This window comes from Mixophyes fleayi, chromosome 10 (genome assembly GCF_038048845.1).
Source record: "Mixophyes fleayi isolate aMixFle1 chromosome 10, aMixFle1.hap1, whole genome shotgun sequence".
Classification (NCBI taxonomy): Eukaryota; Metazoa; Chordata; class Amphibia; order Anura; family Limnodynastidae; genus Mixophyes; species Mixophyes fleayi.
Window position 1 is genome coordinate 15003150 of NC_134411.1, and position 72089 is coordinate 15075238.

Here is a 72089-nt window from a genome sequence, read left to right on the forward strand (position 1 = left end):
TGGGGCTTACATGGATGGGCGAGGGGTACAAACATTTATTATGGCTGAAGGTTCTTCAATGGTGGGTGGCTGTGCTGTTACAGTGGTTTGTTTGTTATTTTCTTGTGGGACTCTGGTAATCCTAAAGATAACACCTAGCAGGGCAGCTCCCCTCTTTAATGTAGGTGTCCATCATGGCTGTAGAGATTGTACCCAACAACAAGGCCAGCTCAGTGCATCCATGATCTACATGGAGTAGATTTTACTGTAAGTACAGTGTTCCATTTTTATAACTCCAGCTAATAAAGGCCATACCTGGTGTAATAGTGAGGGTGTCATCATAAAGACAGTGGCATTTAATACAGATGGTACATTTTAATGCACTTTAGTGCAGACAATATACCTGATAGTAAGCAGCGGTGGCATTATTAAAGTAGGTGGTATATAGAAGTAGTATTGTCATTTTGGTTTTAAAAAAAAATTACTGTACACACTCCTAGGGGGTAAATGTATCAAGCTGCGAGTTTGAAAAGTGGAGATATTGTCTATAGCAACCAACCCAATTCTAGCTGTCATTTTGTAGAATGCACTAAATACATACCTAGAATCGGACTGACTTTTCAAACTCAACGAAAATTCACAGCTTGATACACTTACCCCCTAGACTCCATATGTGCAGAAACTAGTTCCTTATATTTGTTCTTTATTTGTACCAAGGTAGTTAAGATAGTAGCCTAAGAACTTGACAACCTGTTCATGCAGTACTCTTACTAAATACATTAATTCTGCCTTCTGGTCTTTCCAGTGGTGTATTTATGTTTGGAGTCTGTTATGCGCTCTTCATTTGATCATATTCCAGGGCAGCAAAAATAAACGACAGCTATAAAAGCACAAAAGGGACACTAGCAGAAGGGCTTATACACACCAATACATTAACGCCACCGACAGTGGTGCAGGCATCCATAAACAAGGCGAAAACGCTGTTTCGCAAACCTTAAATCACAGTTGAAACAAAAACTCAAAAGTCAAAGAGCAAGTTTGAATTTTTTTTTTTTTTAATTAATCTTCAGTGCCATTCCAAAATGCAAACTTTTTCTTTAGTGTTACATAGTGAGTCAGGGAATGGGGGATCCCACATCCCATCTCTTGGCAGGCTCACCATGGAAGTTATAAAACAATGGTCCATGTTGCAGGGATCACACGCAGGCATAGTGTTAAAGTGTTGTCATCATAGAATGACCTTGTATTAATAATACGCAGGCAGGAGGTCTGGTAACTAACACTGCAGACAGATGAGGGAGCTGTGAGCGAATACTACCACAAAACCTTCATGATCATTAGTCAGCAGGAATATAGCATTAGTTTAAATCAATAGACCAATCTGTTATTCATTAAAAGTTGATAAAAAATAAATTATCCTGTGCATATTACCATTTCATTGGGTAGTGTAAAACATTATGATAAATACATTACATTGCAAGTCTCTTTTCTCAAACTAACCCACTGTACAACATAAACCATGTAAAGCCAGTGGGTGTAGATCCTGTGACAGGTACAAGACTAGCCAGCTGAGATGTCAGACTGCTACTCTGTGCTCTTCCTTATGATGAAGGTGTGTTACTTATTTCTAGGACACAGTAGTCTCTAAGGACCCATCCCTGTAACTGTGTTCTAGGCAATAAAGCTAAATCTCTACATTAATACAGTGTAGTGTTCTGATGTGAGTGCAAAGAAGTCTGTTCCTATACAATCCTATGTCATTAGTATTTGTGGGAGAAAAGGCCGTCTTGTAAGGAACCGTAGCCACATTTGTAAGATGTGCGATAATAAGTATAACCTATTACCTACACACCGTCAAGGCAGCCAATTTGTGAGCTGAGCCAATACTCATAAGAATGCAGCTCAACCATTCATTAAATAATTGTAAAATCAGTAAAGCCGGGGACACTTAGGGGTAGATTTACTAAGCTGCGGGTTTGAAAAAAAGTGGAGATGTTGCCTATAGCAACCAATCAGATTATAGCTGTCATTTTGTAGAATGTACTAAATAAATGAAAGCTAGAATCTGATTGGTTGCTATAGGCAACATCCCCCCTTTTTCAAACCCGCAGCTTAGTAAATCTAGCCCTTTGTGTCTCACTGATGTCACACTATAGCTTTTAGTGAATAGGGAGGACCATTGGTTAGGCCCACAACATTTTTGGCCCCGCTGTCAGTAAGCGATGGGTCCACTATAACCAGTATCAATAATGTATTTAAATGGCACAAAACTTTGGCACAACTCAACTAAGAGGCGCTTGTAGTTTGAGACGACGCGTTTTGCCATAATTCTTCACTTTCACTGCGCCGTTGTCCTTTACCTGCCTCCCTCACATCTGCATTTAGACTCCATGTGTGGGTAAATTTAGCTCGATGTAATGGAATATATATATACAGGCTGAAAAGACTGGCATTTTACAACCACCCAGGGCACGAAGCAGGCCGTCCCTTTATACAGTCTGTATAGAATACACAAGAACATATGTATATATTTATATATTTATAAGAAATGTTATATCTTTAATACGTTTTCTTTACAATATCAAGTTTTTTTTTTCTTTTTACATAAACTACAAAGGGACGTTGGGTAATGGCACAAGACAAAGCAGTGAATGGGGAGTAGAACATGCACAAATAGCTTGCCTCCTACCAAGAGGCCAATCCCCTTTGTGCCCTGCCAGATGGCATCAGTCTACAGAGGATGACAAGAGAGCAAGGGCTTTGAGGTGGGAGCTGGGCATAGAGGTTCCTGGAAATTAAGGCATTCTTATTTGCACAGAAAGGCAATTCAGCCAACTATTCTGAGATCAAATACCAATAAGGCACTCAGGCGGAGAGGGTATATCCTCCTATTGTAAGAGAAGTCCTGAGTGCCCACTGCCCTGGCAGTGACGTAACAGAGCACCACTGTATAAGGTGCCATTCACAGTACAACTCTAGGGCACCAGCTTTCTTATTAATATTACATATAAATCTATGTTAAAATAACAGATGGCAAAGTGAGCGAGTTTGACATCCAACGGTGCTTTGCTGCACCTGAGCCAGACCGGTTCTCAAGGTTTGTCAAGTCAATATTTCATAGAAAGAGCTTGGCAAAATACAAGGCCGGAGGCTACAAATCCCCAAAAAGGCAAATTCTACCCATAAAAGACACTGCACTCATGGCACAGAGAAACGACTTAAACACATACAATAATCACAGGGGTCATCATTAGTGGTCATCCAGTCGACTGGCAAACATGCATTCTGAAAACACTGCAATGGCTGCCTTGTCTTATTGAGCAAAACCTAAAACACCCCTATGTAATAGCTACCGTGCAGAGAACATGAAATACCTCCAGTGTTAAGATGTCCCTGCCAGCCCCAGGCTGAGGCATGGATAGGGCAACCCATAGGAGGACCACCACAACATGGAAAGATGTAAACAGAAAATGGGCACAAACAGCAAAAAAAAAAAAATGGAGAGGAAAAGGGATTAATAAATATACAATACAAAAGGCTCTGAAACACGACTGTAAAAGCTGTAAAAATGGGAATTGGTCGGGAACGTCAGTGCAACTTGCAGGCCATTTAGGCTTTCCGAGGACGCCTAAGCCCCGATTATTTAGACACATAAAAGGCATCTTTCAAATAACACAATAATAAGCAGACGACGTAACATGCTATGAACATTTCATAAGTGATCAACATGGCTGTTCTCTGTATTTATACAGTGAAGAATTGGTGTAATCTCATACCCATACAAAAAGTTATCAAGAAGACTTTGGATTTCTAACCCATTGTTGCTAGAAGAGTCTCAATTACATTAAAGTGCCAAACACAATTGTTGCCAAGTGCATGAGTTTTGCAGACCATATTTTGGCTAACCACTTGCTGCGGTCTCACTAGCTTACATACCAGAAGAACGGGTTAGCATCGCAGACAGCATTATCCCCTGGCACTGTTCTTACATGTTGTATTAGAGGACTTATGCCTCCCATTCAACATCTCTTGTGACACATGCATTATTTGACATTTATAATTATATATATTATATATTCCATACACTTCTCAACTGCTCATCGTTCTTGGTCAGATCTTTCCATGCGATACCATCTCTGCAGTCCTCCCATAATAAAATGAAACAGTGGCGATCGGGGAAGAGGGTGGGGAAGAATTGGCACTTAATGTATTAAAATGTTAAATAAGGACAATATTGGCCATAGTTTTCAGAAAGTTTCTACGACTGGTAGAATCACTGCACGAAGAGTAGGACTAAATATATGCAGACTCTCAGATCCTTCAGATAATAGTCTGAAGGTCTGAGCTACCATAGACTGCACTAAATCAAATATTCTGTTAACCAGTTAGCTGTTGGTTTTTATCCTCTAAGCTGCACTAATTACTAGAGATGCTCACTGACCCTCGTGAACTGGTTTTGATTTTGGATCTGGATTAGCTTCGTGTTTTGGTTTTGGCAAAACCGCCTTCGTGTGTTTTGGCTTTGTATTTTTTAGAAAAAAAATCCTAAAATATGCTAAAATCACATAATTTCGCTCTTTTTTTGTTCCTACATTATTATTAACCTCAATAACACTAATTTCAAGTCATTTGTAGTCCATTTTGACCACCTCACAGGTCACTATTATTTTCATACACTTTTCGGACAAATACTGCAGCGACCTGGATGGAGCTAAGCGACAGAGCAATGACTCAAACACACGGCAGTTCCTAGCACATCTAGGACACATTGGCACACAGCAGTGGCAGAAAAGAAAAATGGTGTAAGATGGAATTGTCCTTGGGACTGCCCTCCCACCCACCGTTATGTTGGATCTTAAAAAAGATTCCAAAACTCGTGAGATCCGAGATCAGAAAACGTAACAATGACGTTTTGCCTCGTTTTCAAATCCGAGGGTGCGCGCCAGTACTGAGCCGGCAAAATTCGGGTATGTTCAGTTCTCAGGGAACCGAGCCTGAGCATCTCTACTAATTACAGTGTCTGATTGGTTTCCAGAGGTCACAAAACATTTTTGTTGTGCACCAGTTTGCCGAACCGTCCCCAAATTCAACATCCTGGTAACATACAGTGAAATGACATACCTAGATTATATCAGGATATTGCAACCTAAAAATTGCTTGGTGATATCATCGCTTTAGCATTCATTAGGCAAAAGTATGTGTTATACAGAACAACCACCTACTATAGAAAATAAGGATATTGGAAGTTAGTCCTTTGTATGTTTATAGGACCACAGAATGCCTCATTGACTTACAATAATCTCATAATTTACACTACATTAAAGGGAACTATATTTAAAGTGTACCAGATGCCTACAAAAATGATGGAAATAACCATTTTACGGGTTCAACCTACATTTATCATTCATTGGGAACCTTTGACATCAAAAAGGCTAGAGGCACAGCTTCCTTCATATGTTCCAGTGATGTCACTAGTTCCTAGTGAATTGATAGGCTGCATCCTCTGTGATGTCACTGGATTCTAGTGAATTGATAGGCTGTCTTCCTCTACTGTTAGTAATCGAAGTGTGCACTGGAGAGAACTGCCTCTACTGAAACTGGGAAGTATACTGTCTGTCAATAAAGTAACCCTAAGTGCTAGAGGCTAAACTAAAATAGGAGACAATTAAAGTTTTGGATGTAATTCAGCCGATACAAGTATCAGGGCAAAGCAGCTCCCATGTGCCTTGGTTTTCTTTAAAACGTGTAATTTACAGTTGGGCCTTTCACACACAACCCTAACTGAAGAACAAGACGTCGCCAATAGCAGACAGCCCAGTAATATTTCCTGTAGTGCTTGCTATAGTCAACATGATGGGGCAATGCCCATACAGCTTAATACAGACTGATAACCAATGTGCCACCGTTCTCCTTGTAATCAGCAGAATTGCCATTCCCCATCTCTCACGTGTATATGATATATATATATATATATATATATATAAAACCTGGTCAGGAAACATAACATGGCACACAAAATAGGTAAGCAATGAATGGGGCAAAGGGTATAAGGGTGTCACTGTTTGCCCAACAGTGGGTAAAACCTTGCAGTGTGACTATATGCCTCTATTGGGCAAAGTGTAGTAGTATGGCCTTATTTGAATCCTCATGGGCATACAGTGATATAGCGACCCTGAAAGCCAAATCAGTTCCCTCATTAACCGCAACATTTAAAAACAGACCAATGACACAGGTTGTCACGTAGCCTTGGCTAATAAAGGATGAGCCATGCAAGACTGCCATGAGCTGGCATCTTCTTAGTGCAATGCATCACTTCCCTTGGTTTGTGATCTTCACAAAAAGTTCTAGAATCCCTTTTAGCTGCTGCATGGTCTGCAACACAACGGTGCCACGGGCATAAAACTTAATGGCAGGAGGGCAGCGTTCTCTGCCAACTCAATCACCACTGGTAACTAAGCTCTGGCATATCTCCTCGTAACCCTGCAGGATTCTACTCCTAAAGCTGCATTCCTACTACGTATCCTCTAGCCAATGTCTTGTGTGCGTTCTGCTAGAGAGCAGAGATGAGCAGTTCTTCCTTTTTGCCATAAGTGGGCCCTGAGGGCGTGGCAGTCCGAGTGGGGTCAGGCGTCAGGCACTCCTGGCTGCTCATTCCTGTGGGCGTCAGGTCCATGAGCTCACCCGAGGAGCTGAGAGGGAAAGAGGCAGACACAGATATGCCAGATGAAGGATCCGCCGAGCCAGCAAAGAGACGGGGAGGCTTCGGCACCAGATTCGGCTCAAACTGAGCCCTCAGCAGAATCTCTTGATCGCTAACAGACTTGGGCATTTCACGGTCTGTTCCTTCTGATACCATTATATGGTAGAGGTCCTGCAGAGACCCACTTTTACTGTCTAGATTGAACAAACTGTCTATAAACTCTGCAAACTCTAACACTTGGGGGCTTGGTACGTCTGTGAGGCGCCCATTTTGTAGAGCCAGCTCCTCCTGGGTTGGGGACTGCATCCGGATGGTCTCTGCCCCTGCTACCCCTTCCTCCTCCCAAGGTGGCAAGTCTCCAGGTGACGAGCGCCCACTGTTCTGAACAATCTCAGTGTGCTGACTTTCCTGAGAGTGCTTGGAAAGAGCGTCTGCTCCTAGAAGCTCCGTGCGGGAGCTTAGGGATGGATTCTCCTCTGGAATGGTGGGGTCAATGAAGAAGCAGTGCGTCTCGTCGCGCTCTAGAACAGCTCGCAGGCTGGGAGATCCACGGATGCTTCGGAACCCAGAGGAACGCCTGGAATCAAAGCTGTATACTGATTCGTTGTCCGAGAGGCTCTCCATTGTAGCCAATGGAGCCCTGCGGTCCTGCAAAGATACTGCCAAACAATCCTTGGTGCTCATCAACAGAAGCTCGACAGGATCCTTAAACACCGGAGAAAGAAGCCGGGAGTCGTAAAATCCCTCAAAGCTGATCTCAGACTGTTTACTCCTGCGGGAGGTTTTGGAAATATAAAAATAGATGTTATAGATTTCACAGAGAGACTGTGTAGTATAAAAGGAAGCAAAATAAATAAATAAAAGGGAGTTGTTATTGAGAAAATAATAAACACCAAAAGGGTCTACGGCTAATGCTTACACAGAGCAGGCCAAGTTTTAAAAGGACATATGGAAATATAGACTTTGTTCCATGACTATGTGTTGATTGTAAGGAGACTGCAGAAATAATTCACGCTTTTCATAAAAAAAAAAAAGCAAACATAGGGTTCCTTCTATACAAATAAAAAATATAATAGGTATTATATTTACATAGAACATATCTGTAAAACAGTTCACCAGTAAGTTCTTTAACTGAGCAAATTATTACTCCCATTTCTGCCAAAATAGAGAAACCTTTAAAACTTGACCTGTCGATGTTACTTCATATAATAGAATGCTGTCAGCAAAAATCTGTACGGCTGGTGTCACACCTGCATTCTGGGAAGCCCACTTTTACCAGCTGTGGTCTCCAGATGCTAGGCCAGTGATGGCTAACCTGTGACACTCCAGGTGCTGTGAAACTACAAGCCCCAGCATGCTTTGCCAGTAGATAACTGGCTGATAGCTGGCAAAGCATGTTGGGGCTTGAAGTTTCGCAACACCTGGAGTGTCACAGGTTAGCCATCACTGTGCTAGGCTGTATTTAAAGCGATTTGTGCATTACCTGGCAAAGGTATTGAGAGTTCCCAATGACAAGTGCAGGCCTGGCCAACCTGTGGCTCGCCAGGTGTTGTGACACTACATGTCCCAGCATGCCCTACCAGCTATAGGCTGACTTTCACCTGGCAATGCATGCTGGGGCTTGTAGTTTCACAACACCTGGAGAGCCACAGGTTGACTGGACTAGTGTGTATTTTCCAAACCTCATTTGAATGCCAGGTTTCATTGGCTGGAAAAATTATGTCTTCAAAACCATAACTGTGAGAACAACCAATCAAAACTGCTCTTCCTGAGAACGTGTGGGCAGTGATAATGACCCAGAGTATACCAAGCACCTGGAGGTCCTAACATACAAAACGGCAACATGATTTACTACAAATATTTATTATGTACCAACCAGAAACTAGAACACTATTTTACCAGCCATTGATGCTTATTTGTAACAATACATGGCTGTAGCATGGTAGTACAAATATGGGCCGTGTGGAAGATGAATGTAGGAATACTAGAAATTAGTGGAAGCGTTTAAATGGGATTGAAAGCTCTGGGTAAATCTCCAAAAAAAATTACAGTATTTGGCTGGGAAATTGGTCAGCAGAGGGGATTAGCTGCCCAAATACAAGAATCTAACAATAATATGCGAGATGGGAGACAATAATGTTATCCTCATATCTTAACCTGGGACTCCACCAGGAACACCGTGCTGCTGCAAAGCCTCCTGGTAAATGGGTCATTCCACATCAGATCACCCCCCAAAAAATAAATGTCCACCACCCATCTCAGATTTTAACCAAAATGTTTTAGTAGAGATGATGTCCAAAAAAACTATTTCTGTCAAATATCTCAAACTGTCTGACCATTAGTTTCCAAAATATTTTTTTTGCAATGTATTAACCTATTTACTAATCGCAGCTTATTTTTTCCAGCTTATTTGAAGTATCTCGGGTGTTTATTGTGGAATCCCCACGAAATTTGGACCGTGGTAACTATTCCTCCCGAATCCAAACCAAATTACTGTATCTGCCTTACGTTTTAAGTTACAGCAAAAATGCAAGCTTTTGGAACAGAATTAAAAAAACAATAGGTTAAAATCAACATTAGCTATACCAATTTTTTTAGGTGCTTAACAAAGGTCTGTTTCATAATAGAGGAAAAAAAATAATGAAGTTGATGCTTGATTATTGGTGCACCGTATACATACTTTACACAAGAAACCATGACATTTAAAAACTTAAACATAACTGAAGTGGAGCCAACAATCACATTATTTTTCCCTTGTTTGGAACCTGTTGTAACGGTCTGTAATTTTCCTTAAAGTGTCAGCAGAAAGTGTATACTGCCTTCCAGTACTTCCTTGGATAGTAGGCTCTTCCGTTACACAGAGGACGTGAATAAAAGGAACAAAACATTTATCTCTTGACGGCCAGGACAACAGATTAGTCGATTGGTTTTGTTTCATGAAGTGTATCAGCACAGCTTGTTCCTCCTCGTTACATTGAATAATATACCCAATGTACCAGATGTTATCATACACTGCCGCTATGTATATTCCAGGTTGCAGATCACTTGCGTCTACATTTTTTATGACTGTGGTCGTAGTGACAATAACTCTGGTTCCTGCTGTCTTCATGTCGCCTGATGCCAATCGATATATGTGTAGCTCATCATTACTAATAGGCCAAAATCTGAGATGAGCTGTGTGTGTTCCTACCAGTCTTTGCTGTTTCTAGATGGCTATACAGCTTGGTTTAGCAGTCTTGTATTTTACTTTGTGACCCATAGAAAAACTTTATGCCATGTACATTTTCATTTGCCCAGTTATACAGGTCCAAAAGGTGTCAAGATGTGATGGGTTTCCACTGCTTGCAGACTGGTGCGTGTGGCTAGACCTTTAACTGTCCCTCCAATGCCGTCACATGGACTCTTACCATGAGATGTGTTTGTTTCTGTAAAAGTTCCAGGAGGAAAAAGAATTCACAAACTCTTTCCAGGGTACATCCAAGAATGTTCATCATCTTTGTAAAACGGAGGTACCTGATGAACGATTTATACAATCAGGGTTTTCCCTCTATATTTTTTAGATTCTGCCAGAATGCCATGGGTTGCTTTAAGTTTTCTTGATTGTTTCACTGTGTACTCTGTGACATTAAATTCTTCTGCAGTCTGCTTAATTGTCCAGCTGTTTGGTGCTAGTTAACAACTACTTCTTGTAGGAAAAGACAATATTTGAGTAAGCTTGTCTAGAATGGCTGTACTTGCCTGCTCTTTCTTTTAGCGTATGTCTCCCGGTGTCTTCTCTTTACCCCATGCGATTTCACTGGTGAACAACCAAGCATTCATTCAGCTCATCTATTTCTGCAGGTTCAGTTAAACTCTTTGCTGGGGATTCGCCTTCTTCAGTTACCAGATCTATGTCTGTCTGTTCTTTACAGTGTGACAGTTAAATTCTGCATTTTGGGCAAAGTTTCTGTCCTGGCTTTAGAACAGCATGAAGTTGAAACTCACCATGTTCCTTGGCCCACTTCAGTGACACAACTCTTAAGCTTTTTCTGGCTCCTTTTTGATGAGACAAGAAAGGATTACAGGATGTTTTCTGAAATTCTTCATGGTTTAGTATCTGTACCTTTTCCTGATGGTATCAGACTGAGGTTCCAGAATTACTGGTAGCATTTGAAACTTCAGTCCACAGAATCAGAAGTTCTTTTTCTTCATCTGTAAAGTGGTCCCAGCTATGTAATCCAGTGGTTATTGAGTAGATAGTAATATGGTAGTCAGTATTTAATAGACTACTAAATGTGCACTTTGGGGGAGCAGCTGCCATGATTGACCATCTTTCTGTCTGTCTCTCTTTCTCTGGAAAGTTTCATTTTTGAAAGGGAATCCCCTTCCCATCAGTTTCTGCATAGGAGGGTTATTCAATTGCCTCCGTTTTGTTCACTTTTAGGGTATAGTTTTTAAGCTAGAAAGGTTTCTTGTGAAAATGATGTATGCGGTACAACAGTAATCAAAGGTCAACATCATTATTTTTCTTTCTCCACTATGAAACAGAATACCATGTTGATTTTTTTGTGTGTCTGTAATGTATACCTTTGTTAAGCACCTATTGGGATAGCTAGTGTTGATTTAACCTAGCGTTTTTAATTCTGTTTGCATTTTTTGCTGCAACTCAAAACGTAAGGCAGATACAGCAATTTGGTTTGGAATTTTGGATTCAGGAGGAAAAAAAGGGGTCCAAATTTCGTGGTGATACTTCAAATAAACTGGAATAAATAAGCGGGATCAGCAAACAGTTTAATATATTCAAAAATCAATATTTCTGAAACTATGATCAAACAGTCGAGATATTTCGCAGCAATTGTTTTTTAGACATCCTCTCAACTAAAAAAAAAATTGTTAAAATCTGAGATGGGTGATTGACACACGTGGTTGAACAGACGTGGAATGAACAGAATGGCAAAAACCACTGCAATTAGGTGAAGGGTTTACTCCCAAATTAACGTGTATTCTAAGTTTGTAGGGCAAAATAGGCAGCACTGTTGCTATATACATTAACTCTTTAAAGTAAAGGAATTTACCATTACTAATGAACCCCACATCTATGGCATTTTCACTGTTTAGAGTGAATACCTACATGAAAAAAATGTATATAGATATTCAGTAAAGCCACTGTATAACGTTATTTATATAAATGGCTGTGTATAACTGAGCTGAAAACAATACATTAAATAATTTATGTTTGTATATTTTACTAAATATATCCACCATGCTCTCCTTCATGCCTCCGCAGCAGGCTGCAATGTTAGGAGGGATGTAGACAGTGAATCACCGACATGTTTGCAGCCACTGTCTGCATAAACAAACTGTGTGGACTGATAGATTAACACACTGTAACAGGTCCTGTGATATCACAGCAGCTTAACAGACTGCAATCTGTGTTTTCTGACCTGAACCTTGGACACTCCCTAAGGATGTGGGAGGGATTTCAGTGTCCTGCAATGGAATGGATAAGGAATACATTTGAACAAAGCTTTAGTGTAATATAGTGGGTAAACTCTTATCAATGTATTCTACACCATTGTCACCTATATAGTGTACAGGATAAAAGTCTGCCCTGGAGAAATTGCATACAATTGCTCGGAAATTAGAAACCTTCATCTCAATTTACACAGAACCTTCTACTTTCTGTTGCCAGTTCGATATCTATCACTTCACATACAGCAATTACATTGCAACACACTTTAAAAACAAATTAATATATAAATGGACACATACAATGCAGCCTCATATTCCCAGGAAGAGCAGTTCCACAGATTTTTAAAAAAGGACTGTCAGCAGTAAGATACACACAGGATGAGCAATTGCCGTAGACAAATAAGGGACTAAAGTAAACCAGGAGGGATGGGATTGTGATGCCACATGTGGTTTGACGAAGAACACAAAGGCTTTGGAAAATAATGGTGTGTGGTATATACAACAAATTGTAAATATAATAAAAAGGTTGAAAAAACTCACAGATGAGATTACTAATCACGACACAAACAGGCCATGGTAATGCAAGAAAAAGTGACAGAACAGTGTCCATTACACAGGCGAACAAAGAAATCAGACCACACAGGACCCTGAATAATGAGGACAAGAGACATGCGTAAGGAGGAGGGGGAAGGAGAGGAGACGAGAGGTACAAGTAGGGGAGGCGGGAAGGGAGTGGAAAATGGGTGCAGGGAAGATATAGTTAAAATAAGAACATGTTCCCCCTCAAGTGCATTAATGTACAGTAATGAATACAAAGCAATAGAAGCCCAGATGCTACAGCACAGCAGACACAGGATACATCATTTACTGGCATAGTCCTGCTGTATGCAGGACATGATAAGGGTCAGCAGATATCCTATTTGTGATACATTTCTGACTCTTACTTGGTGCTACTGTTCCTCCTGTTGGCATTTGTCCCAGGCATGATGGCAGGAATCACCTCCAAAAGAGGGGGAGAGAGATGGGGTGGCTGATGGAAGATCAGTTCTGGGTTCAGATCAACCTCTGTTGGACTCACCATCACCTTGGCAGCTGAGAGAAGGGCCGTCTTACCCTTGTTGTAATTCTCCAAGACCTGATCAGGAAAGTTTGGTCATTAGTAGAATATGTTGTAGTTGTGTTACAGACCCAAGAATTCAAACACTTGGAAAACAAATAATGGGCAGCAAAACCACAAAAATTAAAAGTAAATTTCAATCCCAAATTGCTCAATTTATAAGCAACAACAGGTGCTTGAAAGAGGGGACATACTGTCCCTTACAAACTGAACAAACAACTTTGTGTATTAGTTTGTGAGGCATACAATACACCACCTGGTAAGCTGGTTTGGGTACGCTCACTGTTCAGGGTTAGGGCCATCCGAATAGCAGAAGCACCCAGACTTAATGGACGGCTTATCATCGTATTATTTGCAAATGTGTGCAACTTAGACTTATTTGTACATAGTAGACAGTTTTAGTCTTTTCTGTTTTTACTTGCTGACAGCAGTGTGCTGGAGGATTGTGTGAGTCACTTTCCTAGATATCTTCCTTTTAAATCGATGAAGCACCCTCCAATTTGTGTATTATTGTTAATGAAAACGGTTTGGTCATTTTTTTATAAATCTGAATTTCTCATAAATAGAGGAGTAACACATACAAATCTTATCTCTCTCTCTCTGTATTTCCACACACTATTTACATGTAATTAACAATAGTTTAACCCTCTAAATTCCAGCACCCCATGAATTCTATTTAATATGGTATATGCTGTACTGAGCACATGCTCAGCCCTATGATCCTTTCAGCTGCGTCAACTCCTCACACTCTAAAGGAAAGGAGCACTAGTGGATTGTAGCAAGTATTTTAATAAGCCATAACCAACGCATTTTGAGGGGTGATACTGCTCTGTAAACAATCTGTGAAAAAAAAAAAACAATGGACTTAAACCAAAGTTTCATAAACGGATTATCTTGGGGCTGCTGCTAATACAATTACGACCCTCCCCCCAAACACAGCTCTCTGTTGCAAATTTTCTACCAGGCACAAGTGAGTATCCATTTTTTAAAAACATATGCCTCTCTCTCAGCGGGTCCATTCACTACGTCTGAACCCCTGGTGGCTTAAATCTCACGCCAGTACTCCTAGGGAAGGGCACTTCAATAATCAGACAGTTCTCTTAGGGTTCTAGAATGTTTACATAAAGACCAGTAAACCTGAAAGCAACCTATGTAAAATGACATTCACAGGTATATAACAGACATCTACGGAGGTATTTTCTAACAATCCGATCACCATGACTACATAGGAACACATTTCTTTAGCATTTCAAAACGGACTTTGTGTCCCGGTGTTCACACACGTTTTGTTGATGCTGGAGACCATGGAACTAATTTTAAGTGTCAGCACACCCTGCTGAACTAAACAAAAAGTGAGACCAAAGTACTAATGGATGAAGGTTTAAAATAATTTAATGTGGAAGACCTATTGAAGCAATACCTCCATTAGGATTGTAAAGTAATTTCCCCTCACCTTGTTCAGTCCTTCCATTACTACATGTGGAAGATGTTCATGCAGCATGGCCGGCGAGATGATTACTTCCTCGAACGCTTTGTTGTCTCCCCAAATGGCAAAGTACGTCGGCTCCTCTTGATCCCAGAAACTGTTTAATGTGAACGGAACTGTATTATTACATACACACACACACACACACACACAGAATAGTGTACTACTACCACCTCCTAGTTGGACTGAAGCCCCGGCACTCACCAGCACTGCTCTGCAGGATGATTGTGCACAACGTGAATGATTCGCCCCGGTGGGTAGAGTGGTGTACTGGCTGAGAGCGCTATGGTCAGGTCACTGGGGTGAGTCCAGAGACGGTTACTAGGCACGGTTATGCCCTCGGACTCATCGGGGAGTTCTGATTTAGGTATACACTTTGTGCCCCCCAGAATGATCCGCCACTATAGAAGCAACAAAATTAAGTTTGTACCAAGAGGAGAACACTCCAGAAAAAAATGATTACTGCATAGTAACAAGGTATGGGTCCAATGTCTAACCTTTGGCTTGTTGCTTCTCTGAAGAACATCTAGAAGATGTCTGCGGAAACCTTCAAGCTGAGACAAACCAATCCTAAGGAAGATAAGAGCAGAGTAATTTCCATATATCTTCTAGCAGGCCACACAACGATAAAGATAGGAAAGTTTACCTTGGCACTAAGTCTTTTCCAAGCACTACAGATGTAACAAACTCCTTTGAATATTCCATGGCATCCTCACTGAAAAGCAAGTGTTGGCATTAATTAGTAAGACTTACTGATCCTGCACAAAAGAGTACATTCATGTGTCTCTCTGCAGTATGTACCTCAGGAGGCCCCCTGGTGGAGAGTATGCGAAACACTTCAGGGATGGGTATTGTGGACGCAGAAGGAAGGAAAGAATGGCAGCAGTGCCAGCTCCCAGTGAGTGGCCCACCACAATTAGGCCATAGTGTTTGGTTCCACGCCCCTGGTGACAAAGGAATAATAAGATGTACCCCATCACATATGACTGCCGCTATTTGTGCTCATGAAAAGACTGACGTTGGTAAGTGCCCCAACATGACGTGACACTGAGTAACATGGGGAATATGGACAAATAACTCCACCTCACTCTGCAAATAAAGCATAAAGATTTTACATCCCTCCATAAATGTACTTACTAGTCTTTGATAGGTTTCTGCACCGAAGCGGAGCAGTAATGGTAAAACCTTGGCCATTAAAGTAGAGTTGGAAGAGGAGACAACTGTCCATGAAACATAAGCCAGCCCTTTCTATAGTAGACGTTCCAAAATGTATGTGTGTAACTTACCAGGTCTCGGCCAAACGCTTGGGAAAGCACCATTTCTTGCTCCAACTTCTTCTTAATGTACTCAGCAGAAAGAACCATTCCCTATTGACAACAAGATGCAAGTGTGACCTCACAGCCTTACATGTACCTAGTTGTGTGAAAGAATGCACCCCCTTCCCCAAAGACATAAGGATGGCAGGCCTGATTCATTAAGGATCTTAAATGAAGAGGTATCTTATTTCAGTCTCCTGGACTAAACCATGGTACAATGCAAGGGGTGCAAATTAGTTTTCTGTTTCGCACATAAGTTAAATACTGACTGTTTTTTCATGTAGCACACAAATACCTGATAACTTATTTGTACACTGAAATTTAAAGTTGATATTTGTGTGCTACATGAAAAAACAGTCAGTATTTAACTTATGTGCGAAACAGAAAACTAATTTGCACCCCTTGCATTGTAACATGGTTTAGTCCAGGAGACTGAAATAAGATACCTCTTCATTTAAGATCCTTAATGAATCAGGCCCGGTATCCATAGCAGGGCAAAAAATGCCCGGCACTCGTGTCTATTTACATCTCCAAACAGACATGGATGCTGATTAAACTGCTCATTTGTGCAGGATCTCACACAAGCAGGACTAATACAGAGGTTGCAAAATGAACTCATAGGTTAAAATGTGTCTGAAAGTGGAGTCAGATATGACCACAATACTAACAGTGTAAGTGCAATCTCATGTTTTATCATAACTACTTCTAGCTTAAAAGCCTCTTTTAAGACCACAATACATTTGTTTTGCATGGATTATTTCAATGGTAGTAAAACCACACACTTGATATGCGTTTTTATTTGCATTGCAGTAGCATTGGAGGCTTCCTCATGTGTTTGAATGCTGCAGAGACAAAAATAATGGAATGTGCAGCATTCAAAAATGTCACAACAACCACGAAATGCAACACAATGAAAAAAGCCAATGTGTATAGTAACATGAGAAACAATTGTTTCCCATGTCATAGCTCCATACATGTTCTTTTATTCCAAAAAATAAAAATGCTAATAAAAAAAAAAAAACACCAGTGCTTAAAAGGCACTTGTGTTGTTTCAGCAGATAGTCATGAACATTATTCTAAAAAAATATTATAATATTCTTTATAAAACTGTTATTAGAAAAGACTTCTACTTTTTGAAGTAACTAAAGACATTTTACTCACTTTGCATTAAATCTTTAGTTTGTGCTGCAAACCGGATGATAAAATAAGTGTTTTTTTGTATTTGCAATATAGTGTTATCACTATTTAAGTTTCTCGCTAAACCAATATTATAGAATAGCCCCCATTATTACGCTTTCTTTATATAGTACCAACATATTATGCAGTGCTTTACGTAGATAACCAGTACATCCCAATGGATCTGTACCTTGTGCCCTAACCACGTGCCATGGTGTCCTTCCACTGGGAGGCGCTCTGCATCTCCTGTCAGGTCTGTCAGGGCATCCTGAAAAAAAAATAATGAACATTTCCAGCATATACCAGCAAGTACGAAATGTTCTTCAAGTGAAATCAAACCTGACTTTGAAAGTTATACCTTTGGAGAAAGCGTCCCACGTATACTTATGACCACTCTCTTTTTATCATGATCTACCGCCACAAAAAATGGTGTTTCGTAAACCTGTAAAGAGAGAACGATGTGATATGACCCTTGAAACTCACTGAATATGTACAGAGGAAAGTGAGGAAACTCAATTATTATGACCAATGGAGGTGTCTACGTAGCTTCAACATCCAAACACTGCAAGGTATTAGGTCATTATCTTATACCAGTAAACCCTTTGTTGATACATTGGTCATTCAGAGAATAAAAGTCTGGTGCAGACAGAATATAGAAAGGAGCAGGTAATACAACTAACCGCATCATGGCATGAAGTGTACACAATGTCCACCATGTTCATGTTCTCGTCCAGGAAGTGACGCTTTATAGCGATGGCGTTACAACCGCAGCAGTTATCCTCCTCGATGGTAACTCCGGGGGCAAAGCGAGGGCGAGAAGAGCAGAGGCAACAGCAGCTGCTAAGGATGCGATACCGAGATATGCAGAAACGAGGAGAGGTTACATGTTAGTTAGGGGATATCGAGTGCCATGACAAATCGAGAAAAGTCATTGAATTAAAAGGACGATAAAAAAAAACACATCAAAAATAAAAAGATTAAAAAAAGAAAAAGAAAAATAAATAAAATAAATGTAGAAGAGCAGAAAATAAAAAAAAGGAGCAAATTGCATATAAATACTTAGAAGAAATATAAATAAAAAAAAATAATTCAGTAAGAACTCACGAGCATGCACCCGCCAATCGGCAAATCCCACATGTTGGTTTCCGGATGAGGTACATGGGCCAGCCATACGCCGCCAGTGCAAAGAGCATATAATAACAAACCTCCTTGTACCGCTGCATCTCTTGCTGGAGGGAAAGAGTGGGTACATTATTCAGGCACAGATTATTATTAACCTTTACTTATAAGGCGCCACATGGTATCCGCACCACCGCACATATCACAAACAACAGACCTTACAGGGTAAACAGCACAGAACAATAAATAAGTACTACTTAGACACCAAAGACTCCAAGCAAGACCAGAATCAGTGTGGCTGGAGCATAAGTAGTATGTATAGAGACAGGAGGGAAGAGGGCCCTGATCATAATGGCTTACATACTAAAGGGAGGGCAGACAGACAGGCACACAAGGTAGTCAGTGGAGGGGATCAGGAGCAAGAGAAGCACGTACAGGGAGAGGGGAGGAGGGAGGGGAGCAGAACCAGCATGGAGAAGGTTAGGTGGATAGCTGGTAAGCTTTAAGGAACGGATGAGTTTTAAGTGCCTGTTTGAAGGTGCACAGGTCAGGGGACAGTCGGATAGAGCGAGGGAGGTCTACTGTGGAGGGGGCCAGTCCTGAAAAAATCTTGAATTGTTGCGTGGGATGAGGTGATTAGAGTGGAGGAGAGGCGACAGTCAATGTCAATGGCCAGTCGCAGGAAACGGGTGGGAGTGTGAATGGAGAGGAGATTGAAGATATATGGGGCAGTGGAGTGGGAGGGGACCTTGTAGGTGAGGGTGAGGAGTTTGAAAAGGATTTTGTAGGGAAAGGGGAGCCAGTGTAAGGCGAGGCAGAGGAAGAGCAATGTGAAAACAAAATAAGTCTCACAGCCGCGTTGAGTATAGAACAAAGGGGTAGGAGCAGGGGAATGTACAGTACAGATGTATAGCAAGGGCAGCAGCAATACTCACAGTATTTTTTAGGTCTAGGTATTTTGTTTTTCTGGTGACTGGCATACCAGACAGGAAAGCCAGTATGTCATTATTAGCCTGCAAGTACAGTATGGAGAGAAAATGAGCATAACAATTATTTCACTCTATCAGTCCCTAGACTCCATTCTGTATGGTACCATATGTCTAACCTTCCTGCAGGACATACCTCATCCAGCACTGCATTACGTTTTGCCCTCTGTCTCTGACGTAGGAGGACGAGCCCGGCAATGATGTCAGATGGAACAATATCCAGATCTCGGAAAAACTCCGCAAACAAATAGGCAATCTCTGAATATGCATCCTGGAAGAAGGATAATAGCATACAATACAATGCAAATTACATTTCAACAGTCTGCAATTGAAACAGCAATCCCATGAAAAAAAAATAATTAAATAATAACAAATAATAAATAATAACAACAACAACAACAAATATATACATTTAAAATCTAACAAATTACTGTACAGGCTATAAAAAGAATGTTTGGAATTACCATTTTCCCTTTTGGTTTTATTCAAGCTGCTATAAATGTTTTAGGATTCTGGACTACCATAGCACATCATGTAGAGAGCAGAGGCACTTTGGAACGCCCCTCTGAGCTCTGTCTGCACTGTGACCAAACCCCCCCCGCCTTCCCGCCCTCACATGACATGGCGAGAGCCTGTGTCTGTGCAGTACACTGCCAGGCAGACATTTTTTTTGCCAACCAGACAGCTTTTGAAAAGGAGATTATGATTTTTGGGAGGATGCATTCTTACAAAGTTCCATAACTTGATATTTAAAAGACAAAAAAAAGCAATAAATCTATATGGAATTGCTGCTTTAACTTACTTAGATTAGTGATAAGATTTAGTGTTGCACACAAAACACAATGAGCTATTTATGCGGAATAAAACTGAGATCGTAGTGCAAAAAACTTATATGAAGCCGTTTGTATGTAAAAATGCATGCATTATTTCTATAGTCTACAAAAGCGCAAATGGCGCGACTCTAGAAAAGGTCTACAATGCTGCTCAGAGTAGCAGGGGATGTCCCACCCCTACAAACAACATACTCTGCGCCAGTGTCTTTTGTGTATATTATTTCTATAGTATTCATATTTTTTTTTCTCCTGCTTTTGTGACTCTTGCACTGGAGTGTTCCCAGTGATATATAAGTGGGCTTGGCTTAATAATGCATGCTCCTGTTCTATTCTTGTAGTGTAATCATGAAGCCTGTGCTTCATTTGTACAATAAACATACTGCTTGATCCAGAGGACGGGTAGAACCAGCGTACTATTACAGATGTAAAGAAACAATGCAATATAATACAAATAGTATAAGCTGCAAAGTATTTGAGATTTTGTTATTACTTATAAAGATCTTGCTAAAAATGCTTAATGCTGTATTAACATCTGTCTGGCTTTATTCTCTAGTAATATTGTTGTGATGTGGGCTTCACGTTATTACAACCTCTACCACTGGCAGATATAGAGGGAAGGGAGGGGGGGCCTATCAGGATAATCGCCGCCCCCCCTAACAGCAATCTTCATCCAATTAAATTGTGGTGTAGAGTTCCGATCTTTGGGGGAAAGGGAGCAGGGCCAACCAGGACCAACAATTCAAAGGGAATGGGTGTGGCTATGTAAAATCACTCCCCCCGCCCCCCCCAAAAAAAAAAAAGTCAAGGTCTGCTCCTGAGCTCTACTAACATTCAACCATCTGCTGGAGTTTCATACAGTTAGAGTGATGAGCAGTGTTATGTTTGGTTCTGTAGTTAGTGGAACTTATTCACTATTGAGATCTACAAAAGCTGTATAAATCCCAGTAATATTTAGCAATCCATCGCTACAATTTATAACAAACATCACAAGAAATATTGATATAGTAATATGAATATATAAATAATAGATGTGTCATTTGAGTTATTTCTCATTACTTGTACCATGCATTATTAAACATCATTTATAATCATCAGCTATTGTGTTTTCTTCTGTCAGTTGTGTATAACTCACAGTCAGGATGAGGGCTTAAATAGAATACTAAATGCCAAGACCCCAAATAAAATATCCAATTGATAAATAGAAATGAACATTATTTTCCCGCAGATAAAAGTTTTTCTCATTAGCCCCGTGGGAGTTAATAAGGTTCAGCAGACACTGAGGAAACCAATTTCAGATATGCAGATCACAGCCATCCATCGTACTTGATCACGTATTCCACTTCCTAATTGGAGTAGCCTTCCTTTCAATAGGTATTGTAAAAACAAAATAACCACCAGGTGTAAATTAGGGAGAGCCATACGTCTAGACGAGATCCTCGTAGATAAAGGCAAAACATCAAGGCTAGCTATGCAGGTATATAGAAATGTGAACTTCAAAGAACATGCCTTCATATTTTATATTTTGGGAAATCAGTGTGCCACACCATACTCAGGGGTCGAAACTGCACAAGGGTTGTAAATTCTAGGTACCAGCGATACCGGGGAATGCCAGTAGACACATGTCTTTGAGAAAAGGTATTTCATATTGTTATCATTCCATCATGTTTGCATTTAAATGTACAGGATATCTGAATGCCCTGTACCTTTGTATATTAAATCTAAAATGTAATAAGTTGTGTCCTTTATACTGTTAACATGGTCAAGCTATATTCTTCCTAACAGGCTAATGGATTTGTTAACACTTTAAATGTAGGTGTGTGATGTGTTGATACATATGACCAACAAGCAGAGTGTGTGCTGGCATTTACAATTGTGTAACAGTCTTGAGGTATTAAAGTGTTAACTCCTTGATTGCTGGCGAGGGCCTTGCTAAACTGTGTGTAACCAGAAGCAGTGTGCGCCAGTGTGGGACAGTATATCGGGGTCCTATTGCCTGTATTCAAAAGGTGGTAGCAAAATCTAAGTGTGTGGGGGTGTGAGTGCTGTTATGGGGGCGTTTGGGCATTATTATATAAATATAACCTGTGTGATAGGTAAGAGAGATTGAGTGCTGGATTTGTGTGTAACCCCATACAGTAAACACCCAAAGTCACGGAAGCTGGGAGCGTGTTTGTGACACTCACATTATTTTAATGTTTGTTATTTCTCCTAAATAACCTTATTTAGAAAATGTTCAATCTGATCATTTGTCTGCTTCAAATAAAGTTGCAATCTCTTAAATTGGTAGCTGACTTAACTTTGCAATGCCATGTACTGTTGGGTGTGTTTTCTATATTCATGCAATATTTATAATACATATTGCATTGTTTTTGAAAAATATTATGCTAATTTGTAAAACATTTTATTAAACTTTATTGCAAAAATTGCACAATTCCATTAGTTGCTATGTTTGATTAATCACGTCAACTAAATAAAGTCCATGTTCAACAAAACATGTACTAAACGCCTCTCCTCTACTACAGCAATATCAAATACTGTTGATGTGCTGGGGATGCAGTCCTATGGTGCAGGAAGGACAGAATGCATTTTCATATCGGGTATTTAGTGCATATTTTAGCAAGGAAAATGTTTTCCTTTTTAAATGGCACTACTACAAACATCTATTGCTGAAAGAAACAAATTAGGCCAAGACATTTCCATTGGATCTATCTCAATGAGGATTGAAATGTATATTTTCACATATATACATATATATACATATCTACCCTCCCTTAGGATGTAAGCTCGTTTGAGCAGGGCACTTCTTCCCTCGTGTCTCCACACCTGTTCTTCTGCTCCGTCCTTACTCCATTTGTTTGTCCCGGAGTTTCTGAAGCACTGGTACTTTGTGTTTACTGTTCTGTACTGTTTAACCCTGTATGGTTTACTGTTTGTACTATGTACGGCGCTGCGGACACCTTGTGGCGCCTAACAAATAAATGATAATAATGATGATAATGATAATAATAATATATAGAAATGGAAATATTAAATGCTTTGCCAAAGCAGAACCTATTCATTCATTGTGTGGATTTTTATGAAGTTTGTATTTAAGAAAACTAAAAAGATGAACCTAAAAATCAACAGATTATGATATCAACAGCAGAATTGATTTTTTATTTATGAACACAGTTAAAACACGGATGCATTTGAAGATGTTTCTTTGAAGAGGAATGCGTTTGGGCATTATTATATAAATATTTCAGTATTTGTTACATTTTCCTTTGCAAACAAAATTCTATCTCCCATTCAGCTCTGACATCTCAGAGCCAAACAGGTACTTGCCCTTCTCTATAATAAGAGGGAGCATTGCACATGAGCTGGAGGATGCAACTGTCAAGTAGGTGCTTCTTCAATATTCCTGCACCCAGCAGTCATGTCATGTCACCAGCAGTCATGTCATGTCACCAGCAGTCATGTCATGTCACCAGCAGTCATGTCATGTCACCAGCAGTCATGTCATGTCACCAGCAGTCATGTCATGTCACCAGCAGTCATGTCATGTCACCAGCAGTCATGTCATGTGTCCAGCAGTCATGTCATGTGTCCAGCAGTCATGTCATGTGTCCAGCAGTCATGTCATGTGTCCAGCAGTCATGTCATGTCACCAGCAGTCATGTCATGTCACCAGCAGTCATGTCATGTCACCAGCAGATCAGCAGCCATAGGGGCCCCATAGAAGAGGCAAGTGGAGAGCTTGAGGTCCCCAACATAGAAGGTTAACGGTTTCCCAATTATTTAGCAGGGCCAATGCCGAACTACAAAAGCAGCACAGGCCTAGATGGCATAGTAACTTTTTTTCCACACTAATACACTGTAATGTGCTATGTGTTAGCCACCGGAATGGCTGTCTAGAGAAGCATAAAATATAAAAGGCGGATGGGCCATAAAGTAGTACAGGCCAGGGACAATTTTTCAGTATTGAAGAGCTTTACACTAGAGTTACGCTTATTTCCATATGATGCCACTGTCTATCCTACATGATTATAGTCAGGGGCACTCGCCCATCTAGCAGATAAGAGAGTGCATCCGAAAACATGAAAACCAACATTTTCTCTTTATCTTTTTGAGTATTAAATAATAGGCACTCTGTGACCTGTATAAACACAGTACACTGCCTGCTGACTCGTGCCTTTAAACTGTCAATTAACTCCCTGGTGACTTGTAATATCCTAATAATTAAGGGGTACATTATTCTTTTATGTCACATTGCCTTGTACTGATCTTCTCCAATCATCATATTTCAGGCGTGGTGCATTACTAGCTCGGAGTCACCTTGCCAATTAAAATTGACAAGAACCCTTAAATACAACTGGATGACGTATATAAAAATAAAATGTATGTACATATCCCCATGTCATTAGTTAGAAGATTCCAAGCATGTGACACAGCGAGTACATATACAGAGGTGATGTGCCTATAATACTCACAGACTGAGAGTCCTTAGTACGAGTGCAGCACAGGAAGACTTTCAGGCGACGAGTCCAGCTACTGGCTTGTCCTTCCTCCAGACGGTGCCTAAGATTGGGAAAAAAAAAAAATGAAAGAGCAGGTGAGGCTATAGTAAAAACAAAAAGTGGTATATGGCACATAAAACATAGGATTTTTACTCACCGTAGAATCTGTTTCTCTGACTCCACTGGGGGAGACACTGCGATACGTTGGGGTATAGTAGGTGGAACAGGAGTTAGGGCACTTTAAATCTTAAACTGAAGGACAGCTCCTCCCCTACCATGGGAGCCATCTTCAGGTTTATAACAAAGCCCGGAAGAGAGGTAACAACAACATACCTAGATCATTAACCAAGCAGTGGTCAGAGCTAGGGGAGGGTGCGCAATGTCCCCCAATGGCATTCCAGAAACAGAATTTACGGTGAGTAAAAATCCTATTTTCTCTTTCCTATCATTGGGGGACTGCAATACATTGGGGACATATCAAAGCTGCTCCTAAGGGAGGAATTGCTCTGAAATCACTGCGTACGAGACTACGTGGCAACCCGACAGAACACAAGGAGGCCGGGGACGGCCGCCCACGCTGTGTCCTAGAACAACTAAGTTTGCTTAAACAACTATATGCACCACTAAGGACGCACCAACTGCCCCTGATGAAGGAAAAGACAATCCGACCAGCACCAGTCTAGCCTCCTACGGGAAACCAACCAATCTGGAGGTATCCAGCCAGAAGAGAGGGGTCACCCATGTTTGTGTGCACCAAACCGAAGAAAGGAACCACCTGTGATCACAACCTGCACTAGCTCGAGGGAAGAAAACCCTTAGCCCGTGGAATCACGGTATCAGGAGTCCTCCTGTTGCCAAGCCAACAACAAAGCAGGCAGTTCCCAGACCAGGAATAATCGCAAGGCGGACCGATGGCGAACCCCAGAATGCCAGAGAACCTTGGTTGATGCAGCCAAACCGGAGCCCAGAAAGTGGCCACCAATAGAAGCGTCAGTAACACCCGCGGGAGCATGGGAAGCAACAGGAATATGATGCCTCAGCAAACCGTAACGGATCGTCATGTACCCGTGTGCACTGCCCTGGGGTCCGTGGACCTTCATTCTTTATGAGAGGAACCAAGAACAGCCACAAGCCCATAGAAATTCTGCTGTAGAGCCCAGCAATGAACCAGCTGAGCCATCACCTCTGTGTGAAGACATCACCATCCAAATGGAACCTGAAGTGGCCACTCATGCAACTCCCAGAACTCCAGCGCTGGGAGAACTGTGGCCGAGCTGACCTAAACCTGTACCTGGCGTATCACCCAGGACTTCTATAGCTGTGATATGGCCATGTCGCTGTGAGACCGATCTGGATATATCAACCAATATGCAGAGGAATAAGGATCTGCCTGTCCAGCTGACGGGTGAAACAGGAAGATATCATGTATTTGGGAGCTTTTGTGGAGTAATTTGCTGAAGCAGACCGGAATAATTTGTTTCGGAGGAACCGCCCTGGAACCCAGACACCTGGGCCTTAGCAACTTTATGCACCGGAGAAGAGATATGTCCTGGCTGGCCAGGATATGCACCGCCCTGGTCATAACGAAAAGGACGGTGTACGTTTGTTGTTCCTCTAGGAGGAACAACAAATTTACATAGTACTGAAGGAAAAAAAAACCTTCAACATAGGAACATGAAGGAAGACAACGTATACATCCAGGGAGGTAAGGAACACTTCAGCTCGTCAGGTCAGTTTACACTGCATGTACCAGCATTAGCTATTGGAAGCAACTTTCATCCACCTGAAATAACGGATGGACCGAGACCTGGGCCAAGTCGGTGGTTGCATCACTGACAGGCATAAGGAGCCCTCATCCTCTGAAGGTACAGTAAAGAACGCACTATAGGTCTCAGGAAACAGTATAACTTCGAGAATCCTTAGGACCAGTATCCACTGCCCAGGAACGTAACCCTTCTCGGATCCTAGACAAGAGCATCCTGTGTCATACTGCCCTAAAGATAATGAGAATTATACTAGGCACTCGTAGAGAGCTGCACAGACCTTCCAGCGGCCCTATGTATGCTTGGAAGTCCCTTTGTCAGTCATGCTGCAGGTATCCTTACACATAGTGGGGGGGAACACTTGAACACACCTAAGAGAAGAGAAGAGATGCAAGCACCCACCATTAAGTAGGCTAAAAGTTCAAAGGCTTCAGGAAGAATGGTAAGACAGACAATCGAAAACTATGTATAGAGTCACACACACTAGTAAAGATTAAATCAGGAGGACCGAGTGGAGACGAAATTAAGTAGGACAGTACAACTCAAACAGTGAGCAAGCGTCAGATGTGGGGTATAGCACGAAAGAGACAATCCAAGTGCATGAAAAATGGCGTCTCCCTAAGGAAAAACTACCCTGCATGCCACTCTGTTGCATAAGCTGCCAAGTATTTTCCTCCTAGATGGATACCAGCAGCAGTGTCGTCTGCCATAGTGTCTAACAGCCTAGTGTATGCAATAACCGTATATAACAAGGGGGTTATATCTGCACGGTTTAAATATAAAGCAAGCTATAAGCCAACTAGGATCTGCGGACACTAAGTGCCACCAATCACGGCACTCTATGTAGATAAGCAGTTTCCAACAGAGAACTGTACCGTTCCTTTTAGTGTTGTACAGACGTTCCAGGGTAACGTGTATGTATTGGAGATTCTCTATACTATGCATAGAGCTTTTACTGTGTCACTCTGGTTGCACAAGCTGTTCTCTCCGATAATGGAGATCTGCTGTAGCGGTGCATGACAGCCTCTTAACATAAAAATTATTTCTGGTATCAGGAATATGTTGCACAGACCTTCCAGAGGACTTGTCAGTCTTGGAAGACTTTATCGCAGCCCTGTGGGGGAGATACAGAAGATACAGCAAGGATATACCAGTATACGCATATACTGATGAGTCACACAGTGGGTAAACCCAATACCCAGTATAGGACAATTTGTTCCTAAAGCACACATTTTGCACCTACTACACTGTATGTAACCGATGGCAAGGCCCTAAATCAAGATTACCACCTCCAAGAAGTTGGTACCATATATGAGAGGCCATAATATAATAATCTTTGCATTATATGTGGCACAAGTATTAGTCTTGTACAGACTTTTCAGAGGACCCCTGTATCTGAATCGGGCCATGAATCAGACATGGTGCAGCCAATTGCAAAACACACCAGAAAATAAAGTCTGAGACCTCGCCTATTTTAACACTATAGGTCATAACACTATAGATAGACTGTATCACAAACATGCTGCACTCAGACACACTAAACTGGTATATACAGTAAGTTTGGTCCCTCCGGAGACAACAAAGCATACAACCCAGTAAAACAGGTGTAAATTACAGCACACAGGTAGGCAACAGCCCACTAGAGAGGTGGTATCAGATATGAGCGGGCACCGGCAAGAATAGAGCCGCAGACAGAGAGTACCTAAGGCGGGGAAAATGGCTGCATCCACGAGAAAAAGTCTGCTCATCGTTTAGAGAAGGACCGACCCCTATACTGACCACCAGTAATGGCTGCCTTCGTTCTCCACCTACTCACAGTTTGCTGTTGTTGGGTTCTGCCCATCTCCACGTGTCTCTGTTGCAGGCTATACCGCTCACCAGTAAGCCAGCAGCGCTGGGCACCATAGCAATGTTCACTCCTAATGGACTACTATTGTAGGGCCTACTCCCCGCTGACCAGTATATTTCTTTTTTTTATTTTAAGAGACTTGCTCGTCGCTAGGGAGATGTGGGCAAACTGGTGGGGCAGGGAGTAGCGGCGGTATCAGTAGCACGCCCTTTAGACCTGCCTGTGCAAAAATAGACAGAGTCCTCCATTGTAAAGAAGAGTAACCGCTGTTTTACCCTGCCGTACCCCTTGCCGGGAGCCAGGTCTGCAGAGTCCTGTGACACCCGCATGTCCACCGGAGCGGTGCTCTCCCTGAAGGTGATCTGTTCCGGCGGCTGTCCCCGGATTTAACAGACTACTTTGGTAATGCTCATTTCTAGGAGATGCCCAGCCAGTCGCCGGAGCTTTGTGTGCGTGCAGAGCGGAGGCTGAGACTAGCACGCACTGCCCCAGTCACCACTCACCGTATTTAGGAGCTGGTAGACTGTAGGGGAGAGGGAAGCCCAACGGCTACTCTACCATGATCAAGGACCCAGGGTGAAAGTGGCGACAGGCATTGCACTGTTGGGGAGGCGTCCCTGATAAGTCAGAATGTAAATATAATAAACATAAAATAAAAAATATAATATATAATACAGGGCAAGAGCCCTTAGAAAGAAACCCTGCTCCATGAGGCGCTATACTGAAACTGAAGATGGCTCCCATGGGAGAGGCGTAGTAGGGGAGGAGCTGTCCTTCAGTTTAAGATTTAACGTGCCCTAGCTCCTATTCCATCTACTATACCCCAATGTATCGCAGTGTCCCCCCAATAGTGGGAAAGAGAAAACAAAAAATATAAAGCTCGGTAAGAGATAAATATGAAATACTTCAGGTGGAGGGGGAGCCTCACTCACCTCAAGTTGTACGTGCGCAGGTTTCGTTGCCTTCTCTTTGTTGCTCGCAACTTCACAAAGGTTCTCCCAGTTGGATCAAACACGCAGAGCACCGTAATGCAGACGCTGAGTATGACCACCCAGTTGCATACCACCATCCCTGCAAAAATACAATTACACAGAGTATGACCACTTGGCACGAGTAAAGACAAAACCATCCTCAATAAAAGACGACAAAGAAAACAACCATCTGTAGAGCTGCAGATGTGAAAGTAAATGTCTCTGCCAATGTACCATAAACCTAACCTCTACAGTGTTCTCCCCAGAACATTTTGCCAGTCGGGTGGCAATAAGAAGTAGCCGGCTGGAGAAGCAAACATAATTTGATCCGTAGAGTCACCATGTTACAACTACCTCCCTGTCCTTCTTATTCGTTACTACACAGGCCTGTACCAGGAACTGATAAGTACACGATGGCACTTGTGGGCCATTTACTCAATGCCGCCGAGTGTGCAAATGCAGTGAACTGGAAACAACCCGAACCTCCTTCCTTACCCGACGTGATCAATAGAATTTGGCAGACCTAACATGTGAACATATCACAAGCATCATCAACTACAGGCCCAACAAATTCCTTTAGAATCCTTGGCTCTAGTCTCAAGAAATATACCTGATAAGGACCACATAATCTGTAGACGGACCCCAATGGCATTACCTGCAGACAGTGCAGAGCATCCAATGGACGGCAAGATGTCAGGCCGGACAACCCACCCCCCCCCCCCCCCTTTCCACTATCCTTACTCTGTCCCCATAATTCTTCCTTCTCTTTTTCCTATTTCGAAGACCTCTTCCCATCCCCTAGACTCCTCTCCATTTCCATTCTATACTTGTTGTGCTTTTACATTTTTGTTTTTCCTTATAATCATCTAATAATTACTGATTGTTTACTGTCATTTTGACTTTACACTTGTTAAGGTTTTTTCAGTATTTTAACAAATATGTTTAAAAAAGAAAAAAGAAAAAAGAAGTAGCCGGGTGGAGGCAGCGCAATTCTTTGCAATAATATTGAAAAATGTTGGATGTTTTTGCCCACACCTGCCAGGACTGGTTAGTCTGGTGGTCAGTGGTCTCACACACATTGATGGCCGTAGCGCTCACAAAGTGCTTGTTATAATAGGAGACGCAATGGTTTATTCTATTATAATAGGACTCTGTTGGGCTTGGTGGTAAGTAAAACCAACCGGGTGGAGCACCTGGGAAATAGGTGCTGGGGAGAACACTGCTCTATGCAACAATACCATGAGACAGAGTAGAAGCACAAGTCAGATCTGGTTAGCAGAAAGAGAAATTGGGTAGATACGAAAAGAAAATGTTTCCACTTACCCAGTGTAACGTTCTTTGCTGTGATATCATTGCAAGATGTGTAATACTGTGCGAGCCAGACAATGCCCACAATGGCATAAACAAACTCAATCACCAGAATTGCTACAAGGAATGAAAGACAGTGTAAACAAATGAAAAGGATTCTACTTTGCGTGTAGCAAGAGAAAGTTTAAATGTAGCTCTAACCCACCAAGCCGCACATACAGCACATACTGCATGGAGTCTCGGGGTTCAGTGTATAGAATCCCTCCTCTCATACTCAACCAGATGATGGCCACCTCTGCAATCATGCAGCTTAGCAGAATGCCCAGATATCCACGTCCATGGTCCACCAGATTTAGAGAACATGTTTCATGCGGGTTATAGGTCAGACCGAAGAGAACCACAGAGAGGATAACAAACCTTTAAGAAACAGAGAGGCACACAAACATTCACAGGTCCGTGTTTATTAGTACTGCCACAAAACCCCACACCACCCAACCACTAACACACACGGCTGGTCCACTCAAACAGACACGGAAGTGTGTTACCCACACTCAGCCAGTACACATACATTAGCAATCACGTACAGTGCTCACACTTTATAATACCACCCTCACTTACTACCACGTCTATTTATCTGCACAATAATGCATTAAATGCCACCCTCTTTATAACACCACCGTTGCTATAATGCCAGGTTTTGCCAACATATTAAGCTGGCATTACAAAGAATGATCAGATTTACCAGAGAGGCCTAAAAAAAAAACCAAAAAAAAAAAAAAACCTGCATTATTTATGGGGCACCAAATCTTTCATCATTGATGTTTTCCTTGCTTTTATTTGCTAGTGTACATAGACATACTTTGGTCGCAATAGCTCAGCACACTTTTAATACAAACTATGCTAATGGCTGCCACGTGAGTCTATCACATATACATGCAGCCACATAAGCCAAAAACAGACAATGACTCGCTCTATGATCTCTTGACCAGATCTCCGTCCAAAGGCATTGGCGTCTGCCAGGCTTCACCAGCTCCTGAATCATTTCTGGCTTAGCCCCTGTCTAGTAAAGTGCACACAGTTAGAAGTCCCTAGTTCAGTGTTGGCTAACCTGGGACACTCCAGGTGTTTGTGAAACTACAAATCCCAGCATACCCTTCTAGCAATAAGCTGCTATATATTGGCAAAGCATGCTGGGACTTGTAGTTTCACAAACACCTGGAGTGCCACAGGTTAGCCAACACTGCGCCTAGTTCATGCTTATTTCAGTAGGAGTGCTGCCTTTGAGGACAAATGTATTAACATTGACAACTAAACTGTATCAGTAAAAATAAAGAATTGGTGCTTGAAACAAGAGAAGGAAACCGGAAAGGAGGAATTAGCAGTGCCCTGTCTTGATTTCTAGTGAAAAGGGTGCTGCCATCAGTCCAATATCTACTGTCTTGCACACAGGGAGGTGGAGGATATATGGGGCCTCCTGTCCTTTTGAAGGATACCCGTGGCCTCTGAGGAAAGCAGCTTCTTTGCCAGTGTAAATATACTCAGGGCTTGTTCAGTGTGTTGGATGAGCAGAGGAGTCAGTGAGTGATGCACATGCACCTGTCAAGTGGAAGGATCCTGCATCCTGTCTGCTAAATCATCAGGTAGCCCAGTCCCTGTGGATCAGCCCCCTCCTGTACCTGACTTACCACCCTGTGTGCATCTTTCGGACAGTAAGAGTTGTGGACATAAAAAAATAAAATAACCCTATGCAATATGTTCAATACAGACATTAGGAACTGAGAGACTGTTGCAGACATGTTTGCCCTGCTGGTTCCCCAGTCTACACCCATGGCCTATCTAGTATTGTTACTGGTGACCGTGGCATGGTATATGGTAATTTCCCCAGCTGCACATGGCTATAGAAGGACATATATATACATATATATAACATTCTGATTGTCACTCACCAGGTGCTGTGCAGTACAAAGAGGAAGATCCCCGGCAGCACCAGATCATCGCTGCCCACAGACCAGCGCCGGCGGAACACGACAATCCCCGGCATGCTGAGCCGCCTTCACTGTCTGTGCAAGAGAAACATGGACTTTCAGCCTTCTCCTCACGGCACTATCTGCCGGGCGCAGCGCCCGGCCGGGACACCCTGCCGCTCGGCATCGGGCATTCGCTATTCACTGACAACAAGCCGCACGGAAGGCAGCGACCCCTGCCGCCCGGCACGATGACGCGGCCGACAGCCGCGCTGCACTAACGTCAGCGCGACTCTCAGGCGCATCACACAGTGGGTACCGGGCGGCAGGGGTCGCTGCGATCCGTGCGGCTTGTCAGTCAGGACTTGGTGGCCGGGTATTTTTGCAGGGGGGGGGGGGGTGTCAATATGGGTAACTAGGGGGGTGGGGGGGTATAGTGTCAATATGGGAAACCCAGCGGGGGTGTCAAAATTGGATCACAGGGGGAGTGTTTACACACGTCACACTTCGGAGGGGAGGGGGGGTACATATATAAAAGGAAGCGTGCGTCTGCCAGTTCATTTGCAGGTGCACTGTAGAGACAGTGGGTCTTGCTTGGTGGGGTTTTTTTTTTTTTTTTTTGGGATATAGCCATCATTTGTGCACTTAAAAAAAAAAAAAAAAATGATAGCATATGAATATATATATATATATATATATATATATATATATATATATATATATATATATATATTCTATGTGTGTCCGTGTCCGAATGGCATTTGTACGGTATCTGGGTACTTAAAAAATATCATTGGTTTCCAAACAGTATTTGTACACTATCTGGGCACAGCATTTATCCAGCATTGGTGCAATATCTGGTTGCTATTAAAAAATTATATCTGTGTTCAGTCAGCTGTTACCTATGAGTAGTAAGATATTAAATAAAAAAAACAAAAAACAACAATCTTAAGTTTCTTTAAGAAAAATGAAAGTACGAACACAACAGATCCAGGGATTTCTAACAGAGACGAGGCTGGTTTATCTTATGTGATGTTTAGAGAAACATTTTTCATACTAAATAGACTGATTTATATCAAGAGTATATAGTGACTGGTTTAAAACATTTGCATGGTTGTTGGTAAAGGATAAAGGAATGATGTATTCCTCATCTATAAAGTATGAAAAGCGACCGGCCACAAACAAGTGACTTGGGCGACTATTCCGTGCAAAAGGCTTTGAAAAGAAAGTTTAATTGGCCCTGAGCAAAGTAAATTACACTGATTCGCGTTCAAATATACTTCAAAAATGTGTATTTGAAGAAACTGGGATGGGAGAAATTGAATGATCAATTTCAATTTTGAGTAACTTGCAAAGAGATGCTTTTGTGGAAGCTATAAAGAACTATGTATTGGTTGGCAAAAAACACATACTTTATTATATGGAAATTTAGTTGAGCACTGCCAGGCTATAGGCTGTACATACTTAAAGCATCTTGATAATGGAAAGAATAATGCAAAAATTCCTCGACATCTTAGCTTCACAAATATGTGAATTACTTAAAACATTTGCATTCGGCAATTTACTTCAGTATTCTGTGTGATGAAACAACATATATCTTAGTTTTGAAGCAGCTTATTATATACATTAAATATGTTTGTCAACTTAAAAATATTACTGTTTTATATCAACATGTAGTATCATTGATGGCAAGGCTAAAACTATAACAAAATAATTGAAAAAATTGGCAATATAGAGCTGAAACAAAACAATTGGTGGGTCTAGGCTCTGATGGATTAACAGCATGCTTACAACTCTCCTGGAATGCCGGGTAGGTCTTGCGGACTCATGGGAGAGCTGACAATTTTCCTGCATCTGCCCACTTCCTAGTGATTCTCCGGGAATCGCATCATTTTAGCTCACCGACCCCGTGCTAAATTGAAGCATTTGCGTCATTACATCACAGGGGATGGGGTCAAAATGACGTGATTCGTGGAGCCCTGCCCCCTCATGCCCACCTCCACACAAAGACTCCCGGAGGCAAATCGTTAAAGGTTGGCAACTATGATTAACGGTCATGATTGGGAAACACAAAGGAGTAGCAAAACTATTAAATGATGAAACAGGCGGATTAATGGTCAACTGCCTTTGTATAAACCACCGCCTGGCTCTTGCTAGTGCCCAAGCAGCTGCTGAGGTGCCTTATTTAGTAATATTTAGCGATACCTTAACACAACCTTTCTTTTTTTCAAACGTATATAGCGTTGCTGTGGTTGATTGGTTGATTTAACTGAAATCCAGAATATATTGAACTGTCCTCAGATTAAACTTAAAATAGCTAGTGACGCTAGGTGGGGGCCTGGTGAATTTGCAGTACAGTCTTTAAGAGAATGCTTTGTGAGGATCATTGCTGCTCTGGAAAGAGGTCACTGAACGAAATGACATCACAGCTGAAGGTTTAGGCAAACATGAGAAAATACAATTTCACAGCTTCACTTATGCTTTCAGATGTTCTGCCTCATTTGTCCAAATTGTCTAAAGTTTGGCAAAGGCAAGATGTCAATTTAACAGAAATAGACCCCATTTTAGAATCTGCACAACACACACCTGCTACTCATTTTACAAATCTCCATCTTGCTGGTGAATGGTCAGACTTTCACCTAAATTGTTCTGATGTCAATGCTACCGCTTTTAAGACGAATATCTATGATAAATGCATAGACGCAGTTATTAACCACCTAGAAGCAAGATTTCCACATTTGTCAATCATATCCTGTTTTTCAAGTGTTTTCAGTACAGACAGCTATGATCAAAATGAGGCTTGTGAGATTCTTTTTGAGCATTATTCGAAAAACAGATGTCCTGCAATCCTAAACTATGAAAATAGTTAACTAGAATGGGCAGTTGCATCAAAAGTGTTGGAGAAGTGTTAATTTAGCTTAAATCAATGTAAGGTCAGGATTTCAACGTTTAATTTTTGCAAAGGCCCCCACAACTTCTTGATGCCACCCGGCTGGCAAAATTGTCTGGGGAGAACAGTGGATTTTAGTACATTTACTTTGGGATAGTAAGGTAAAAACTGGGCACCAATGGTGAGAGACTGTAAACAGTATAGACTTCTGTTTCTGCAAGTGCAAACAACGAACAATACTCAAACTTTCCCCACCACTACAATTAATCGCCACATCTCTTAGATTGTAAGCTCATTTGGCCAGGGTCATCTTTAGCTTTTGTTTCATGCCATTGTATGTATGTTAATTACTTGTATAATTATACCCTCAATGTACAGCGCTGCGTAAAAGGTTGGCGCTTTATTTCATTTAAGCGAGATACATTCTTATTATCCTTTAGTTATAGAGAGAGATCAGACACGATAACCAGATATTTAACTAGTACAGAGACAGACCCCCGAAGGCAGACTGGCTCGCTGGGCACTAAGGGAGATGTAGTAACGCATCTATGCTTTTTTCACAGTTAAACACAAATTTCAGCGCTGTACTAAATACTAAACCACATAGTACACATTGCATATTCACAACAGACACTGGAAGAACTGTTTTCTCCATGGAGCTTACAATTCGGCATTTGCTAGCAGATTTGTTGTCTGCAACTTTACATTTAGCTTGAAATCTGAATATTAAGATCTTGTTTTTGAAGCCCCAGGCCATACGCCAAACAATTGTGAATGTACAGTAAAGTTCTGCTGTGTCTGAGGCCACAGTATAACAAGCAACCTCTGTTCCTACTCAGTTCAGCCCCCACCATCCATCCATTCCTAGGCCCTGCTCAGCCTATTCCAATGGCCACACACACCTGCTGCAACACGTGACTGTGTCCTCCCTGTGTCACATTCCAAACTTTAGCCCGACACATACATCGCTTCTGTTTCTCAACTATTTCCAGATCAATTTTAGCCTCTTGCAACATCGCATTATCCTTCAGACCACACGTTTCATAAAATTCATGGGAAGTCACAAACAGCTGCTAACAGCACCCCAGTTCCATGAGAGAGAGAGACACTGTTATTAATTACTTTCACATACCTGTCTCTTAGAATGCTATCTTCCTCCACATCAGTTTTTCCTGCTAATTTGATGATCCAAGTCCCTACCTCTAGCAATAACATCTCTCTTCCCCCACCAGCTGTATACAGGACATCTCACCTTTCTGTCAGTTAACCCGTTGCTAGTGAAGGTAGCCTATCTGAGGTGGAAATGAGATCACAGCAATCTCTTTTTTATATGCCATAAAAAAAACAGCACAGTGCCGTTTATGGCTCCCATGAGTAAACCTGCTTATTACGACTTTGAAGTCTTAATTTCAGTACACAAGATGTACAAACAATAACTTCAGTACACAAAATGTGCAAACAATAACTTCAATACACAAGATATTCAAACAATAACTTCAGTACATAAGATAAGATATAGGATCCACTGTTTGAAGAGACAAAATTTCCTTAAACAAGTATACTTTTATTATTTTTATTTCACCTCTCTCTTGTGCATACACAACTAGTAAATAAATAGGTATATGTACAGTATTATACACTGAAGCGGACTTGGCTAGTGACGCTTATGTATGCAGTCCTACTTCTCCAAACTGTTTAGTCGCCCCACTCTTTCTCAAGCCCCGTCTCCAGAGAGAAGTACCAAAACCTGTTCTCCAATCAGTATTGTTTAAATGCAAGAAAGCTTACAAGAAATGTACATGTCTACGTCCAGGACCGCTAGAATCACCGGCTGCATAATATCTGCGTAGTACCTGCTGTGGCCTCTCATTCGCCCTGCATTCTGCTCTCCATCTCTCTTCTCTGTCTGGACTATTGACTTCCAAATCAATATTGACAGTTTGATCTATGTCCAGTGAAGCAGGTGTAAGTAGGCAAACTGCCCTGTGCAGTTATTCTGTACACATTTCTTAACTCTTTCTTGGTCTAACCCCAGTACGACCGTGTACTCTACTTTCACCAACATGCCTCCTTGTCTTGGGGAGTAAAACCATTCCAAAACAATTTTTTTGCAGTGTGTCAGGGCACATTATCCTGCTGAAAGAGGCCAGTGCCATCAGGGAATACCGTTGCCATAAAGGCCTGTACTTTGTCTGCAACAATGTTTAGGTAGCTGGTACGTGTTAAAGTAACATCCGCATGAATGCCAGGACCCAAGGTGTCCCAGCAGAACATTGCCCAGAACATCACACTGCCTCTGCCAGCTTGTCTTTTTCCCATAGTGCATCCTGGTGCCATCTCTTCCCCAGGTAAATGAGGCACACACACCTGGCCGTCCACTTGATTTAAACACACTGGGCACACTGCCCAGTGGGAAAGACAGCCCTGCCCCATAACTAACGCTCATCTACATTGTGTGTTAGATTTCGTGAGTTTTCAACCATTTTCCCAGAACATGTGTGTGAAGGAGCCCCCAGCCCTGCTCACCTTAAATATTCACCAGGCTCTGAAGAGCAGACAGAAAAATTTAATTGTTAGGCAAATGGCAGGGACAGGGTGGGTAGAATCCCTGTGTTTAACTTATTGGTAGGAGGGGAGGGGTTTGATTTTTATTTTCTTTTTTTTGGAACGCTGGAATGTCAGGTCACTGTATTTATTACATCATTCAGGCTATGCTGCCAGTATAAAGAATAAACACTGCATGTAAATATTAACAAAGGGATTGATTCTGAGAAATAAGTTACAGGGTAGTAGCAGAAGAGAACAAACATTAAAGTTTAAAAACAATTTTTTTTTATTTAGTGGTTAAATCACTTATAATAAAGTGTCATGAACATTATACAATATGTTTAAGTATCTGCACAATTGAGTTCAGAAAATGTAAATTTGAAAATTAGTTTTATTTTGTAATAAAACTTAAGTTTTAGAGCTCCTGAGTTGAAGCCTGCATGTGGCGTTTCCGAATTTATTCATGCCCGTCATATTAAAAAATATGGATCCCACAGGATAATTGATGAGCTATTTGAGCATTATAGTGCTTTTACAAATTTTTGATGCTATAATGCAGGTGGAAAATACCCTAGTTCTGTCTTTTTTTTTTTTTTAGCATTACATGGCTATGTTGTTAATATAAGTCTGGTACACTGGAATTGTTACATTGTCTGCAAGTTGCCCGTTCGTCATTGTCAGGAGAGCACGGATAACCTTAAATGCTAGGGCTGAGCATCATGGGAGATGTAGACGAGCAAGCCAAGATGCTGGCAAGATCAAGAACAAGCTTGCAATGTGTCTTAACTGCTGTGAACATGGCACAGTACAGAATCCTTATGGTCCGATATCCCGATTACCTTATCTGTTTAGGAGCTATTAATAGTGTCTACATGCCTTAAAATATGCGAGGACATCTGACAGAACAGGGCTTCTGATCCTAACTATTAAAGCATAGAGAGTTGGATAAGGAATTATTGCGGGACTAATCTCCAGGCATACTAATTTGATTGTAATAAAATCTCTGCTAATCTGTTTGCACAACTGTAATTATAGAAAAGAGGATATTTAACAGCTCTTGAGAAGGGAGACGTGAGGCTTGAACATTTAGATATTGTATCTAAAAACTTTATTAATAAAAAAATAAAAACAACAACAACAACAAAAATGCAGACCTGAAAGCTAGAGAGAAGGGTGTAATTTTGTATGGGCATTGTCTACATTTAGCCTGTACTAACAAGTATACTTTGGCAGCCAATAAGGAATGTGGTACTGCAAGATTTGGTATATTTCAAACGAAAATACATTAGCACTTCCTGCCCAGCAAAACACCTTATTGCCACAAACAGGATATGCTTGACACTGAACAGGACATATCTTTGAACAAGTCAATTCAAACGGAACTCCTATTAAACAACAACACATGCCAGTACCTGTACAGCTCAGAACCTTCCCTTTCTTACGGCAACAACCTCTCAATGACACACCCTTAATTTGGAGCATCCCCTCCAGCACAAGTAAAACTGGTACCACCGCCCTTGCACAAACACATCTCTAATGTTTGGCCAAAGGAAAAATGTATTTACTTATCTAGCTGGGAAATTTCCTGTAAGCCTAAATAGTACTTTGTCTCATATTCTTACACAAAAAAACCTACAATGCTTTTTTTTTTTATCATACTACAAAGCATTAAAATATATACATGCAAGTCAAATTGACACAATTTGCTAAAAAAAATAGGTAACTTACAATAACATTACAACCAAAATTATACTGCATGTAAAATAACTGTACAGACAATGTTATATGTCTTACTATAATTATGGAACATAAACAGTTTCCCTGAAAGTGTTTGAAGTCTAGATATGTAAGAGGTATATGTAGAAACCAAATAAAATAGAAGATAATAAAATAATTTGGCACACCTCAACCAACCCAGAGATAAACATCAGTGGGATACGATATATTGTGAAAAATAATTATTATATGCAAGGGCTGTGGCTCCTCTGAAGATTCTCCAGTGAAATCTAATTATTTTGCGCATTTATCTAGGTAAATAAAATATATCTTTGCGGATGCTCAAGCGTTCATTTAAGAGAGCAAGACCCAAGGTTTTGATGAATTTACGTTGTTTTGTGACACACTATTACTAATATTACTACACTGATATATTGTGATCGCATTTATTCCAGCCATATTTAGCATGGCATAAAAAAAAATAGTCGGGCCATTTTCTCAAATTGCGGTTCACATCATATGTCCAACAAAGCTCGCCTGCAACATGTACTCTGTCTCTTTGTTAAGTTATAATATGTATTTATTTCTGGTTTATTCTTTTCTCTGGTTAAATCGTCTTTTTGTTAATCATGGTGTAGACTTGACATAAGCAGAACCACCTTATTCTTCTTTGGAATATGGGACATAATTGTAACATCTTTTTGAAAGTCAAATTAGGAGGAATAAACATCTCCACCGCAGGTTTGAGTGAACTTTGGAGGAATTTGTCTTTTATTTTCACGCAAAACATCACTTACTAAAATGGCACAAAATCGTTACACAAACATTGAGGTTGGGTCATAAACCTTTTTTGTAGTTTGTGCCCCTCTAGTTCTCTCCACTGATGCCGACTGACTGAGTGGTAGCGGGAAACGGGTAGGGAGGGGTCTTAACTCCAAAATTATGTATCTGATAACTTAAGCTTGAACGCCCCTGGTCATTATTATCCAAGCTCAATGACACAGGGTTAAATGAGATACAATGGAAATTGGGTCTTTATTTTATAATAATGGAATGGTCCCCCCAACCCTTCCAGCTCAAAGTATTTTGCTCCTGGTGAAGGATCTGGAGAGGTGCGTTGTCAGCAAACCTGACTTGGTTCTCTGGAAGAAAGCAAGTGTGAACTCTTGCGAGTCTGTCCAGTTACGGGGACAAAGTCTACAGCTCAGTGATACTATGATATGTGATGAGAGTCTCAGCTTTAATTGTGCAGAAGACGTCAGGTCCTTAGTTTGGTAGCATCTCTGTAGGTGTGCATGTGTGTCACAATAGGAACCAATTGAGATTGTTGGCACTAGTTTTTACTCCCTTACAAATTGAAATAAACACCTCATAAAAGTATACATTTAAAAATACCTTAGAAATTGGCAAGACAGTACATATATCTTAAGAATATTTATTCACAATAAAAAAAGTTCTAATCTTATAACTACATAAAACTAAAGAAAAAAAAATTAAGGCACTGAAGTGATGTAGCACATTTCTCAATAGTATAATAATAGTATACAAAGCAAAAAGGTACAAAATGCCGCTGGCCAACAGGGAGCTATTGCAGTCTCCCAATTACAAAGAATAAAAGGAAAAAAAATGGGAAAGAGATGACCACGCTAGATGCACCTCAAATAGCGATGTACCAAAATATATGCAAAAGTAAAAAAAAATCAGAACTGAAACAGTCAAAAACGGTCCCACTGGGTCTTTAGCCTTGGTATGAGGCAATGTTAAATGAACCCTATAATTGTAAGGTATGCTGATCCGAGATAGCTAGTGTTCAGCTTGCACTCTATGCTAGTTATTTAAAAGCTAAAAACCAAATCATGTTAGGCCTTTCATTAGTCCACACACGTTCTGATTAGAAACAGGTACTATCATATACAAAGTCAGAATGCTAGTACATACCAATAAAAAACGATTGTATATCAAATGCTAGCTTCTATTATTTGCACACAATCTAATAAAAAATATAGCATTTATTACTAAATCTTTATGATAAAATATATATCTATATATCTATATATCTATATATATACACACACATATACATATATACAAAATTGAACTGTAATTATTTTATTTTTGGTCTGAGATATCACAGGATTTACCTATGGTACTGAGGGAGACACCAAGCGTAAATAACCCTTTAGCATCTTTATCAAAGATAACTAAAAGATTATGTACTCTAGTAGATAAATCAAGGAATACAATATTTAAATTCTAATACATATAAACACAAATATTTGTCACAACACAAACAATACAAAGAAACAAAGCCAAAAGGACTTAATACCTGTTTTGCTGTATTAAAAACAGTTTTAAACTTTAAAAATATTTTGTGTTAGAAATAATAATCAAAATTTTATCAAAACCTTTTTTCCATTTTCAAAGAACTGCCGTTCAACAGATATTTATAGGTACCCGGACACTATAATGATAAACAAAAGTCACACTAAAAAGGATAACAATTTTATAATAGATTACAATGATCCTCAGCAATACTTTTTAACCATCAATAATTGTGGTTTTACAGAAAATAAAATCGTTTTTTTGAGCGTATTCATCATCATTTATATAGCGCCAGCAAATTTCATAGCGCTTTAGAATTGGGAACACACATTAATAAAACAATACTAGGTAATACATACAGACAGAGGTAAGAGAACCCTGCTCGCAAGCTTACGATCGTATTTAGTATAAAAGACATTTCCTAATAATGTACAGTCATGGCCAAAAGTTTTGAGAATGACACAAATATTATTTCTCACAAAGTCTGCTGCCTCAGTTTTTATGATGGCAATTTGCATATACTCCAGAATGTCATGGAGTGATCAGATGAATTGCAATGAATTTCAAAGTCCTTTGACAGTCCTTTTATCCCAAAAACAACATTTCCACTGCATTTCAGCCCTGCCACAAAAGGACCAGCTGACATCAGGTCAGTGATTCTCTCATTAACACAGGTGAAAGTGTTGACGAGGACAAGTCTGGAGATCACTGTCATACTGATTGAGTTAGAACAACAGACTGGAAGCTTTTAAAGAAGGGTGGTGCTTGAAATCATTGTTCTACTGTTAGCCAAGGTTACATGAAAGGAAACGTGCAATCATCTTTGCTTTGCACAAAAAGAGCTTCACAGGCAAGGATATTGCTGCTAGTAAGATTGCACCTAAATCAACCATTTATCGGCTCATCAAGAACTTCAAGGAGAGATGTTCAGTAGTTGTGAAGCAGGCTTCAGGGTGCCCAAGAACGTCCAGCAAGCGCCAGTTGATTCAGCTGCGGGATCAGGGCACCAGCAGTGCAGAGCTTGCTCAGGAATGACAGCAGGCAGGTGTAAATGCATCTGCACACACAGTGAGGCGAAGACTTTTGGAGGATGGCCTGGTATCAAGAAGACCAGCAATGAAGCCACTTCTTTCCAGGAAGAACATCAGGGACAGACTGATATTCTGCAAAAGGTTCAGGGATTGAACTGTTGAGGACTGGGGTAAAGTAATTTTCTCTGATGAATCCCCTTTGAGATTGTTTGGGACATCTGGAAAAACGCTTCTCCGGATAAGGTCTTAGGATGCTTTACTGTGGCATGACACAGGACTCATGGTAGCACTCATATTTCCATTTATGTGTGGGATTGCTTCTCAGCCAAGGGAGTGGGCTTGCTCACAATTTTGCTTAAAAACACAGCCATGAATAAAGAATTGTACCAAAACATCCTCCAAGAGCAACTTCTCCCATCCATCCAAGAACAGTTTGGTGACAAACAAGAAGATCCTTACCCACTAAAATAATTCCAAAGAAACATGAACAAACTCCATGAGACAATGCAGAATGAATTGGCCAACAATCACGGAAGCCGCATTAGCATGTTACCGACAAGGTACTAAAAGGTTAAACTATAGCATATGTACGATCAGTCTGAAGTGGGATTACCGAGATCCTTACACACATTAAAATTCTTTCAATGAGGCATGATTTTCAGACTCTGGAGCACAGACTCCAGGAGACCATGGGGAATGTAATGGGCAACATTCAGGTTGTTTTGGGTTGTTAATAATTGTATAAATTTAGTAGCTCAGTTATATGATCTTACCGGGATGAAAATACCAATCATAGATGTCCCAAGTTTAAGAATGTTTACCTAGTGCTTGTTTGATATCAAATTCTATATTCAGTCCTTAGAGGGTTAAAGTCTTCATTTTAAATATCCAACTTATTTCCTCTCTATTGATCTTTCTAGCAAAGTCTCGCCCTTCCCAATTTTTTTTTAAATTAAACTGATGGCGTGTCATTTTGGACCTTTTGGGTCACAGCTAAGTGCCTCAGCAAAATGGTGGGATACGCTATGTAGGGGAATACCGCTGCGTATGTTGCAGAAGTGTTCACTTATCCTAGTTTTAAGTTTCCTAATAGTTTGTCCAATGTATTGTAAATTTACATGGATATTCTAATAAGCAAATTACATTTTGACTGTCACATGTAAGAAATAGGGTCTCCCTCCTCCCCTCGTAGGTTGCTGCATGCTTTGAAAATTGGGACTCAGGAAGATTAAAATGTGACACTCTGATTACACTGGCTAGGGACTCACCTAGAGGAGATGCCTTGACATTGGCAGGTGAGCTTATACCAATATAGATATATTGTGCACAAAATTCTCCTACTTATGTACATGCTGACAGTGATTTAGATATGGTTTCAGAGCGCCAGGCTATAATTTCTTTTGTTTACTAAACATCCTACCTGAAAGCTACAGCCACAGATAGCCTTGAAGTGCTGCCTTGTCTCTGAGCCACATTGATTACTCTTTATCCAGCAGGGCAAGGACCAAGTGCAATTCCCTCCTGCTTTTGGCAGGTCCACAAACTAGCAAGGACCTCACAGACTTGTACACCCGATCACCGATGGAATCCTAGACCAGTCAAGAGGAGCTGTAACCCTTAGTCACTGCTGTTCCGACTGAAGAACGCCAGCTGGCAGCCAAGCTCCTCCTTTTAAACCCGGGCCGGTTCCCATGGTTGTGTGACTTCATCAGAGCAGGTTTTAAATAAAGCTTCAACCACTGCACAGGGTACTTGAATATGGGATGGCAGCCACCTATCCTCCCCCGAAGTCCTCGGGTTGCAGCAGGTACCCTGCGGTGAGTGGCTCCAGAAAGTTTAGTTGATCTTTGTTTTATTTTCTACCAAATGAGTGTCCTTTGTTTTCAACAATGTCCTTACGTTTCTGCTCGTACCCAGAGTTAAGCCGTTGGTGACTTTTCTGGGGAAAGTGCTCCCAGCTCTGATAACATGGCCAGCTTCTGGCACAAATCATCGGGGTGCCTCTGTTGGCTGGGTGGCCCTAGAACCTCAAGTGATAATAGTTAATCTAGGTGATAGGTTGGGGAATCTATCAGTACTCATAAGAACCCACCTGGTGACAATGAAGAACTATGTAACCCACACATTTAAACACAGTATATCCAACTCTACACATCTTATGTGAATGTTTAGCAACTATTGGGTGAGAGGAGATGCCAAGTAGCTTAAACCTTTATTTTCAATATGACTGGCACCAGCAGTTACTCCATTTTTCAAGCAGTGTTATGATTATTCACCTGTCAAAAGAAAAAAAAAATGAAATCAAATTCATGACAGGCCAAATTCATATAGTACTGTAGCAGTTCTGCAAATAAAGCAGAAACACAAACTTTGTCAAATATATTGATAATTGTTTGAACCTTAATGTGAAAAATATTTACTTAAACAATTCAAAATGAATCAGGAACTTAATTTAGAGAAAAATAATTGGTCTATTTAGTAGTGCAGCTCACCATTGTAGGCGCCACCCTACAATGGTGACACGAGCAACTAATCCAGTCTTTAATAATATCCCTCATCAATTACTGTATATTTTTCTTAGCTGGCCTCTCACTTCAAAGATTAATCCCTCCGTAGTGTTAACATCACAGCCAGACTCATGAACACCTGTATCTGCTTCCCTGTTATACTGCAGGGCTGGCTTCCCACGGTCTTCCTCAATTAAGTTTAAAGTCTTATGGGGGGGGGGGGGATTCAATTGTGCACGTAATGAGGCTACACGGCATGTTACAGTACTAAAGCATCGCTCCACTCCACCTTGCCTCTCTGGTCTGACCTCCAAATACACGATGGTCTTCTGTGCCTCAACAGTGACCTACTGCTCTTGTCTTCTCCTCTAACCTTCTCCCCCTAAATGTCTGTAAGACTTCTAGTGTTCTATCTCAGTAAACTCTACTTCACCTAACCAGACATTCTCATAATTTTGCATCCTTCAAATCCTCCCTTAAAACATAATTCTCTACAGAGGCCTATTTCCTCTGTGCCTGAATTCTCCATTTCACATCCACAACCTGCCCCATGTCCTTACTTTGTACATTTTTTAGCCAATTGTAAGCTGCTATGTATAAGACCATCTCTACATTTTGTCCCCCCTTGTACATGTAAGTTATCAAGTTTGTAATCTTCCCACTTGTACAGCACTACAAAATATGTAGAGACTTTGAAATATGTTTGCTATACTCAGTAAGTCAGTCATAAAACAGTCTAATAAAAAAAAATGAGCATTTTTCAGTACGAAAAAAAATGCAGAATTAAAAACGCTACAATTCTACAATTTCTAGTGCAGGTAAAGCTCATCATACCAATAATGTTTGTAAAGGGTAATGTTCCCCACACCTCAAAATACATTTTTATGCAGAAACATTCTTGAACTACTTTAGTAAAATGTTACATTCCTTTCAATGAACAGGCATTTTTTATGAATATTCTAGAGAGCAAAACATAGCAATCATTAGAAGTAATGACATACCAACACAAAACATTGTAAATAAGAACCTTGTTGTTGGGGGAAGAAGAACAATTTAGAAAAATAATTACAGTAGTTTGGAGATAAATCCAAAAACATGTTGACAACTGAGGGAAGTATATGAAACCCAGACTAAAATAAGAAATGTTTTCAGATAATTAAACTAACAAAAATAACAAAAAACATACTGGTGGATGGGAAACATTTAGAAAATAATTATAACAAGGAGTGCTTATTACCACCTTTCCTTCCAAAAGACAGGTTAAGACACCCCACATTATTATGACCACCCATAGAAGCCAACTTTTCAAGATGACTGGGGGGTGCACAAGTTAACAAAACTGTCCCCTTCACAACATATCAATATCATTTTTCCTATTGTGCATTGCATATCTATCCAGTTTTACAATCTCGCTATTGTACATACTGTTAATATATTTATGGCATCCTGATCATTTATTTTTTATATTGCTGTTTTTAAAACACATTAGTTCTCTGAAATCATATTTTTACATTTTGAGTTGAATTGGACTGGTGGGAATCCTAACAAGTCCACCCTTGTACCCAACTCCTGTGTTTTGTTTTCAGTAAAATTTGAACTGCCAGTTTGTTTACATATCTTCATTCTGGTTACAAACTGGATTGTGGATTTTAGCCAAGTTATTTTTATCATGTCAATGTAACCTTTAGTTGCAATGCTTCTGATGCATTCAATAAATAGTATATAAAAAAAACAGACAAAACCCCCCAGCAAATATAAGACATATCGCCTTAATATAAAATGCAGATACACAGACAAAAAAATGAAGTTATTAACATCAGCTACTAGTTTCCATTACAAAACAAACAAAGGCATTTTGAAAGAATTGCAAGTATTTGGGCTAGAGAAAGTGAGCTTAAGAATCAGGGGTGGATATTGGATGCGGAAGCTCCTTAAATAAGAGTGATTGGATTTATTTTGCATGCACGGATAACAAATGGTTTGAATGAAAGTAAAAAATAATTTTTTTTAAAACTATTTTTTACATTTGTCACAGATTTGCAACATTGTAAATCCCTAATCCTATTGTAAACAGCAGTACTTAGGTTAACAGTGTCAAGTTCCACTTGATTTTTTTTTAATAATAAAATTTACAATAGTAGGCATTTGCATAAATTGCTTTTTTTTTTTTTTAAAGTAGGATAGGACACATTATACAATTCACTCAAAGCTAGAAACAGATTCTGGAACATTTATCATAGGGTTAATGACACAAATACATATTTAAAGACAAACACCCCAAGTAGAAATCATCAATAAAGTTTCAACAATCATTTAAAGTAATTGCATATAAGGAATAGAGTGCCCCTAATAGTACATACTGGTTTAATATTCCACATATGGTATGAAGTAGGAATATATATTTAGAGCATTGGCTGAACTGTGGTAAGACAATTCAGTGGTTCATTTTAACCATAAGAAATCAGATTATTATGACATTCAGTGGTGCAACTACCATTGGTGCAGCAGGTGCAGTGCATTATGGGGCCCGCTGTACTGGAAACTAGCAAGCTGTGGGCCCCGATTCCCGTTCACCGGGGCCCACAGCTCAATAGTTCCATCTCTGATCACATTAGGACCCAGATTGAAGGTTACTAGCAATGACCACTAGTCACAAGCTGTGATTAATCATTAGGAGCATCCTGATACAAGTATTAGATAAATGATCTAAAAATATTTCTTATTTATGTTCTTAAGTTATACATGGATATATTTCTGTATAGTGAACAAACTCCTGTATTTCATTAAGGCATGTGAAAACACAGACTTCTGCTAGTTTATGAGATGATGGGGAAAGTGGAGCGAACCCTGTGGAACAATTTCAGACAAAGTTGCAGATTATATACCTTTGAAAAAGACTATAATATAGGCCAAATGTGTCAGCAAGCTATCATCGACAGCACCCATGGGACGTATGTTGATTGATATTTAATGGAGCGGAATGGAATATATTTAAGCAACGAGTTGTGTAAACATAAACTTGGAACATTTTGAAACTGGTGGTCAACGGAGGGTAAAATGAATTTGGTTCCTCAGAATCTATAACCTTTATTCAGTTCTTATAAAGGCGCAATGAGACAGACATATGGTAGAATGTGCTTTTTGTAGTTGAACACAACAAATATATATTTATGGGACTTGGAACACAGTGAGTTGGATCGCGGGGTCGAGTTCTCCTAGTTGGACAGTGAACTTCCAATGTAGAGCCACCTTATTGCATGTTTTCTCTTGTTATAAAGTATAATGAGATAGCATCCATAGAGGTGCTGGAGTGGAGACCTGTCATAGTGTAAAATATTTTACAGAGGCATTGTACTATTTAGACTACTTTTATTTGTATTGATAAACTATAGTAATTGCTTTTCTGTAATATATTAACAATAATTTAATCTAAGATCTTTTTATTTTTCTATTTTCTGTGTATCCAAACTCAGCACTGTTCTTTGTTTTGTTTGTTTATATTGGAAGAATCTGGCATTGTTCCATTGAATCGCAGCAAAGTAATCATTACGGCTAGGAATACAAAAGTGATCTTGTAGTAAAAACCAATATGGAGTTTATTGCAGTTCACCACATATAATGATGGTCTGAGCACAAGCACACAGGATATAGCAGTAATCAAAAGACGACAGGAGAGAACACAGATTCTGAGGTAATGCAGGAATGTAACAATCTTTGTGGCAATGTAGGAATAGAACAGAGTGTTTACTGGGATTGTCCTGCAGAGTGAGCAATGATAATTACCGCAGTCCATGCCCAATACCTGGCTTAGCAATTTATTGTCTCTCTAGTTACAGATGTCTGCATAGAAAATCTGACTAACAAGCAGAATGCAAAGCAGATGAAAACCGTACTACCTCCTGAGGAGTGGTCAACGAACATCTAGCTGGGCTTGCTTGGAACCGGATGATGGAATAATGCCTTTAGTTTCTTCGCATGGAAATCTATCCCGAGTAGATTACAGAAAGCTTTCCAAAAACAAGCTATGAATCGTACACCCCTGTATGACAATATTCTCAGGGATGCCGTGGATAATTGGCTAACTACTAAGCAGTGGGGGAAATGAGAGTGAAGTACAAAGTGGGCCATCTTATGAAATCTGTCAATGACTAGTATTAATGTCACTAAAGCCTTTGGAAACTGAAAGTCCACCAATAAAATTCATGGAAATGTATGACTGTGGACATTTAGGTAACTGATTCAGCAGACCATAGGGAATGTCACATGGAACATTGTTGTAGGAGCATACCTCATAGGAGAGTACAGTCATAAAATGTCTTGTTGCCAGGTTGGCCACAAATGATCTGAAAATGGTATAGGTCATCTTCCTAATATTAGGTTGTCCAGATAGTTTATGATAATGGACTTGTTGAAAACAATCAGGGAAAAGCAAGAGGGTTTCAGGAGTCTTGAGTGGAACCATGTTTTGGCTTTGTCTCAAAGTCTCAGACAGATGAGCAGAATTACTGTGGATGGAAGGATAGGATTGTTCTTGAGAATACTCATGAAAAGGCAGCAAGTTTCTAGAGACTGTGTCAGCTTTGATCTTTTAGGACTCTGGCCAGTATGTAATCATGAAGTTAAATCTGGTAAAGAAACTCACCCAGAGTTTCTTAGCAGAACTGATGTTTTCCAAGTGTTTATAATCAGTGAGAGCAGTGAGGGTGTCTGATTTGCACCCTCCAACCAGTGCTGCCATTGTTTTAGAGCCCATCTTTCTCCTAAAAGATCTGTGTTGCCTATATTGTAATTATGCTCAGCAAATGAACAATGCACATTGATGGTGTCTCAAAGTATCTAGATCTGCTTGCGAGAGAATTGCTTCAACTCCCACATTGGAGGTGACTACCCCAACAAAGAATGGCGGTTGTGGATCAGGATCTTACAAAACCGGTGCAGAAGTAAGAGGTTTTTGAAGGATTGGAAAGCTTGCAAGGCCAGCGGGAAGCAGGAGGATAGATCTGCGCATCTGTAAGTGCTGTGTTAAAGTGTTGCTATAGAAATAAAGGCTGGCATTATTCCTCTATAGTAGTCGGCAAACCCCACGAATCTTCGAATAGTGTTGAGATTAAGAGGCACCGTCCAATCCAAAATGACTTGGACTTAGATGGGATCCATAGAGAAGCCTTCAGCAGATATAAATGTAGGAGAGACATAAGGCACTTCACATTCACAGTTATCCTTTTTGGCAAACCGTATGTATAGTATTATTATTATAATTATTTATTTATAGGGCGCCACTAGGTATCCGTAGCGCCGTACAGGGACAGACAGAAATACAGTACAGGGTGAGACATCACGGAACAGTTAACAAAAAGCACAGTAACTCGGAAGCTCAAAGTACAGCTAGATGACAGGCGAGAGCCCCAGCGGGGTAGCTAGAGGGGTAGAAGGGCCTCACGGAAGAGACAAGGAGCTGGAGAGCAGAGTTAAGGTGGTGGAGAACAGGAGGAGAGGAGGCCCTGCTCGAAGGAGCGTACAGGGCCTGATCAGCCAATAGGCTGACCAGGCTGCAGCCTGGGGCGCTGGAGCCAGGGGGGCGCAGCGTCACCAAGATGTTTTGTTTTTTTTTCCCTAAATGTGGCAAGCGGAGTCATCGGGTCCGCCCCTGGTCTAAAGGAGCGGTCCCGACTGTCACTATCACATGACAGGCAGTTTTGGCAGCGATCGCTGCTAGCTGCCTGTCGGTGTGGCCGCGGACGCTTCTTACTCTGGTCACGTGAGATCAGGACTTCCACATCTCACGTGACCAGAGTAAGAAGCGCCCGCGGCCACACCGACAGGCAGCTAGCAGCGATCGCTGCCAGACTGCCTGTCATACACAGCGCTGAAGAGAGGACTCCACAGCAGGTAAGTCCGTTCTAATGTCTCGGGGGGAGGGGCGGCAGAGGGGCAGGTGAGTTAGCTAAAGGGGGCAGTTGAGGTGGCCGAAGGGGGCAGGTGAGGTGGCTGGAGGGGGGGTGGGGGCGCTACGGCTGAAATAGCCTAGGGCAGCCGGAACCCTTAATCGGGCCCTGGACTTAACAAATTGTTAGTCGCCGCAGTGGCCATGGGCACCACTGTGACTCTAGTCCTTTCCAATGTCCCAGCTGTCTCCATGACGATCGGATTATACTTTATTTTAACTGTAAATTAAGTTGGTCTGTCTTTACATTTTGTAACAGTAAAATATGGTTGTACAGTAATGAGGGAACAACATGTGAGATTTTTTTTTATTTTTTTATCCATATCCACTAAAACTCCATCAAATCACGAGCTGGTTAGCGAACATCAGCAGTTCAAACAATGGGTCACCAGATTCCTTACCACCTGAATCAAATATCGATACAGAGGTTACTTTTATACAACTTTGTGGAAAGTGATGAAAATGTGGTCATAACAGTAGTTAAATGTAGATTGAAATTACCATTATGTTAAGTGTAAATGACAAGTTGCTTGGAGGATGGTGCCCATGAATCATTATAGCGATGTGATGCCCATGGATGCCCAGAGAGTGGTTGAAAGTTTACGGTCTATCGACGGTGACCTGAAAAGAACAAACAACATGTTATCACATTACAAAGACGACTCCTATCATGCTTACTCATCATTTCTCAAACACGCACAAAAAAGGAAAATGTATGAAGCTGAGAGATTTCCGGTGGGTTTGAAAAACCAATCAGATTCTAGCTATCATTTATTTAGTACATTCTACAAAATGACAGCTAGAATCTGATTGGTTGCTATAGGCAACATCTCCACATTTTAAACTCGCCGGAAAACTCTCAGCTTGATACATTTACCCCCATATTGGATTTTTAATGCAAGTGCAAATCTGTGGCTGAATATAATTGATTCATTTTAACATACAATGGTGTCTATATCCATTTGCATTTTGGTGCGATTGACCTATCAAATTTAAAATCAGTGTTCTATTAAATATGCGGCTGCATTTTACACAAGCCAAGTGCAGCTTTTAAATGCCAGTGGCCAACAGGCAATAGGGGCACTATATCCATGCTGGCACTTGTCTCCCTTTCTGCTTGTGTATCTCTCTCCCACACAAAACATGGGTCATGGTCACAGGGTAAAATCCTATCTATCCAGGTTCAAGGTAACAAACTTCCACTCCAATGAGGCGAAGGAAGAGGGTTGAAAAGAAGAAGTCCTGCCATCCAAATAAGTAGAGAACATGCATATTATCACTGAGAGGACTATGGATAACAGGCAGCGGACACTTATATCTAAATAGATCAGATCTTTTTTTCAAGCTTTCTTCATCAGCCATTTATATAGCGCCACTAATTCCGCAGCGCTGTACAGAGAAATCACATCAGTCCCTGCCCCCATTGGAGCTTACAGTCTTAATTCCCTAACATACACACACACACCAAGATAGACCAAGGTAATTTTTTTCTTTTAATAGCAGACAGTTAACCTACCAGTGTGTTTTTGGAGTGTGGGAGAAAAACAAGAAAACACCAAGAGGAAACCCACGCAAAACACAGGGAGAACATAACACATATAAGGCCATCGTGGGGAATCGAACTCATGACCTTAGTGCAGTGAGACAGAAGTGCTAACCACTAAGCCACCATGCTGTCTTCTTTTCTCACCAAGGTGCGGGCTCCTCACAACAACTGTGTTGTAAGTAGTTCTGCCCATGTACATAATAGGCTCTGAAAATACTTTGGGCCAAGGGCTATTTGCCTCTTGGCACTGTCCTAACTGCATCCATGAGCCTGGTATTACAGGCTTATGAAAAATGTGTGAAAATATGTTACATGCATACTACAATTTGGCCACAAGATGGCACATGATCCTTTTATAGAAATGGAAATGCATATCTGCAAGCAGACACATGAGCAACAATAGACCGTGCACTGCATATTGGAAGTGGGGATATATTTTTTTTACAGAATGACAATAGAATTTTCTGGTCTTATCTGTAAAACGCTTGCAATACATAAAACAATGACCACAAGAGTGCTAATTCAGTAAATAAAAATGATCTAAAACTCTTTACAATATCCATATATTTTATGAAACAGACTTTTTGTGTTTTTTAAAGAGTCAAAGTGGGTGCATTTTAGTTAACACAATAAAAGGTGAAAGTGTAGGGCTTTGCACATTCTATAATGGTAAATCAACACTTTTTTCCTTCAGAAAAATTAAGGCAATATAATAAAATCCATCTTTATCTTTTCAACCAGTATTATTAACAATCTTCTGTAATCATACTTGTGAGTTGATAAACTTTGAATGTTAATTATTATTGGCAAGAAGAAGCAGTTGAAAAACTAATTATGCATGTTTATGACACTTATGTACTCTGCATCCGCTTTTACATGCGTAGAAGTTATCTGCAGCTACAACGATGGCGACATTGTGGATGCACATAAATCTTGGCTGGAAAATATTCACTCTAGGGCCGATATACTACACAATGGATTAAAGCATATTTTACACTTATTGCAAGTCACTGTTTACACACACAGATTTTAATGTCATGTAAAATTTGCATACGGGAGGGAGCATAGGAAAACAGCACACACTCTATGCTGTACAACTCTCAAACTGAGTCAGGGTATTTGCATACAGTGTCATGCTAGCTCCCGTATGCCTACTTCAAGTTATGTAACCTCAGAATATCAATGGAAACCTGCATACATCCCCTGCTCTAGTTCCTCCCACAGTCCAAAAACACACTGGTAGGCAGGGCCAGATTTACCGCTAGGCAACCTAGGCACCTGCCTAGGGCCTAGCGGCTCTCGGGGGGCCCAGCTCAGCCCAGCTCCCCCCACGATCCAAAGCATTGGTGGTCAGTGGTTAGCAACAGGCAGCCTGTTGCTGTGCAGCAGACAGGAAGCAGGACGTCTTCACTTCCTGTCTGCTGATCTGAGGAGCGACGCTGGCCAGCACAACTACAGGTAAGTGAAGGGGGGGGCACTGCCATATATATCTATAGGGAGGGAGAGGGGGGGCACTGCCATTTATATCTATAGGGAGGGAGGGAGAGGGGGGGGCACTGCCCTGCATATCTATAGAGAGGGGGGGGCACTGCACATCTATAGGGAGGGAGAGGGGGGGGGGGGCACTGCACTGCATATCTATAGGGAGGGAGAGGGGGGACTGTCATGCAGGGAGAGAGGTTGATATGTGTGAAGGAGGGCAGAGAGGGGGGCTGATATATGTGACTGGGGGAGTTTTGATGTGACGGGGGGGGGGGGGGGAGGTAGCTACAGAGTGGAGGTAAGGAAAATGGCTGTAGGGGGGGGGTTAAAGAAAATGGCTGCAGGGGTTATTTAAAAAAATAAAGCAGCTTTGGAGGGCATAATCTCATGATTGTGTGGTGGTCACATAGATGCTCTCTGTGGTCTCAGCAATCACTAGAATACTAAATATTAGTGAGATGGGGCTGGTAGAGGTTTGTATTTGATTGACCACAAATATTTAGATATTGCTTACATATGCCTGTACAATGGGGTACTTTTAGCTGGCCATAATGGAGTGTTTTGTTTTAACTAAAGGGCCTAATCATTCAGGGTTTGTTAACATTTTGCATTATAATACATTTTTGCATTTTCAAAACAGGACGCCAACTTTCCAGAAGCCAGCGAGAGGATAACAAAATTGCAAGAGAGAAGAGCAAGAACAGGTAAGAGACAATGGCACAATCTGTCTAAATTTGAATGCTGGAGAATGCACCTGAACATTTATATTCAGGAGTGTTCCTATACACTTATATATTCACTTAAATCACAAGGGGGGCTGATGATGCAAGAAAAGCACATTATGTGGTGGTAATGAAATATGGAAAATTCACCTTGACAATTTAATTCTTTTAGAGGATATTTGGGACTTATAGTTTCATAATTGATTTAAAATGCTGCACCATATTGTCATCATTTTTTTGTTCTCCGTCCTATTTTTGGAATTTGCCTGATGAACCATTTTGAATATTGGTACTGTGGCTGAATCACTTATAAATAACTGATTGTATAAATATATTTAAATTATTAGCACAGTGCGCCAATTTATGTAATTGTAAATGTACTCATTTTGATACTGTGTTATATTTGTGTATTGGGAATGTACTCATTTCTGATGCAGTAGCCATGGTAAAGGAAATGGGTTTGTGTAAGAAAGGAGGAAAGGAAATCCTAAATTAAGTTCATTTTTTCATCTCAGAAGTGACAAACGCCTGCTTTGGCCCGAAGGCCCGGTAGAGGGTCGTTACCTGTTAGCATATCTTGTTAGAGAGACAGGAAACCTCCTAACAATATAGACAGCAACTCTGAGGAAATCAGGAGCATGTAATTAGACTTGCTATTAGGTCCTATGTCTCTAAGACAGGATGCAGAAAATCACAACAAGTTTTAGGAACTTACAGATTGATCTTTGTTAAATGCAAGAATACAGGATATATCACATCCTGATATTAAATTGTCTGATGTAATATCAGACATTTCGGTGCCAGCTAGAATCAGGGGGGCAGGATTACATCCTGCCAGGGTATGTGTCCTAATCTGTATAAAATGAGGACTATTTGACCATGTAATGTATCATTTTCCATCTGACTTCTGGATGATCACCAGTACCACAAACTTGTGTGGGAAAGTCCTTATCAGTACTCTTGAGCAATTAAGCATCACTGCTTGAAGAGTCTGCCTGCAGCTATTACCTGCTGTATCCTGTGACCAACAGATAAGAGCTTACACTCTAATCTGTTCCCGGCTGTCCTGTGATGAACCTAGATTCTCTGTGTCAACGCTCTGCCCGCTTCCCAGCAGTCCTGATCCACAGTAAGCGGTTAACAGGAACCAGTCAGCCCACAACAAAGCGGTATTACACCTACCCCAGAAGTAAGCGTTTCTGGACACCTCAAAAGGAGTCCAGTGGTGGTAACCTAATTCTTTTACAACTAGTGCACAGTTGGCACTAGTTGCAGGACTTGTTTACTCAAAATATGAGGAGCAAACAAGCGGTTATATACCTTTCAACCATGGGCCACACCCCATCCAGCCATACTATGGTCATTTTGGATTAAGCCATGCACCTGTTCAATAGCACACATCTCTATTGGATGTCAAAAGATTGGGAGGTAGGCAAATACAAAATAAAAGTTCATAGAAAACAACATTTTGTAGAACATCTATATATGGAATAGCGTTCCTACCTTAAAAAAACAAAAACCTTAATTACCAAATTTACGTTGAAAGTTGAAGACAACTACAATGAGCCTCTTCAAATCCTTTACCAAATAGCTACTAAAACTTGGGTGTGTGCATGCATGTGTGCAGCAGCGCAGAGAAGGAGTGGGACGGGTACAAATTACCCGGGGCCCCACAGGAGCACTGTAGCACCTTTTGTGCCCGCGGGTGGCACGCGCACCCGCAAGTGAAGGGGGTTGGGCATGTGGCTCACAGACCGTGTGTAATGACTGTCATCACACACTGCCCAGGTAGCCTGTAGAGTAAGCCAGGAACTCCAAATCTCACAAGATTTTGCAATCTTGTAAAATTTGTCACTCATAGCTTGGTCTGCAGAATGTTTTCTGTCAGCAGCATAGGTAAGTACAGAGGGCTGGGGGTGTTATAATATGTCTTGGGGGGTTAAGTGTTTGGGAGAGGTGTCATAATGTGTCAGGGGGTTGTAGTGTGTCTGGGGGTTGCATGATGGGGGGAAGGGGCGTGATGTTTTTGGGGAGGTGACATGATGGGTGATGTGGGAGTGGGTGGCGTGATGCATGCGAGTGTGTGGGTGGAGCCGGGCCCCAAATTTCTCTTGGCGGCCCTGCATGTGTGGAAGGCAGTTCACTTACAAAACCACTTGTATTTTAGGCTTTATGGTTATTTAAATTGCAGTACTATGAGAGTGATGTTTAGCAAACTTAAGGAACACTTAGAGCCTACCTAAAGACATAGTTCCTGTCTTTTTACTTTTATTTCAACTGTATTTTTAATTTGTTGGAACAAACATGTATATTATGTAACTCCTTTAGGTCCAGAGGGGTTTATTCTCTCAAACACCATGACAGTTTTCACATGGACAATCTTCTCAATGTGTTACTTGCAGAATTGAAAATATAACCAGTAAACCCACCCACAATTCATCTGCCCCATATATTTAATTATAAATTAATTTACGATCGTTTAATATATTTGTTTATGTCCACATGTATTTGTGTCCGCGGCCATACTTGCAGTGGACTTGTGCCTCCATGTTTTCTGCCGTTCCCAAAGTGGTGCAAGTTTCTGATTGTTTTACATGGCTTACAATGAAATCAGGAACTCCTTCACAGATCTACAGTCTTTACCCAGCAACTTATTTAACTATCCTGTTTTATGTATTTTGCACTTGGTACAAAATGTCATTGCAGCTATCCTACAGCCCATTACACAAGTCTACCCACCGTCCTATTCAAATTAATTTGTTCTGTGTTTTGAGGGACGGTTCTTTAGAGAATGGGAACACTGTTCGCAAACTGTCTTCACAATGACACGATGGCACTTGCTCTACGACTCGGTTGTTGAATGACTGTGTGCGGGGGCTCTGCTCGAGCAAGCTTGTTTAGTCAGTCATAATTACAGGAATTCCCTGCATTCCACACACAGTAGAATTTTATGTGGCTAATAATTAGATATTCTAGATATGTGGAGAATATTTAACAAGTTCATCATACAAAGCATATTATTCAATTTCTGACAGAAGTAAGCTGGCAACATTTTGGAACTTGTTACAATCTATAATGTATGGATATGTTTAGTACATATAATTTGTGTCACAGTCTGTTGTAAACAAGTGTGAGTTTCATAGTTTTGCTTTGGAAGACATTTTAAATTACATATTGTAATTTAAGGTTTAACTACACATTTTTGAGGGTATTGCATGAAGGGTGTATTGTGTTTTAGACGTGTGCTAGTCATAAGTGTTGTAGATAATGCATATACAGTACATGGTATTAATGAACTTCGGTGAGTTCAGACTTTTACAATATACACAAGCTTATTTTTTTTATGCAACCAGAAAAGTAACATGTACACATGATTCAGCAAACAATCAATTTTTTTTTTAAAGAGCAAAAAGTCAGAGAACACTTTTTCATGCACAGAAACAATAGTAAGTTTGCACTGCAGGACGGATATTTATATCATGACACCTTATACATAATTGAGGAGAAGACAACTGGTGCAGGGCGAGTACTTGACATTAAGCAATCTTGATCATAATAGTCATCAAGATGCCGTAGCAAAGCAGACATGTCTTGGGAGAGTTCTTGGTAAATACTGTGTTGTGACTATCAATTTTGGCCCCTATTACACCCGAACTATCCCAAACCCTGCTCAGGAGGCAGCAGCAAGTCTCCCTGTCATCTGAGGGAGCACTTATTATTCTGTTCTGCAATCACTACTGCTTTCCAGAAATCTTGGCTGCGGCTTTGGCCTAGTCTCCCCATCCTCTTCATTCCCCTCACAGCATGATTGAACATTGGAGGCAGGGAGACTTCCCCTCCCACAACCCATCTAAACGAATCAATTACACACAGTGTTTGAAGCCTGATAATGAGTATTAAGCCCGCTATGCCATTAGATGCTGATCAGTCTCCCTCCACTAACTGGCATGACATCAGAACCTAGCATTCCTTTCTTATCCTTCCCCTGGGAGAGGATTACATTCAGCATTAGGATTGCATTAATTAGACCTTGCAAAGGGTAGGTTAGCCATCGGCACCTTACAGAGCCAGAGTCGAGAGCCGAACGTCCACCACATCATCATCATCATCATTTATTTATATAGCGCCACTTATTCCGCAGTGCTGTACAGAGAACTCACTCACATCAGTCCCTGCCCCATTGGAGCTTACAGTCTAAATTCCCTAACATACACACAGACAGACATTTTACTGAGGCCTCTGCAGACATGATAGTCAGCCATTCTGGCCTAAGGTAAGGCCATCAGCTCCTGCTGCCTTGTCCTAGTAGCCCTTCATTACAAACCATTGTTTCCCTCCAGCTGCTAGGCTTCGGTCCTGCAGCATTTATTGACTGCAGACATTGTAAATGCAGCAAGGTTTGGGTAGTAAAAGACTGCACTCTGAGAAGTTCCTTGTGGTTAGATTATATATGGTACATCTAGGCCTTTTTACCACCCAAGTCTCCCCAACTAGTCCTCTATACCCCCTTGGCCCACACCATCTAAGTCTCTACTCCTCCTCTTACCCATGCTTTGCAGACAATTATTCAAAGACATCATACACACCTGGACAATCCAAGCACTATATACTTTGGCCCTCCACACAATCTATGCCCCTACATCCCTTTGCCTTCTAGGCCCCTGCACCAACCAGCCTTTTACACACTCTCTACTGGACACCATCTTGGCCTCTATACTCTAGGCCCCTGAACCAGCTGGAAGTTTCACCAGCATGGCCCTATCAAGGCCTCTGAACCATCGCAGTCTCAGTATCATAGTTGGCCCCACTTTGGCTATTGTCGCATTTGCACCAATTGTCTGATTACCCTTCCATTTAGAATGTAAACTCTCACAGGCAGGGTTGCCTACTCCGTTTCCTGTCTGTCCATTCTTCGTCTTCCGCACCTGTTCGTGTCATGTCTTATGCTGAATTGAAGCTGTATGTCATGTGATTTTTTTTTTGTTAATTGTATCTGTACATTTACTACTCTGCTTTTTGGTGCCCACGTATGATTACTGTTCTCATGTAAGCCTTTTCTTTTTTGCATGATTTGTCCATCATTAGCCAATTGTCTACTCATTGTTTAATTTCTAAATGTGACCTCTTCATTTGCCCTATTCACAGCACTGCAGACATTTTACAGCACCTTGTACATAAAAGATAATTACAGCTAGGTGCATATGGGGAGGTGGGAATAGAGTACCAAAACGGTCCGCACCCAAATCAATATTAAGAATGGGGATGGTATAAAGTTTATTGACTGGGGAGTTTAACCAAGTGTGACAGATGGTGAAACTTTAATGACAACCTGAGTTGTTAAATTCATCACAAAGAATCTGTTTTCCTTATAAACCTGTATAAAGACCCAGAACCTCTTCCATATTTGAATTCCAGGGAGACCACGTAACTCATACATACCACTGTGGAACAACCCATATATGACTATGTTATGACCTTTCGGAATTTCTTGATATCACTCCCCAAACTCACTTTTATGCAAAGGAAAGTGGGAGTTAAAGTATTAGCTTTAGAGTTTTCTATTAAATAAGAAAAGAAAAAAGTTGATGGGACCGGAGGGGCTTAGTTTGGCACCCGGTCTGTAGGGGGAAAGGAGGAACAGAGGGTTGTTCTTCCTGTACAGTTTGTTTCCTTTTCACAATCAGTAAGGTAGACTGTTACTGACCCCTCCTACTGGAGTCACCTTGCCCCCAGACACTCACCGACTGAAAATGCCAACAGCACAATAGTTGTAGGGGGAATTAGGCTGCCACCATAGGCTCATTTGTGGCAAGCTGAACTGCTTACTTCTGAGTAGCAGATAGAGCTGCTGCAATGCCTCTTTGCTGTGGACTGGCTGGTACCTCCTGACCGCTTAATATTGATCAGAACTGCTGGGTAGTAGGTAGAGCATTGACACAGACGCTAGGTTCAACACAGGACAGCCGGGGGATGGATCGGAGTGTAAACTTATTGATCACAGGATACAGCAGGTAAGTCACAGACAGAATCTTCAAGCAGTGATGGTTTATTGCTCAAGAGTCCTGACAATGACTTCTCCACACCAGTGTGAGGTACTGGTGATCATCCGGAAGTTACAGATAGAAATTATACATACCTGGTAAAAGCGCTCCTTTTTATACATATTCTGACACATGTAACCTAGGCCACTGATGATCCAATGATGCACTAAAACGCCTGATATCACATCAGATAATTTAATAGGATGTGATATTTCTCTGGTCATGGAGTTAACACAATTTAATTTACAAAATGCACATAAATCTGATTTCTTAAAACTTGCTGGTTGTTTTATTCAGACAGGGTCTAAGATACAGGATCAAAACTACACATGAAAGGAAGATAACAACCTCCTGCGGTGGATTTAGACTAAGAGGACATGTCGGTCACTCACATGAAAAGACTTAAATGAGCCTAAATGAGGATTTCCTCTCGAAGATGCACAACAGATTCTCAGACAAATGCTTATTGCATTAGAAATCAATACCTCAGAAATCACTACATTTCTAATACACAGTATCAAAAATCGGTACACTTGCAATGATATAAATTGGCACCTGCAACCTTTACAATGGGCTACTCAGCTGAGTCACTGGGTCAGAGTCAATCAATACATTGATTAAGAATATGGAACTTATCCAAATTAATTTTGGAGACCAGAGGATGTACCAAGCACTAATCTAGATCTGAGCCAGAGAATGAGCAGGATCAGTGATCTAAATGAAACTGTGTATAGATTTGTTTTTCTGGCTCACTGACGGATTGCCTAATGTGCACAGATAGAAGTTCAATGGCATAAAAGGTTCCACTTTGACATATTCTATCTTTTGCTAATGGAACAAAAGAACCAGCCATTCATACATAGACCGGTCAAGGGGCTTTTAGTAAAGGCATTTACCCAGCAAATTAAGGATGGGCCAACTCTACTTGCTGCAAGATCAAACCAAAAATAGTGCCAAAGTGGAGGAAACCAGCGTTGTGCCTGTTTTGGATAGTGTATGGGCCCATTAGGCAGCCACAGTCTAACATGCTCACAAAGTCGCAGAACACTGACTGCACAATTAGAGATTCATATTGCATTGAAATAAATCACATTTGACCCTACAATTGTGGATATTTATCTTTGTACCATTTTACAGGCCATGTGAACTGCTGTACATTAGAATCCCGCAACAATTCAACAAGCTCCCAATCACCCTGGCTAGTAGACATTTGCCCAAGTGTTACTTCACCAGGGATATATTTTAACATTTCAGCATCAGAGTGAAACAGAAATGCAGGAACAGAGTAGATGATTCACTACACTTTAAATTGACCACATAAAAAGAATGAAGTATAAGAACATATACCGCTACAAACTTAATATTCAAAAGTACCAAAAAAAAAATAATTCACAATTTCCTCTATCCATAAGAAACACAGATCCTCACTCAATACATTAAAGTGATTACAGGGAGCTGCGAGACCAGTGACAGCACAGGATTGCGAGCAGCAGTTATAAGTCACAACTAATCTTTCTCCGATTTCTGCTGTAATGGAGTTTGGTGGAGTGAAGCAGAAACTGTAGAAGATGAAGAGCAAAAAAAAAAAAAAAAAAAGGGAAATAAATGGAGACAAGAGAATTCTATCATTTACTTAGCGCAGAGGAAGAGAACAGAGGAGAGAAAACTTGATTTTATGGGTGTGAGAAAACCACCCTTAGCTGGGATGGTGGTTACTCTCCGTGGGATTCAACTCACTTGGGTAGACCAGAGTATTTCCAAATTAAGGCTGTATTACGACAGCACACCACCATAAGATATGCACTAGGTACAGGGTAAATGGTAGCATGTACCCTCCAGCAGATTCTTGCAGTCAGCACTCCAATGTGGTAGTCTTAGAAGCGTATCGTCCCCCAGTATTACCACATCTACACATTCATGTATCCCCACTGCAGGGAGTTTCCTCCAGTGGCAGTGCAATCCCTGACGCAGAGTCCATTTTGCTGATGTCTTGTATACCAGGATCCTCAAAGCTATACTATCCTCTATTGGCATTCTGTTCTCCTTATATTCCTGGCTGTTTACACAGGGAGTAGGGTCAAATGTCTCAGACCCCTGCTGAAAGGGGAGGATTATCAGTGAACACTTTGTATGTTTAATGGTTAAATAATTTGTCTGGATACACTAAAGTCAAGCCATTCCATTGTATATTTATGGTAGCAGACAAATAACTAATTCAAAGTGTTACAATATTACATAAGGAAATTACACATCACACTTGCCCAACTGTATTTGCAATGCTGATAGCCAAAGATGGAGACCTAGCCAAAGATGGAGACCTATACACTCAAGAGAAGCAGTAATAGCACAGGAATTCTGTGCAAGCAGCTAAAGACTTTCTATATACCCATTATGCACCAGAGAGGAATATTACAAACAGGATTAGTTCACAGCAACTACAGCAGGTCCAAGAGAACAGACAAAGCTTAAAGCCTAAAGTCGAAACCATTCTGTTCCTTGGCAGACAGAATAGGGATAATAGAGTTATTTAAAGAAGCTGATACAGAATCACTGATGAATGAAGAAAATTTTAGAGAGTTGCTGCAGTTTAAAGTTAGAGGATACCGCTCTTCCAAATCACCTGGAAAATTTGCGATTAAATGTAACATAGCTCAGCAAAAATACACAAAACCAGCTGATTGAATATTGTGCGGAAAAATAAAAATCAGGAGAGTCATTCTGGAGCACATCAAGGACGCAAAATATTACTGTGTGCCATTTGACGAAACTACAGATATTTCCCATAGTTCCCAGCTGTCTCTGCTTGAGTTATGTATACAAGAACCAAAGACATGAAGACTTCATTGCGCTTGAAAATGTTCATAAGACTTGTTTCAAGGATTCATTACCATCTTTTGAGCCTAATGTGAGTGGCAAAGTTTTGGGGCAGCTAGTGATCAAGCAAATTAGAAGTTAAATTAGCTGACCTGTGTTGGGATAGGTACAGATGGCTGTTCCCCGATATCTGAGCAGTTAGATGCTGTTGCAGAGATACAAGAGGAGGCTAAATACGCCACTAGATGCCCTTTCTTTAATCACACACTAAACTTGTCCATGTCTTCAAAAGTTCAGAGTATATGCAACTGCATCAAGTTGCGTGTTTCTGTAATGCTTTAGCTAAACTGGACCATGTTCTTATGAATGTTGTAGATGTACAATTATAGGTTGTGTGTAAATCACGGTGGGTGGAAAGCAGTGAATACTTGATCCACTTTGACTAAATAGAGAATATTGTTTAGTCACTTGAATATATATCTCAATGACAGAACCAGCATCATTCTTTAAAGCCCAGACCTTGCTAAGTGACCTACAAAATGTTGAGTTTGTAGTGGCATTGCACTGTCCACTGTATATTTTACTCTGTGTTTACCGCTTAGCAGGCTGGTCCAGAAAAAACTGGCGCTGCTACCCTTGTCACCGATCTGTTAGTTTCGGAAAAAGTGAAAATTGCAGTGGAGAATTTTCAAATATATTTTCAAAAGCATCACAGGTTTTGTCAAAGTTAAATGGTGCAATAGAATTAACCTGAATAACCAAGAAAAATCAAATGCATAGAGCCAATATTCCATTTTTATCGCCAGACGATTACTATAGTAGGGCAATATATATTCCTTTGTTGGATTCTGTAATATGAGATTTACAATTCAGGTTTTCTGTTGAAACTTTGTCATCTTGTGATCTCTCCCTTGCTTGCTGCTAAGAAACATCTTGCATTTAAACACCAGGTCACGGACATTAAAAGCAAGGGCATTTTTCCGTATTTATGGATCTCTAATAACTACTAAACCAGGACTGGAATGGGCACTACTATCAGAGGTTCACTTGTGAAAAGAGACGTGAATATGGTCGGCTGACTGCATAACTCTTCCAGAGTTTGTAGAAGCAGCTCTGCAGGCTTATTATCATTTATATAGCACCATCATATTCTGTACAATTGTCTACAAGCACAGTAACAAATAATACTGGGTAAAACAGACAAAAAGGCAAGTCGCAAGCTGCAGTACTCCGGATTATGAGCAGTGAGTTTGTATCAGAAGGAGCTTTTACATCTGCTATCTGGTACCGGTCCCATTATTTGCAGTTCCTCTGATTTATGATCATTTATGTTTTATAGAGCTAAATTATTTTTACGGAGTCACGCTATGTGGATATTCTGTCTCATTTATATGGAACACGCATGTCTGACACTTCTCCACTACGTGATCTCTGATTTTACATCTTCCGGATCTGTCCTGAGACTGTAGATACAGTAGGAGATGTATCTATGAAAAGATTGCTGCATCTATTATCGTACTAATCTCTCTGGATCAGTTATATGTGGTCTCTTTATGGTAGGATATAGAGAGATCCCAACCTATTTCAGTGGCAGAATTCATATACGGAGACTGGCTTTGCAATACTTTATTATTGGAATGATTCCTAAATCATTTATTGCAGTATCTATATGTCAGTTTTATACATTATTATTTCAGACGTTAATTTCTGATACAAGATAATTTTTTCTTTTATTATTTGTTTTTTTTTACTTGTTTCTTTATATAATTCTTGCAATGAACATCTAGAATATTGTCAGTCAGTAACTCTTGTTGGACTGTTCTGGTCATTCATAGTTACATGATTTATTTAGTAATGTTATTTCTTTTGGCTTGGGCTCAGTCAACAGGTTTGAGGGACTATCTAGTGATGAGGAGAAGGTGGTCACCAGAAAAAGTGATAGTTTATTGCAAAATAAATATATATATATTCAGAATTTGGCAGCAGGAAATCCAAACAAGGGAAAAATAAGGGGAAAGCAAAGAATAGAAACAAGGGAGTAGTGGAGGATAGGATGGAGACAAAACCAAAACAGAAGATCACAGAGATAAGAACAAGTTAAATGGCAGAGGTACAGCACTTAAGCAAGGAGGTAATGGAAGCCTCAGAAGAAGGGATAGCTGAAGGTGGAAAAATAGGAGGGGGCACCAGATATTAATGGTGGAAGTGGAGGTAGAGACAGACGGAGACGGACCCAGAGGGTGGTGATAAAGTTTGTTTCTGGAGGAAGTGCCAACAATTTTGGTGGTGGGCAGTGCGGGTCTGAATATGCAAAAGTAGATCTTTAAGACAATGACCATGCCATATGGAATGATGGCAAATAGGATCCTACAATCTTACTGTCTCCTCATCTGAGGAGCATCTTGTTTCTATCTCCTCTTTACTTGTCCATCACTCAAGATGGCTCTCCAACCTGTAAGGTTTGCCACCATTAATGTGATTTCCTGGGTGCAAATAGAACTCAAGTAGAATGCACTTTTTACTTGAATCCATGTCCCATGGAATGCAGAACGTCACCAGGATAATCATAAATTAATTTAAAAAAAAAAAAAAAAAAAAAAAGCCACTTCGTGCCATATATATGTGACCAAACACCTCAAGTGACATTTAAGATTGAAATAGTCGCACATAAGATAATATTTGCTCATTGATCCAATTGTTGTGTACAGACTGTTTCGAGGCACATATGTTGGAAATCTGTACAAAACAAGTTGACAACTATCAGATTGAATTGCTTTATTAAAAATTTAGTCACCTATATGCATGAAGACATTTACCAAGCCTTCGACAAATTGAGCTGCTTGTGTATACCACAATCGTTCTTGTTCATTTATACACCATAGGCTTTATATTGACACCTTTTACAATTCTGCGGTTTCATTTACACATCAATTCAAGTAATTCTATACATCTAATATTCATGGTACGTTTATTATATGCTTGATCAAACAGTATTCTCACAAGTACCTGAATAAAACTGTATTTATTAATTTTTTCACACATATACTCATTAAAATAAAAAAAAAGTGTACATTCTACTTGAGCACTCAAGTTCTATTTACAACTGGGTACCTATCCGCACCTGATATAACCTTAGAGGGCGAGGACCTCCCTCTCTAACCGGCAGAAAACCAATATAGGGAATGCATACAAAAGATATATGGACGTCCCAAAAAAGTCACTGAAAAGTTGCAAGTTGTTTGTCTCAGATGCTTCTTCAGCAGCATGTTCTCATTTATTCTCCAAACGATGTTAATACATAAAAGAGAAAGTACTCATGTGTGGTAATGTAAACACTAGTAAAGTTATTCACCTTTACACCATCACCTTACAAATAGGTCCCAAGGTTAAGGTGAGGTAATCGAATGGTAATAGACCACCACGTGATGTACTTTACACACAGACTGTAAAGATTACGGGGCGTCCGTCCCTTAAGCTGTGCTTACTCAAAGACTGATAATGTATCTTTGTATAGACGATATCACCAAAATAAGACCGAAACCAACTGCACTTAAAGAGAAAGCCATCATCCTTATGAAAAATCATGAGAAATGAGAAAACAAACAAAAACCCGCTTGTTACACATGCGCCAAAAAGATAGAGATTATACCAACTATATAAATGAAAAATATTTCAGCTATTTCCCAAGAGGAAAGAAGCCAAATAAAAGACTTTACAATTAGGGACTAATTTTTGCCAAAAAGGGAAATTGTTAATTTTGCACATCAGGATTTGGATGTAGCTTCAACCATTTACTAATTAAGAACAAAAAAAAAAAATCTTCTGACAGAATTCTAAGAATTTCTTTTCAGGACAGAAAAAAAAAAACCACAGTTCCCACCTACAAACCACCATAACGCGACGAATAAAAAGTTTAGTCTCAAAAGGAGGGGGGGAAAAAAAAAAAAAAAAAAAAAAAAAAAAAAAAAAAAAAAAAAAAAAAAAAAACTTACCAGAAACTAAAGAATGATCCTACCATTTCCATTAGAACAAAATTTGATATATTAATTAGAAAGTATGAATAAAAATACTACCATAGACAGAAAGGTTGTGGAATTCATTAAAATTTCTGTGCCAACCACCCCATATATACGTCTTATATTTGGCAAGATAAGACATATTAATTTTACCAAACCCCCCCCAAGACATCCAATTATATTGGGGGTTAATGGCATATCCTCAAATTTATCGGTCTTTATAGATCACCACCTCCAGCCTTTGGTGAAAATCACATATCTAAAAGATACGGGTGATATTTTACGTAAATTAGAAGGTATGATGTGGGAAGATAATTACTTTCTTATTATGGCAGATGTCACCTCTTTATATATATATCATCTCACATCAAAGAGGTCTTCAGTCTGTAGAGTTCTTTCTAAATTCATCGGATCTCAATAGAAATTTAAAAGAGTCCATTCTTGAAGGGATCTACTTTATAATTCACAATTTTTAATTTTCAGAATTACTTGCAAAAAGTTATGACCATGGGCACAAAGTTCGCTCCAAGTTATGCCAATCTATTCATGGCTCATTGGGAATACACCCATATGAGCCAGGCGGGAGGATTCTTTAAACAAATTCTGCTCCTATTTGAACAACGATTGGAACGTTCACCTGTCATTTAATATTCGTAATACCATGGTTAATTTTCTAGATTTACAAATCTATGTGGCAAATGGGGTTTTGCAAATGAAGGAATTTAGAAAACCCACTGATAGAAACTCGTATATCCTTAAAAATAGCGAACATCATGAGACATGGCTTAACGGTATCCCTTATAGCCAATTTTTAAGACTTAGACATAATTGCACTGATCCAAATGAACGATATGAAAAAATCATTAAGGGCAAAAGGGTATAGTGAACAGCATTTATAAACAGCAAGAAAGAGCGCTAGAGGTTAATAGATACAGCCTATTGTTCCAAGATTTTTTTTTTTAGAACAAAATCTACAAAAGAATCATAACTATGAAACATCCTTTATTACTAGATAGAATAGTTATTATAAAGATATTGAGAGAATAGTATATAAACATTGGCATATTTTACATAAAGAGGATATTCTCACCCAGATACTTCTGAAAAAAACCTGTCTGTCTATTGGAGAACATTAAATATTAAAGATAAATTAGTGAGGGACACTTAAGAGAATAAAAAAAGCAGTTGGTCACATTAGAAATAAAAGGTTTTTATAAATGTGGCTTATGTCAGGGTTTCAAGACAGTGAAAAGTATAAAATTGACAAACTGGTTATAAATAAGAGTATTCGATCATTTCCTTACGTGCAATTCTAAAAATGTGTTTTATGTATTGGGATGTAAATGTGACCTTATATATGTGGGAAGGAAATCTAGACCACTTAAGACCCGCATTAGCGAACATCTAAGAAATATTAAAGGAGGATTAGTATCCCATTCAGTATCTCAGCATTTTAAAGATGTACATAACTGTTTGACTTTGGATTTAACATGCTTTATGGCTATAGATTCAGTACAAAGTAATTGGAAAGTTAGGGAGATTGACGATAAGCTTGCGAAAGCAGAGATGTCATGGATCTATAGACTTAATAGTCTTTCTCCGAAGGGGTTAAATAAGGATTTTGAATTGAAATGTTTTCCCAACATAAATGCCAATGATATTGTGCATTTTATTAATACTGTGAAGTTTCTTCAACAGGAACAATAATGAAAAACCTGGTGAAGTGTTTCTGCAACAACAATTTGGAACTTAAAGTGTTAAAGGAGGAAAGATTTGCATCTCATTGGATTTTGGAAAGATTATATAAGTTTTTGAGATGTATGATAACCCTTGTGCGAGTCATGTATTACATTATGTATTCTATTCATGCACTTTATGTATACCTGTTCATAGGACACACAATTTGGCCATTTATTTATGATCTGTTTCCCCTTTGTGAAAATTATAAATTAAGACATAGTATATCGGTTCTTTTAATCCACGGAGCTCATACTGAGGTATGGACCGCAATACCGGAAATGACGTCGGAGTCCGAAAACCGGAAGTGACGTTACGCCGGCTGTGCGTTCCATTAGATGTGTACGATGGAACCTCCGGAAGAGTGCATTTAAGTTGTTCTAAATTCCATCATTTATGTATTCATGTTCATATACAAGCATCTTTTTCACACATTCAGTGTAAACCTCTTGTTTACTATACTTCTATATTTTACTATAGTATATTTTATTTTCTATATGTATTTCTAGTTTTGTGTTCATATTTATTTTATTTCCATTTTTATATTTCATTTTTTTAAATTAAATTGCCCTTTCTAGAAATATACTAGTACAGGCATTTTTGCATCTATAGGTTTTTATTGTGGTTCACTATGACCAAAACATAACAGCAGACATCTATTGCCCACTTTGAAAGACTTTTTATTGTTAAAAATGTCAGTTAACCAATTGGCAACTGGAGGAGCACCATTTAGAACCCCCCACAAACCAATTTGCCATCCTTGACAAAGTCCGTGCATCGGATGAAGTGCATTGGTGCTTTTTGACACACAGTCACTGTCCATCTGTGTTCCAGTGACTTTTAAATCGAGGCAGCATACTAGGATGCAGTGGAACACTATCATCTTCTGGGAACATCTAAGCACAGACGACTAAAAGTGCCAGAAACAGTGCTATAGGGACAACTAGGGTAAGATCTTACCATTTCAACTGAATTGGCCTTAGTTAAAAACATCTCTGGAGCGGTTTCAGACTGTTTACTGAAAGCGCTATATCACTGTGCCATTGTTTAATTATTTGTGTGATTCACACTTTGCCATATCAGATCTATGCTTGCAGTTAGTCTTTATTTTTACTAGTTGCTATTGTTATTGGTTAATTTCAGGTTTTACATTTATGTTTTATTTCATATTTTGTTGGTTTATTCATCTATTTTTATGTTTACTCATTTTCTCACTTTCTACTAGTGTTTGCTTTGACCAGTGTTGAATTTTTACCAAATGTGTGAGTGTGTACATTAAGAAAAAGCTCAGAAGTTTTGTCACTAATTAATGCTCAACAAATTCTGTCTTGCTTTGGAAAGCAGGTATAATTTTATAGACTAAACATCAGTGGGTTTTTGATCGAATATATTCTTATTTATATTACTGTTATTCTTGAAACTGCCCTCTTTGAACCCATGTTTATTGCTACATTTTATGAGGTGCTGTAAACTTGGCGAGAGGGCTTCCTTTATTTACCAATTACCTTATTGTAGGCACCTCCCCTTCCCTCCCTGCTACTTCTCAACTCCACACACTCCTCCCCTTTCTCAGGACTCACGGCTAGAGATAAAGAAAATACATATCTTTAGAACGTTTACATTTTCTCTCTTAATAATTGTTATTTATAGGGACACCACTATAGCTTGCCAGTCATGTGCTGCTACTTACACTGCAGCTGCTGTTTTCAAATCTTCCACTGCCTAGAGGACCTATTCAATGACTTGAGGCAGGCACCAGGAGATTTTTGGAAAAAAAATAAAAATGGTTCAAGTAGCAATAGAGGTGCAGCGATGAACAGTGGTGTCTGTATAATTAATTATATGTAATTAAGTATGTTAATTAAGTACCAAAAGGAAAAAAGTAAACTTTATTCTGAGGCCTGACCACGCTCCCTTAAAGGATCATGCTCCTTCAGAGGTGTGCCAAGCACACTTTTTCATGGGTCCCCACCATTGCATTAACCAAATCAGAGACTGAACAAAGATTCTTACTTGAGTACAACTAGTGTGGAGATATTATTATTGCACACCCAGGATAAAATTCATAAAGGACTAGACTGTTTCCTTGTTTTTTCCGTGGCGCAACCTGTGATATGGGGGGGGGGGGGGGGGGGGGGGGGGGGGAGAACAAACGAGACAGTATACACGATAATAGCTGGTATAAATTATCTGCTGGTGTATGATTAGACATATACTGCTAACAAAGCAGTAATCTTGAGAAACTACTAACAACCGAAAT

General features: G+C 40.3%; 1 protein-coding gene across 3 annotated transcripts; it reads right to left on the bottom strand.

Annotated features, from left to right (window-relative positions):
* Window positions 1-1016: 1016 nt before the first annotated feature.
* On the bottom strand, window positions 1017-32789 carry DAGLA (diacylglycerol lipase alpha). Of its 3 annotated transcripts, XM_075187952.1 has the most exons (19): window positions 32497-32789; window positions 30756-30967; window positions 30566-30667; window positions 29204-29342; window positions 24633-24720; window positions 19467-19601; window positions 19280-19357; window positions 18330-18454; window positions 17906-18065; window positions 17584-17667; window positions 17416-17493; window positions 16020-16100; window positions 15535-15677; window positions 15380-15448; window positions 15231-15303; window positions 14938-15134; window positions 14701-14830; window positions 13075-13265; window positions 1017-7451 (listed from the first exon to the last, which is right to left on the bottom strand). In XM_075187952.1, exons 1-19 carry the CDS (start codon window positions 32589-32591, stop codon window positions 6530-6532), a joined length of 3102 nt encoding a protein of 1033 aa, XP_075044053.1. In that variant the 5' UTR covers window positions 32592-32789; the 3' UTR covers window positions 1017-6529. The 3 variants fall into 3 exon arrangements, with proteins under 3 accessions (XP_075044053.1, XP_075044054.1, XP_075044055.1); XM_075187953.1 differs by lacking the exon at window positions 30756-30967; XM_075187954.1 differs by lacking the exon at window positions 32497-32789 and having other exon boundaries at window positions 30830-30894.
* Between the last annotated feature and the right edge of the window lie 39300 nt (window positions 32790-72089).

Excerpts from the sequence above, each read along its gene's own strand:
- DAGLA (XM_075187952.1), bottom strand. The coding sequence starts at position 32,591 with ATGCCGGGGATTGTCGTGTTCCGCCGGCGCTGGTCTGTGGGCAGCGAT. Across the intron at positions 19,602-24,632 it reads GTACTAAGGACTCTCAGTCT|GATGCATATTCAGAGATTGC; the intron begins GTGAGTATTATA and ends TCCTTCTTCCAG. Across the intron at positions 15,304-15,379 it reads GGAAAAGACTTAGTGCCAAG|GATTGGTTTGTCTCAGCTTG; the intron begins GTAAACTTTCCT and ends TATCTTCCTTAG.